This window comes from Hemitrygon akajei, chromosome 17 (assembly GCF_048418815.1).
Source record: "Hemitrygon akajei chromosome 17, sHemAka1.3, whole genome shotgun sequence".
NCBI classification, from domain to species: domain Eukaryota; kingdom Metazoa; phylum Chordata; class Chondrichthyes; order Myliobatiformes; family Dasyatidae; genus Hemitrygon; species Hemitrygon akajei.
The window spans coordinates 71,143,870-71,215,958 of NC_133140.1; the positions used below are offsets into that span (position 1 = coordinate 71,143,870).

General features: G+C 40.5%; 1 protein-coding gene across 2 annotated transcripts; it reads right to left on the reverse strand.

Moving 5' to 3' along the window:
• Positions 1-17,247: 17,247 nt before the first annotated feature.
• Positions 17,248-41,660, reverse strand: irf8 (interferon regulatory factor 8). Of its 2 annotated transcripts, XM_073070360.1 has the most exons (9): positions 41,389-41,656; positions 41,026-41,212; positions 38,721-38,904; positions 36,631-36,716; positions 32,119-32,224; positions 31,307-31,360; positions 30,077-30,454; positions 24,153-24,274; positions 17,248-24,023 (listed from the first exon to the last, which is right to left on the reverse strand). In XM_073070360.1, the coding sequence occupies exons 1-9, from the start codon at positions 41,394-41,396 to the stop codon at positions 23,844-23,846; spliced, it is 1,305 nt and encodes a 434-aa protein (XP_072926461.1). In that variant the 5' UTR covers positions 41,397-41,656; the 3' UTR covers positions 17,248-23,843. The 2 variants fall into 2 exon arrangements, with proteins under 2 accessions (XP_072926461.1, XP_072926462.1); XM_073070361.1 differs by lacking the exon at positions 31,307-31,360 and having other exon boundaries at positions 41,389-41,660.
• Between the last annotated feature and the right edge of the window lie 30,429 nt (positions 41,661-72,089).

Sequence of the window (72,089 nt, forward strand, 5' to 3'; positions counted from 1 at the left end):
GTCTGGGTAGCCTCCAAACTGCTGGCATGAACATTGATTTTTCGAACTTCCAGTAATGCCCACCCCTTCACCATTCCCATTCCCCTCTCTCACCTTATCTCCTGACCTGCCCATCACCTTCCTCTTGTGATCATCCCCCTTCCCTTTCTCCCATGGCCTTCTGTCCTCTCCTATCAGATTCTCCTTCTCCAGCCCTGTATCTCTTTCACCAATCAACTTCCCAGCTCTTTACTTCACTCCTCCCACTCTCCCGATTTCACCTATCACCTACTACCTGGCATTTCTTCCTCCCCTCTCCCCACCTTTTCACCCTGACTTCATGTCTTTATTCTCCAGTCGCGATGAAGGGTCTCGGCCCGAAACGTCGACTGTTTACTCATCTTCCATCGATGCTGCCTGGCCTGCTGAGGTCTTGCAGCTTTTTGTTTCTGTTGCTTGGATTTCCAGCATCTGCAGATTTGCTCATTTGTCTCAGAAATGGATTAATTGGCTGTATATCCCTTGACTGAACGAAATTATTGAGTATGCCTGCAAGAAAATGAATCTCAGGGTGGTACATGGTGACATATACAGCATGCACTCTGACAATAAATTTACTTTGAAATTTGCATTACTTATCAGTCCTGTTTGAAATCAGTACCCCAACATAAAATTATTGCAGTTCACTCAACCTGCATCTGCACCTTCTTTAGACATACCTTCTGCTTTCTAACGCCCTTTTCAGCTAGCACTAATGATCTATTCCTATTCTTAATTTCACAGGCATTCTCCATTCTTTCTCTCCCACTTCTTCCAAAACATTTAATTGTTTGACTTCTAACTTCCCCAGTTCTGTTGGGAGTTCATCGACCTGAATTATTAACTCTTATTTTTTTTCCATCTCCCCTGACTTACCAAGTTTCCCTAGCAATTTATGCTTTTATTTCAGATTTTCAGCATCTGCATTTTTTTTTTTGTTGTCGATCCTGAAGTCTGCTAAAACCAAGGTAGGCAACACTTTTCCAGCAGGAGATAGTGGATAATGAAATAAGTCCTCAGTTCTGGCAGCATTTACAGAGAGAAAATCAGTGCTAACATTACAGGCCAATGCTCTTTCATCAAAAGGGTGGCACAGTAGCATAGCGGTTAGTCTGATGCGCGCCAACGACAAGGGTTCAAATCTTGCCGCTGTCTTTAGGGAGTTTGTACGTTCTCCCTGTGACCACGTGCTCCAGTCTCCCCCCCACATTCCAAACGATGTATGCATTGTGACCATGCACTGCTGGTGCCAGAAACATGACAACTCTTGCAGGCTTCCCACAGCACATCCTCAGACTGCATTGACCGTTGATGCAAATGACACATTTCACTATGTTTTGATGTTTTATTGTACGTATGACTTATAAAGCTAGTCCTTAATCATCGGAACTAGGCAAGATAAAAAATTGACATTTTAGGATTATGGCCGTGGGAAGGACAGACCCCCCTCCCCCTTTTGAACACAGTGCAAAGCAAGACACACGCTGGTGTTCATGACCCAGCTCATCTTTATACGTTGTTGGAAACCACTTGGTCAAGAATGCCTGCAAGATCCCTTGGAAGTCAGAAAGTTGTGAGTTCAATCCCACCCCATGACATCAACACAAAAATGTTGGATAATTCTTACTGCAATCCTAAGGGTGTCCTGCACTGTTAGATGTGTCTTGTTGGTCTGAGGCAACACCCCTCACTCAACAATCCCATTGCTCATATTTCAAGGAACTATCACAATATTTATCCTCAATAATATTGAATACCTCTTGAATAGCAGAGATGGCTTTAGGGGCCAGCCTAATCCTACTGCACAACAAACAAAAAACTCCGCAGGTCAGGCAGCATTTATGGAAAAGAAGAAAGAGTCAATATTTCAGGCCATGACCCTTCATCAGGACTGAAAGGGGGAGGGGGTAGAAGCCAGAATAAGAAGGTAGGGGGAGCGGAAGGAGTACAAGTTGGCAGGTGATTTTTGAAACCAGTCATGATGGAAGGTGGGCAGGTGGGGAGTGGGGAAGAGATGAGAAGCTGGGACAGAATAGGTGGATGAGGGAACGGGCCAAAGAAGAAGAAATCTCATAGGGGAGGACAGTGGCCAATAGAAGAAAGGGAAGGAGAAGGGGAACCAGAGGGAGATCATGGTTAGAGGAGCAGAGGAGGAGAAGAGGAGTGAAATGGGTGCCAGAATGGGGAATGGAAAAAGCCTAATCCTGTTAACGTTTTGTTCTGTAAATTACCTGTCTGGTCATTATAACTTGACTGTGTGCAACTTTATCCGTTGCTGATTAGTTGCTGTAATTCCAAAATTAAGGTTACAACATTAAGATTCCACATACAAATTATGCTTCAGGTCCATAATTTTGTTTCGTAGAACTTTGGCACCCATCCTGATTTCTAAGCAAACTGTTGAAGGCCTGATTCAATTAATAGTCAATCTTATTTTACTCCTAAGTTTGCTCCTCTGTTATTCAATGACAGCCATCTTGTAATGTAAGTGTTCCTCAATTTCAGCCTAATCTTCTCTAAAGCCATCTTTATTTTGGTGACTTCGGACCCCTCTTCAGACCATAACACAAATCTGAAGCAGTAAAATTGGTGGGAGTGTAGAACTATAAGATAGGAGCAGAATTAGTCCATTTAATCCATTGTCTCCGTTCCACCATTCCGACATAGATGATTTATTAACTGTCTTATCCAGATTCTTTTGCATTCTCTCCATAGTCTTTGATGCCCTTAGTAATCAAAAATCTATCAACCTCAGAGTAACCATAACTAATAACTTGGCTTCAACAGCTATCTGTGGCAATGAATTCTATAGATTCACCACCATCTGACTAGAGAAATTCCTCCTCATCAATGTTCTAAATGGACATCCTTTTATTATGAGGCTGTGCCCTCTAGTTCTAGACTCCCCCATTACAAGGAACATCCTCTCCATCTCCACTCTATCTAGGTCTTTCAATATTCAATAGGTTTCAAAGTTCAAAGTAAATTTATTATCAAAGTACATATATGTCACCATATACAACCCTGAGATTGATTTTAAATGAGACCTTCCCTCATTCTTCTAAGCTCGACCAAGTACAGGCCTAGAGCCCTCAAGCACTCTTCATATATTAACCATTTAATTCCCTGGGTTATTCTCATGAACTCCCCTGGACCGTCTCCAATGCCAGCAGATTGTTTCTCAGACAGACAATGGGCCTGAAATTGCTTACAATACTCCCAGTATATGGGAGGATCTCTCTATTTTCTTCTGTACATTTAAAATGCCATTTCAGAACTTCGTGCCTCTACTAGCACTTTGAAAGCTGTGCCCAGTTAGTTGTACTCCCCTGCCTGTTCACTGCAATCTTGCAGAATTCACTTTTGGCAAAAGGTCAGTGAGAACTCTATGCAATCAACTTTCCCACCACTGCTCTTTGATTTTCTGAAAACTCACTTCTAACTTCAAAAGAAATTTTAAAATCCTACTATACCTTTGGGGTCTGAAAGAATAAAATTTTTACTTGAAGCATCATCTCCTGCTTTTTGGGGGAATGCATTCATCCTCACTTGCATCAGAGAAAGTGGCCCATTGGTCTTATTGAGTCTATGCCAGCTCTTACATCAATCCTATCCACTGAACTCAAGGCCAAATTTAAACTTAATGCTAAATATTTGATAAATGTATTTTCACATATTAATACACCACCACTGTATTTCAACAAGTACGTGCATTTTAATTCCCAATCTGTTTTCAAAAGAAGTGTGAATTTTAATATAAGACTATAAGACATAGGAGCAGAATTAGGCCATTCGGCCCATTGAGTCTGCTCCTCCATTCCGTCATGGCTGATTTATCATCCCTCTCAACCCCATTCTCTTGCTTTCTCCCCATAACCTTTGATGCCCTGACTAACCAAGAACCTAACAACCTCTGCTTTAAATATACCCAATAACATGGCCTCCACAGTCATCCCACATCCTCTCCACATCCACTCTATCTAGGCCTTTCAATATTCAATAGTTCGAGATGAAATCCCCTCTCATTCTTCTAAACTCCAGCGAGTACAGGCTCAGGGCTTTCAAACACTCCTCATACATTAACGCTTCCATTCCTGGACTCATTCTTGTGAACCTCCTCTGGACCCTCTCCAATGTCAGCACATCTCTTCTTACATAAGGGGCACAACGCAGGGTTGCAAGGACTGCTGAGTGGATGTTCAGGGTCTCCGTGCCACCCATTAGAGATATTTATTAGGAGCGCTGCACACACAGAGCCCTTAGCATTATCAGTGATCCTCCCATGCGTTCAACAACCTCTTTGACCCCTGCCATCTGGCAGGAGGTTCCATAGCGTCAGGACAAGAACTGTTAGGATGGGAAACAGCTTCTTCCTGAACTTCCTACCACCACCCAGGTCTCATTGTGTATGAAACACCAGTAGCTTTTAAACTGTTTACTTTTTAACTTGCACCCTATTATTTGTTATTTTATTTGTGGTAATATAACCTTATATGTGATGTGTGTGAGTTATATGCACTGTGCTGCACACCTTGGTCCAGAGGAACATCGTCTCATTTGGTGGTATACATGTGTATGGTTGAATGATAATAAACTTGAACTTGAAAACTGCTTGCACTACTCTTTGGTCTGACCAAAGCATTATAGAGCCTCAGATTTACTGTATATGCTTGCATTTTTATTCTAGAGCACTTGAAATGATGTTAACATTGTGCTTGCCTTCCTTACCATTGACTCAACCTGCAAGTTAACCTTTAGAAAATCCTGCACGAGGACTCCCAAATCTGAGTTCTGAATTTTCTCCCCAATTACAAAACAATCTATGCCTTTCCTCCTTCTACACAAATGCATAACCATATGTTTCTCTGCACTGTATTCCATCTGCCACTTCTTTGCCTATTCTCCCAATCTGTCTAAGCCCTTCTGCAAACACTCTGCTTCCTCAACACTACCTGCCCCTCCACTTATCTTTGTATCATCTGCAAACCTGGCCACAAAGACCTCAATTCCATCATCCAAATCGTAACATGTAACTAACCCCTGCTGAAAGCCACTAGCCATCAGCAGCCAATGAGGAATAGCCCCCTTTATTCTCACTCATTGCTTCCTGCCAGTCTGCCAATCTTCTATCCATGCTAGTATCTTTCCTGTAATACCATGAGCTCTTATCTTGTTAAGCAGCCTAATGTGCAGCATGATATCAAAGGCCTTCTGAAAATCTAAGTAAACAGCTGTAGTGTATTTAATATTTTAGTAATACTTGAGAAATATTGTAAATACATTGTTTGATTAAGCATTCTTTCTTTGTTTACCTAAATCATTATGGGTTATATGTAAAGGTATGTGAATGGTGTACATCATTATGCCACCATGTCAAATGTGCATGCGTCACTAAAGTAAAATGAAGTAGACACACATCTGATGCCATCCACAATTATTTTTCTTTTGATTAGTTTCTGCAGCACATAATTTTCTTCTGAAGGGAGACAGAGAGAGAGACTCAAGTAAAAATAAGGCAGAAAATGGACAAAATTCATGGGTTTATAAACAGTGAGTATTATTATGTGCTGTGCCGTATGACATAGGCCATCATGGTCTCATGACCATGATTGTTCTTGGCAAAATTTTCTACAGAAGTGGTTTGCCATTGCTTTCTTCTGGGCAGTGTCTTTACAAGATGGTTGACCTCAGCCATTATCAGTGCTCTTCAGAGATTGGCTGCCTGGCATCAGTGGTTGCATAACTTGGAATTGTGATGTGTACTAACTGCTCAAATGACCATACACCACCTGCTCCTATGGCTTCACATGACCTTGATGGAAGGGCTAAGCAGGTGCTACACCTTGCCCAAGAGTCACCTGCTGCCTTACACTTCCTTTTGTCGAGATGTATCTCCATCCCAAAACAGGGAGTACCAGGTGATAATAATAATAAATAAATGAATTCAGAAGTGGCTGGCTACATTTGAAAGATAGATGCGTTCGATTGCATAACAGATAACTGGATGTCTATACTGAATGAATTGAGCAGCATTTTGAAGCAAATTAAATAGCCAATGAAAATCAAGTGTCAGTATTACTGAGTGCTATAGATGGAAGGGCATACAGTTTGTTTAGAAGTTTGACTGCTCCAACCAAACCAGCTGAAGTTAGCTTGGCTGATAATGTGAATGTAATGCAGGAACATTCAGAACCAAAACCATTGTTGATTGCAGAACATTTTAGATTTCATAAGCAGAATCATAAGGAAGGTGAGGCTATTTCAGCTTAAGTGCTTGAATTGAAGAGATGGGCTTATTAGTGCACTGAGAGATTGTTTAGTTTGTGGAATCTTACAAGGAAACATTAAAAAAAAAGGCTGCTAACTGAAGGACAACTCACATTTAAAAGAGCAGTTCAAATTGCTGTATCAATGGAAACAGCATCCAGAGACACAATTGAGTTACAGTCAGTCAGGAATGAAAGTTAGCATGAACAAAATTGCAACATTTAAACAGAAACCTTCCTGGCCAAATAAATTGTGTTACAGTCATGGCTCACTACATGAGACCAATGCAGATTTAAAGGTGAAACTTGCAAAAAATGCAACAAGGTAAGACACCTACCAAGAACATGCCGGACAGATGAAAATAAATTGACTCCATAGGAAAGAGAAAAAGATAAAAAGTCAAGTTGCAGTTTCAAAAAAGAGCACAAATCTGTATGCTGTTTATGAAAAATCTCAAAATGGTAAGTGATACAGAATTGAGTGGCCTTGAGATTTACAATGTGAAAACTAACAGGAGACAAGCGATATGTCTCACACCAGAAGTAAACAGCAAATTAATTAAAATGGAATTGAACACTGGCTCAGATATTTTAGGAATTCAACAAAATGAGCTTGAATGGAATTTCAAAGATACTGAACTGAAGCCTGCAGATAGCCAATTAAGAACTTATACTGGAGAAAATATAACTCCAGTGAGAATTAAATTCATAACCGTGAAATACAACAACCAACAAGCCACATTGGACCTGCATGTGGTATAAGCAGGAGGGCCAGCATTGTGTGGGGTCACAGGTGGCTGAGAAAACTGCAATTTTAATGGAGATCCATCCACAATTTGCATGCTGCATTCCCTGAAAAAAGAGTCAACTGAAAGTGAATTAAGAAAGGTACTGAATGATGCCACAGCAGTGCTCATGGATGGCTTTGTCAAACTCAAACATATCAGGGGTAAAATAGTGTTAAATGAAAATGCCACACTCAGGTTTTACAAAGCCCATCCAGTCCCTTATTCCACTTGTGATAAAGTAGTCAATGAGCTTGATCATATGGATGCTGAAAGAATTATTTTCAATGTTGAATGGAGCCCTTGAGTTCCAGCAGCCAAATATGGTGGGTTCTGAGGATCTGTGGTGATTTTAAGGTCACCTTCAACCCTGTCCTGAAACTAGGTCAATAACTCTGCCCAGGATAGAGGATATCTTTGCAAACATTTCTGGAGGAAAACACTCCAGCAAAGTGGACTTAGCTCCGGGCTACCTACAAACGGAGATGGAAGAAGAGTACAAAGTGTTTCTCAGCATAAACACTCACAATGGGTGATATCGTTATAATAGGCTTATCTTTGGAATAGCATCTGCACCTGCACTCTGGCAGAAAGCTATGGACCAGGTGCTGCAAGGCTGCCCAGGTATTCAGTGTTACCTGGATGACATCATTGTTACTGGTAAGGTTGAGAAGGAACATCTCCAAAATCTGAAGTTAGTGTTAAAAAGATTAGAAGACCATGGGCAACAAGTGTGAATTCTTTAAACCAGGCATCACTTACTTGGGTCACACCATTGACACATGAATATTACACAAGTGTGCTGAGAAAAGTCAAGCAGTGGTGGATTTCCCAAGGCCTAAGAACGTGTCACCATTGCAGTTCTCTTTAAGATATCCCAAGGACTCTTTTCCATATCCCAAAGGTACGGCCTAGAAGACAAGCGCGCCTTTGAGGTTCCAAGGCTTGGCGGCCCTGGGGATGAGCCGATTCTATGCCAGTGCTGGCGACTGAAGTGTCGCAGGAGAAAGCAGAATATCGTGAACAGTGGACCAGCTGTCGGAGGCTCTGTGCTTGGTAAATTGCACACACTCCCTCCTTCTCTCGTTGGTGGGGGAGAGTTTGTTGCCAACTGTCAAGTCGGAGAACTCAAAAAAAAAGTGACATGGCAGACTTTAACACCGTAAATCAGCAAGTTGTTTGTCTTTGTTGGTCTCTGCTCTCGCTGTGAAAGGGTGGCATCTCTCTGTCTCTTTATTAGGGAGAGAGAGAAATTGAGGTATGCCAAATTGCTGGGTGAATGATTAGTTTTTGTTGTTCTGCAAATTATGCTCTTTCTTGAGGACATTTTTATTGCCTGCTTGATGGGTGGAGGGAACTGAAACTTTTTCTTGTTGAAGTAAGTGGGGAAGGGGGGATCATTTCTTTGCTGCTGCTTGTGCATGGGAGGGAATGGGAGGGCTTTGGGGTTCTGATGTTTTTACTCACTCATTCTTTGGTGCACTTTGTTTTCATGGATGTCTGCAACGATCAGGAATTTCCGGTTGTATATTGCATACATTCTCTGATATTAAATTGATCTACTGAGTTGTCAAATACTTTTAACAGCCTCCTGCAGAACCTGGCCACCGTGCTCACATCTTGAACTCATCACTACAGATGGTGAAGAAATGGCAATGGACAAAAGCAGTGTGAAGCGGCTTTCTAAAAGGCAAATGAAATGGTGACGTCAGGCACTGTACTCACCCATCATGATCCACATTGTCCAGTGAAGCTGGCCTGTGATTTCTCACATAATGCATAGGAGCAGTCATCTCACATGTTATGAGTGATGCAAGTCAATGCCTTTTAGCCTTTGCTTCATGTTCCCTTACCACTCCATAGAAAAAATTTGCACAGATTGACCAAGAAGCCTTGAGTCTGGTTTAGGGAGTAAAACACTTCAACCAGTACATGTATGGGAGAGATTTCACCCTCATTACTCACAACCAACTACTAGTGTCCATTTTCAATCTACAGAATGCTGTTCCATTGATAGCACCAGCACGAACGCAGAGATGGGCTCTGTTTCTTGGAGTACACAATTACAAGATCAAATTCAAGAGGACCATTAGTCATGGAAATGGAATCACTGAGTCAAAGAGAAGTACAGCACAGAAATCTACCCTTTGGCCCACCTAGTCTGTGCTGAACTATTTAAACAGCCTACTCCTATTAACCTGCACCAGGACCATAGTACTCCATACCCCTACCATCCATGTGCCTATCCAAACTTCTCCTAAACGTTGAGATCGAGCTTGCACGCACCACTTGCACTGGCAGCTCATTCCACACTCTCATGATCTCTGAGTGAAGAAGTTTCCTCTCATGTTCCCTTAAATCAAATCAAATCAAATCAGGTTTAATTGTCCACATTGTTCAACCATTCATGTGTACAGCCGAAAGAGACAGCATTTTTCTAGGGCCACAGTGTAAAAACATACACATACAGTCAAAATAACAAGAAATGAACAAAATGGAACCAGATCAACACCTGTCCATCCCTGGGAGCGGCCTGCATTGCCCTGGCAGAAGATTCATGTGGATTTTGCCAGACTCTTCATAGGCACAAATTTTTCAGTAGCAGTGGATGCAGCTACAAGTGGCCAAAAGTGTTCCCAACAGCCTCCACTACAGACTCACACACTGGTGATGTGTTGAGAAGCCTCTTCTCAAGGACTGGTGTTCCTGAACACTTAGTCAGCGACAATGGATCACAGTTCGTCTTGGAACAGTTTCAGTTATTCCTGAAAATGAAGGGAATATGACATATTACATCTGCACTGTACCACCCAGCTACAAATGGCTTGGTGGAAGGGTTTGTCCAGAGTTTAAAAATGGACTGTGAGCAATGTCAGCAGAACACACTACACTAACACGGAATCAGAAGATCATTAATTTCCTTTTTTGCATTCACAATGCAGCACACTCCTCAACTAACAACTCACCAGTTATGCTGTTCCTGGCTCGACCCTGGTACTTAAGATTGGATCTGCTCAAACCAAATTTCAGAATGAGTCTGTAGGACCAACAGCTGAGACAAAACGAGAGCCCATCAAACAAGGAGGTCTGATGTTTCACCCCTGGACAAACAGTTCTGACAAGGGACTACAGAGGTGATCAGAAGTGGGTACTTGAAAAGATTAAGGACAGAACTGGACCATTCTCCTACACAATGGGGATTGTGTCTGATATCATCTGGAGATGACACATCGATCAGTTGAGGAGAGCAGAGACAGTTCTCTAGAGCTGTTGAAACTTCCTGCTGCAGTCCTATAACCACTATGGAGGAGGCTCCAGAACCTGAGATTGTTTCACAGCCACAAGTCTCTCCTGCCAAGCAGGGTGACAACACCACAACCCCACCCCATGCCCCCATCAGGAAAGCCGTTATCCCCACAAGAGTTTGAAATCGTCTACAGCAATTGAATCTCTGGGCCTAAACGGGGCAATTTAACATTTACTGTGCTTTGGATGTCTCTTTAGTACTTGTATTTTCCATGTGGAGAACACATGAGATTTCAACCACCATAGACCTATTGTGGCAATAGGCAAATAGCAGTGGGTCCAGGTCCTTGCTGAGGCAGGAGTTGAATCCAGCCATGAGCAACTTCTCAAAGCATTTCATCACAGTGGTCATTAAGGCAGCTCTCTCTTCTCTTCTTGGACACTGAAATAATTTTTGCCCTTTTGAAGCAGGTGGGAACTTTCAATTGTAGTAATAAGGGATTGAAAATACTTTTGAACATCCCAGCCAGCAGGCAGTCACAAATTTTCAGAGCCTTACCAAGCATTTCATCAGGGCCTGCCACCTTGCAAGGGTTCACCATCCTGAAAGACAGCTTGATGTTGGGCTCCAAGACAGACATAACAGAGTCACCAGGTGCCGCAGGGATCTTCATTGCTGTAGTTTTATTCTCCCTTTCAAAGCAAGCGTAACAGGTGTTGAGCTTGTCTGGGAGTGAAGCATCATTGCCATTCATGATGCTGGGTTTCGCTTTGTAGGAAGTAATGGCCTGCAAACCCCGCCAGAGCCGACATGCATCTGATGTCACCTCCAATCTCGCTCGGGATTGTTCCTTAGCTCGTAAAATAGCCCTCCGCAAGTCATACCTGGTGTTCTTGTACAGTCCTGGGCCGCCAAACCTGAATGCCACAGATCTCGCTCTCAGCAGAGTACGAACCTCCTGGTTCATCCATGGCTTTTGATTTAGGTACGCACAGTAAGTTCTCATAGGCACACACTCATCCACACAGGTTTTCATGAAGTCAGTGACTGCTGTGGCATACTCATTCAGATTCGAAGATGAATCCCTGAATACAGTCTAGTCCAGCAATTCAAAATGGTCCTCTAAGCACACCTGCAACTCCCTTGTCCATACCTTCTTGGTCCTCACTGCTGGTGCTGCAGTCTTCAGTCTCTGCCTATACTCAGGGAGAAGAAGTACAGCCAGGTGATCAGACTTGCCAAAGTGTGGGCATGGATAGCAGGGTAAGCACTCTTGATGGTGGTATAATAGTGGTCTAGTGTGTTGCTTCCTCTGGTATTACAAGTGATTTTCTGGTAATAATTAGTTGGAGACTTTTTCAAGCTGGCCTGGTTAAAATTTCCCAAAGTGATGGGGAAGGCGTCTGCATGTGCTGTTTTATGCCTGTGGATCACATTGCACAGTTCGTCTAGAGCAGTGGTTCCCAATGTGGGGCGTACGCCCCACAGGGGGGTAATTTGATTTTTAAGGGGGGCAATTTGAGAATGAGTTATTAACAGTGAATTTTTTCTAGTAAGTCTGTGTGAATATGAGTGAGTGTGCGAGTTAATACATATGTGTATATACAGTATGCATACATAAAAATACTTGTGTGTATCTACATGTGTAATTGCGTATATACTGTATATATAGTGTATCCCATCATTACAACCATCAAATGGCTTTCATAATTAAATTAATGAATTGACTGATGTAGGAAGGAACGAATGAACAAGTCCAAACGCATAAGAAACTCGTACGAGGTCGCGCCAATGCTGCTTTTTGCAGTAGCTTTCGGTTCTTGGTGGTGTGAAGGTGTGTACATTGCGTCATCTCTTTTAAACGGCGTATCTGTCTTTGTATGCTGTAGAAACGAATCGGCGTTGTTTTATTTATTTATTATTATTATTATTTTAATATCACTTAATGTTCTCTTTTTTACAATTTCTTAGTAATTTCTTCCTCAGAACTTTAACAGTCCTTTGGTTCTTTTATTTTTCTCTTTCATGAATGCCATGTTCTTTGGAAGCTCGTTTAAACCAAGTTAATGGTCTTTTAGGCTTCCTCCAGGTGAATAGGAGTTCACTTTTTGAATAATAAGAATTATATATCACCACAGGGGGCATCAGGATTTTAGAGGTGATTAGGTGGGGCATGGCCAAAAAAAGGTTGGGAACCACTGGTCTAGAGCCTGCTCGATATTGGCCTGTGGTGGGATGTACACCACCACTGAAATGATCGCTGAAATCTCCCGCAGCGGGTAAAATGAATGGCGCTTTATCGCGAGATGTTGCAAGTCTCGTGAACAGGACCGGGTGGACACCGCCACATTTGTACACCAGGAGGAAATGTTCATGAAGCATACTCCACTACCCTTGGCCTTGAAAGACTCAGCAGTCCTATCTTGATGGCGTATTGTGAACCCGTCAATCTGAATCGCTACGCCTGGAATAGAAGGGGTTAACCGAGATTCCGTGAAACAAGAGACACAAATGGTCCTAATGTCTCTCGGATGCAGCACCCTAGCTCTGAGATCTTCAGTTTTATTTACCAGAGACTGTACGTTTGGCAGCAAGATGGTCTGTATTTGGAATCAAAAACCTCATTTTCTTAAATGCCCTTTTAGCCCAGATCTTCCGCAGCTTAAAAGGGGGAAGGGTACCAGCACTGGCGGCCAGATTAATCCATTCAATAGATTTTTTTGTTGGATTAAAATGTCATTACCAACAGTACAGACCTTAGATGCACTTGTGGTTCGCAGCTGCAGCAGGCTGAAACAGGAATATTTTATGGTATCCATTTGAGCTGCTTGCATGAGTCGCCTTTTTCAATAGCTCCCCAAAGCAGATTCTCAACACTTATTACTTCTTTGTTTAGTGTTACTGTTTTTTTCGTTTATTTTTAATTTTCAATTACTCAATTTGTTGTCTTTTGCACATTGGCTTTTAGTTCTTCATTTGTGCACAGAATTTCATTGATACGATTGGATTTCTTAGTACTTACTGAGAAAACCCGCAAGAAAATGAATCTCACGGTACTGTATGGGGTTATATACAGTACAGTGCAGAAGGCACAATAGCTAGAGTGGTATATTATAGTTAATTTATAGTTTATTGAGTTACAGTGCGGATTAGGTCCTTCCAGCCGCGCTGCCCAACAATCCTCCAATTTACAATGACCAATTAACCTACCAACCAGTATATCAGCTCAGTACGATCTAATGTTAAATTTACCAAAGGTGAAGCGGAACAGAACTGATCAGGAGTGGATCGCAGAAACACGGTGACAGGAGAGCAAGCAGACACAGGAAGAGATCCTCTGTCTGCCAGTCTCAGGAGTCCAGGGCCAAGGACTCTGGAGGCAACCTGTCCTGTTTGAGTGGGTAGCAGGGAGGAAAGGGACTTAGTATGTTCTTCGTTTGTTTTGTTGCTGTCATTGTTCTTGTTAGTTGTGTTGTCTTGCAGAACTACAGGACATTCTGGGCGTGCTATGTTGACACCAGAAAGCGTGGCAAACTCTCGCGGTCTGTCCTCAGCGCATCCTCAGCTTGACGTATTGCTAGACATATTTCACTATATGTTTCTACATACAAAGGGTGATTGATATGTTCATGGCCTAAGGTAAAAGGAGTCAGTTTTGGAAAACCTAGCACATTTATTTTTCAACATAGTCCCCTCCTACATTTACACACTCAGACCAGCGGTCGTGGAGCATACGGATCTTGGACCTCCAGAAAGTGTCCACAGCATGGGTGATTGATAAGTTCATGGCCTAAGGTAGAAGGAGATGAGTTATACAGCTCTCGTTACGTGCACATGCAGTTCAACTCTTTGAGTGATTATGCAGAAAGTTTGAAGTTAATAACATCTTCTTCTACCTTAGGCCACAAACTTATCAATCACCCCGATGAGTTATTAACTTCAAACTTTCTACATAATCACTCAAAGAGTTGACCTGTATGTGCATGTAACGAGAGCTGTATAACTCAGCTCCTTCTACCTTAGGCCACGAACTTATCAATCATCCATCTGTGGACAGTTTCTGGAGGTCCAAGATCCGTGTGCTCCACGACCGCTGGACTAAGTGTGTAAATGTAGGAGGGGACTATGTTGAAAAATAAATGTGCTAGGTTTTCTAAAATTGTCTCCTTCTACCTTAGGCCACGAACTTATCAATCACCCCTCGTTCATGCGATAATGAAGAGCATTCAAAAAGGCGTAAGACATTTTAAAATATCCACTGAGAGGTCGAAGACCCAGGGTTACAGAATGAAGAATTAGAAGACATAGGTTTATGGAAAGAAGGGAGAGATTTAATAGAAACCTGAGGGGCAACTTCATCACCCAGAAGGTGGTCCTTTTATGGAATGAACTCCCATAGGAAGTGGTTGAGGTCGGTGTATTAACCACATGCACTTGCATAGTTGCTTGAAAAGGAAAGGTTTAGAGGAATATGGGCCAAAAGCAAGCAAATGGGATTATCTAAGGCAGGAAATTGCCAGCATGAACCAGTTGGGCCAAAGGGTCTGTATCTCTGCTCAATGGACCAATGACTCTATGATAAATAAATCTGAATATGAATATGAATTAAGTCAGAGGTTAATTCTGGGTAAAGTTACACCAGTTCTGAATTTGGACTGGGCTCTTCGGATTGTGATCCATACTAGTACGGCTGATCATTTCATAGTCCAGAAACACACCTAAAGACTTCAGCATTTGCACCAAGCCCATTCCAACCATAACAACCTACACTGAAACTCAAAAAGATTAAAATAACTACAATCTGAGGTTCCATTTGAATATCTAGTTTGTCAGAAAAGGTAAAAGGATATTCTCATATTTCTTTTTCTATCCACACATATGAAGAATGTAACATGTGAGGAACTGGCCAACCACCAAATACCATTCATAACAACATTATCTTCTCCTGCTTCTTTACTTGGTCACTGGATAGAGAACTACCAGGAAATTAGCTACTTTATCTAATGAAAATTGTAGTTAAAAGAAAATCCTCCAGGGGTTAGTGACTAAAATATGATACAATAGAATTCCAGATGCAGATTGAGGATGAGTATCACAGGTCCAGAACTAATATCTAATACGGACAAAGTATTGAAGAAACTCTGAGATAAGGGTGTCTCTTTTACTTATAGTAGGCAAACTTAAAGCAGTGATCAGTAGGTTCTTGATTAGTAATGTATGAAAGGTTAAAGAAAAGCACAGGAGAATGGGGTTGTGAAGGATAATAAATCAGCCATGATGGAATGGCAGAGCAGGCTCAATGGGATGAATGGCCTAATTCTGCTCCTCTGTCTTAAGGTTTTACGGTCTAGGTAAGTAGAACCCCATGGACTGCACACTGGTGTCCCAAGGGAAGTGGCTGTACAGACAGTGGACTCATTGAAAATTTTCTTAACACTTTTAACACCAGACGACTGCCAGAAAACTGGACAACCACCAATATGGCTTCCCTGTTCAAGAGAGATGGAGACAGAGACAAGGTGAGGGAGAGGTGGCGTGAGAGAGAGAGGGGGAGAGAGGGGAGAGAGAAGGGGGGGAAGGAGGAGGAGGGAGAGAGAGGGAGGGGACAGAGAGGGGGGTCAGAGAAAAAAGGTTAATGCAGGGTAGTTATTTTGACAGCTATTCTTGACAAGATGCTTGTCAATAATCAAGGTGGAAAAACTGGATATTTTAGAAAAGCAGAATATGATGAAAGCTAGTCAACCTGTTTTTACGAGGGGCGATTGATAAGTTTGTGGCCCTTGGTAGGAGGAGTCAATTTTAGAAAACCTAGCACATTTATTTTTCAACATAGTCCCCTCCTACATTTACACACTTAGTCCAGCGGTCGTGGAGCATACGGATCTTGGACCTCCAGAAAGTGTCCACAGCCGGAGTGATTGATAAGTTTGTGGCCTAAGTTAGAAGGAGATGAATTAAACAGCTCTCATTACATGCACATGCAGGTCAACTTCTTGAGTGATTACGCAGAAAGTTTGAAGTTAATAACTCATCAGATAATAACTCATCCAGGTAATTGATAAGTTCATGGCCTAAGGTAGAAGGAGATGAGTTATTAACTTCAAAGAGTTGACCAGCACGTGCATGTAACAAGAGCTGTTTAACTCATCTCCTTCTACCTTAGGCCACAAACTTATCAATCACCACTGCTGTGGACACTTTCTGGAGATCCAAGATCTGTATGCTCCACGACCGCAGGACTAAGTGTGTAAATGTAGGAGGGGACTATGTTGAAAAATAAATGTGCCAGGTTTTCTAAAATTGACTCAATCTACCTTGGGCATCAATTACCCGTCGTATGAAAGCCAAGTGCTCAAATTTACTTGAGGATATAACAGGGAGAGTTGATAGAGGGAAATTGGTTTACATAGTGTATCTAGCTTTCCAAAATGCATCTGACAAGATGCTGTCTAGGATGCCGGTGGATAATTAAAACCCCATGGAATTGGAGGAAGGATGGATTAATAAATGGCCATCTCTTAGAAACCATGGAGATGGAATAAGTAGGTCCTTCTCAGACTGGGAGGAGGTTGTCTGAGATGGGATCAGTTTTTGGCTCACAGTTGTTCACATTTAATGACATGGAGGAGGGAACAATATGTAAGCTTTTCCCAATGATAGGAAACTTGGTGGAACTCTGGAATTCTCTGCTTTGGTGGGCAGTGGAAGCCTGGTCATTAGAAGTATTTAAAATGGAGATGTACAAACACTTGGAAAATTGAGGAATGCAGAGTAATGAAGAAATGGGATAGAAGAGGACTCAAGGCCAGCACAGATCAGCCAAGATTATATGGAATGCTAAGGCAGGTTCAGAAGGAGCTAATGGCTTACCCTGCTCCTATTTTGTCTTTTTTGGCTCATTTGCAAGCTAGTAAACCCAAGGCACACATAGTTTAAACATGACAACTTTTATTTACAGTATTTTATTTACAAACAAAATATTATGTTCCTGTCATTGGAATACACAGATATAAAAAATTACATACTGTATTTTGCGGCCAGAATTAGGAAAAAAAATTATAATATACTAGCTTCAACCAAGTGATGAGTTATGAGTCACAAGATGAAAAATCAGACCACAAATGCGTCTTGTAAACCCATTTCATCATGTAATGAGATCATAACTATCAGTGACCTAACTTCAGATACCTGTTTTTTCTAGATTTCCATTATTACATTTTTATTATCAAAAATAAAATCAGTCTCAAATTTCAAATTAACAATTGCTCCATCATATTTCAGGGTCTAATTCCAGATCCATAGACCGGTTTACTTTTCTCCCAACAAACTATAAACTACAAACTATAAACACTCCAGGCCATCATCCACCTCCCCCATACCAATCCCAAGTTAATCTGTGTCTGTTTAAAGCAGGGCTCCTCGACCTTGCTTAATGCTAATAGTCCATGGCACAAAAAAAGTTGGGAACCCCTGGTCTAAAGCAGTCTCCAGCAAACACTCAACAGTCAACAGAAGAAAGAAACCTGCAACCTCCAATTTGAAATCACCTCAACCCACTGACAATTTGTATTACATACAGTAACATACTAAAGGGTAAACTTAAAGTTGGTGCCAATTCTGGTAGAAATGCAACTGGGCTGAATTCTTCCAAATGTAAACTACAGTGTATGAGCAAAGATGTCAACTAAACACCAAATAATGGTCAAAAATTGTCTGATGTCACTCTCTGTCTCAGCAGGATTAGGATTCCTGGGTCACGGAATGCAAACCATATAATTAATGACCAACAACTTACAATGTGCCCTCCCTCTCCAACTAGGAAATGTCAGCAATTTTGTATGCCTTTCTTCCATTCACCTAAATAATATTTTATTCGTGCTCACTCTGAAACCATAAACCAGGTGCAAATGGATCATAAATCCAACATAAAATTTGCACTTCACAAACTACTATATCATTTTGACAAATAAATTCCCCTTCACAGAAGCTGCCTGACTAGCTGAGTTCCTCCAGCATTTTGTATGTGTTCTATAACTACTGACCGTAAAAATGTATGCTGCTTGCTTAGTACAAGCATGCAAGACAGGAAAAAGAAGATCCATCATTTTTTAAAAATAATTCTACACTTTTTCTTGTTTTTCCTTTGCTTTTCTTGGTGAAGAAAAGACATGGTTCCACTGGTATCGTCTTCTATTCACAAGCCGTCATAGCCCTGTTTGAACTTTGATGGAGAAGTCAGTTATGGCTACGAAAAGCATCGCTGCAAACTAAATGCACCATTTGGAGTTCCATCAAGGGTTAATTAGATAATTAACAGAAACCACATCCTCAACTGTCCATCACCTCCCTCCATTCCCATTTCCCTTTCTACCAAGGTCCATTGCCCTCACCTATCAGATTCCTTCTTCTTCAGCCTTTTATATCTTCCACCCACCTCCTCACAGCTTTTCACCTTACCCACCCAAATGCCAACCCTCCCCTTACCAACATCCAGCCAGCTAGTACTCCCTCTTTGTGTTATAATAATACTCACTCCTTCCTTCTTATTATGACTTCTTCCCCTTCCTTCCCAGTTCTGATGAAGAGTCTCAGCACAAAATGTTGGCTATTTATTCTCCTCCCAATAATGCTGCCTGCCTTGCTAAGTTCCTCCAGCACCATCTGTGTGCTGCTCAAGATTTCCAGCACCTACAGAATCTTTTGTGTTTAGGTTCAATGATGATATCGATATAAAGGTTAATCAGTTCAACAGGATTCAATTTGACCTGTTATTCATCTCCCACTAATTGTTGGAAGTGAAGGAGCCTCATGTTGCAACTTGTGTTTACAATTGAAATTCAAAAACTACATTGATTTGAAGTTAAAATCATTGGAGACTGAGAAAAAGGAATTTATAGGAATGGATATTGAATACAAAATCAATGTGTATTACAATCTCAGAAAATTTAGGCAGATGTCATTGGAAAGGAAAAGAAGTGCAATAACATGAATCATTTAAATACATCGCTAATAATTACGAGTGATGAAATCTTGGTACTTTTTGGCAGCAATTAACTGACAAAGGGTACCTTTGTTGTGAATTGATTATTGAGTAAATACTGCTGAAGTCTAGGTAGTTTTTGGTGAAGATATCACTGGCCTTATTTATTTAAGAGGCCATTACAGACCTCAATTGGTCTTATAACCATATAACAATTACAGCACAGAAACAGGCCATCTCGGCCCTTCTAGTCCGTGCCGAACGCTTACTCTCACCTAGTCCCACCTACCTGCACTCGGCCCATAAACCTCCAATCCTTTCCTGTCCATATACCTATCCAATTTTTTTAAAATGATATTACCAGTGCTAAAGCAAGATTTCATCACAGTCAACTGATGGCTTTAAAACTTTTTTAATGAATAAACATAGGGATTGTTCAGTCATACTCTAGCTACAATAGGGTCTCTTAAGAGACTCTTAGATAGGTACACGGAACATAGAAAAATAGAGGACTATGTGGTAGGGAAATTCTAAGCCATTTCTAGAGTAGGTTACATGGTCAGCACAACATTGTGGGCCAAATGGCCGTAATATGCTGTAGTTTTCTATGTCCGAAGTTTGAGGTACTCCAGCTACCTGAATGTGCCAAGTGTGGAGCTAGGAATTAATGATGGGATGAGTTGCAAGAACCTGCACTGAGAAGCAGAACAACAATATAGAAATAGCTCTACCTAGAAAGCCACCTGTGGTTGGTAGCGCAATACAAGTTGCGTAATAGAAGCTGTTCTACTTCTCTCTCAAAATTCAGATCTAAAATAAAACCACTTTTCAGAAGCAGAAGGCTCAGCCATTACTAGAGAGCACATTCAGCACTACTAATTGGAATGGATGTTTCCAGGAAACTACCTCTCTGTTATACACAGCGACCAATAGTGTGCAAGCTATCCGGAACTCTTGCTTGCTTCCGGAGGTGCTTTGAACTCTGGAATTGCAATGGAAAGCCAATGCTCTACATCTTCTCAACTTTCTAAACAATATTTCACAAATCACTATTTAGAACAGTAATTGGACCCTAGATGCTGCCTGACCTGCTGAGTTCCTCCACCATTTTGTGTGCAATTCACAAATTGCATTTTTTCTTCTTTCTTTCTTTCTTTCTTTTTTTTTTTAAACACACACACACGGAGTGGTGGTGGCCTGCAACACACTGCAACAGGTGGTAGTGGAGGCGAATACAACAGAGGAATTTAAAGGGCTCATAGCTAGACAAATGAATGTGCAGACAAATGAATGGGTAGATATCAACATTCAATAGTCAGAAGAGATTAGTTTAGTTAGGTTGACAGAACATCATAGGTTGACAAACACTATTCCTGTGCCGCTCCATTCTGTTTTCAATTTACTCAACATTTCCTAACTATCAGTTGCAGAGATATGAAATTGGATTTTTATCTAGACCAGAGTTCCCAGTGTTTTTTTATGCCATGGACTCCTACCATTACCGGGGGGTCCGGTTGGGAGTCAAGACAGTGCTAGACTGAAGCAAAATTTATCATGGTCAACTACAAAAGCACAGGTCAGTGTATGTACCCTTAAAATATGGTACTGAATAAACAAAGGAACAAAACTGGAGTGTTCAGCTATTTGAATAATCCAATGTGGGTAGTCTGGGAGTGAAGTGATGGGAAGTGAATCCTAATGAAGTGTCTCATCCCCAAAGGTTTATTCCTTTCCACAGATGCTGATCTGCTGAGTTGCCCGCATGTGTGTGTGTTACTCTGGATTTCCAGCATCTGCAAATCCTCTTGTTTGTGAGGTGTACTTGTGCTAGTAGTGATAGGTTTAGGAGCACCAAGTTTAATTGTTTGCATAGTTATGACTATTTCCTTCATTTTACATATCAAAAGTTAATTTTTTTATATTTCATTTCACAAGTTGTTAACTTTGCTTAAGTCATAACTCAATTTATTTGGTCCATTTATCTGTTGCTTTAATGGTTGAGCAAGACTTTCTGACTGACAGCATTTCTGAACTGCTTAGACAACCACAAGTGTAAGATAGTCATCAATAATTATATAAATAATTCAGGAGAAACTTCCTTAATGAGGAAGGTGAGAGAAAACACAAATCTGTACCACACGCTGCTGTTGAGATTAAGAACATCAATGCCTTCAAGAGAAACATAGTGGAGAAAAGAATAAAGCAGGTGTCAAAGGGGGATGAAATGTGTCAAATGTGGGGCATAAACACTGGCACTGATGTGCTAAGTTAAATAGCATATTGTATGTCCAAACTGCATTTATTTAGCAAAAACATTCATAGCAGATTAACAACAGGAAGACAGGAGTGTTATCTGAGGAATTTCACTGTACACACAGAAACTGCACTAGTCAAAAGTAAATGGTTACTCTGACAACATCTTTAAAGAAATTAACTGGAGTGGACTTGGATACAGTCCATCAAAAATAACCATCGTAGACAAAGCTATTTCAATAATCAGTTTTGTTTTAACCATAGCTAAATTGGGAATCGAGAGAGGATTTAAATGGCATGTTTATTGTGGGTTCATATATAATGGTGTTGATTAAAAAGCAGATGACTTTGCTGGGTGTGAAAATAAAATTCCATAGCAGAATAAGGAGGAGTTCCTAATAGCTTCTGGTGGAACTGCCATCAAAATAATCTTCCAAGGACTCTGTTTTCCTTGATCACAGCAGCTGGCATTTTCATGCCTCACCAGCGAAGTATATTACATTCAGAGTAAAACCAATGTGCTTGTACTGTTTCATTAGAGCAAGGTTATATTGTGACTATTCCAGTCTCACTTGATGGATGCCACTAATTTCAATTAACTGCTCTGCTCGCTGCCCTTGTACGTCAGCCGTCTTATTGGTAGTAAATCAGCGGCTGAGCAGGAAGGTTTTTTTGGTCAAACCTTACCTCAGAGACCGAGAACAAAAATATAGACTGACATACCAATGCAGTTCACAGCTGGAGAGGGTAAGTGCTACACAGGTGAAGATGCTACTTTTTGGATGAGACATTAGTATGAGATCTAGTCACCACTCTCAAGTGGGCAAGTGTTTCACAGTAACACACATAAAATGCTGGAGGAACTCAGTAGGCCAGGTTGCATCTATGGACAAGAGTAGGCAGTTGACATTTTGGGCCAAGATCCTTCATTGGGACTGGGAAAAAAATGAGAAGTCAGAGTAAGATGGTAGGGGGAGGGGAGGAAGAAGTTCAAGGTGGTAGGTGAAACCAGGAGAGGGGAGCTGGGAAATTGATTGGTGAAAGAGATAAAGGGCTAAAGGCCGGGGGGGGGGGGTGAAATCTGATAGGAGAAGGTAGAAGACCATAGTAGAAAAGAAAGGGAGAGGAGCACCAGAGGAAGGCGATGGGCAGGTAAGGAGTTAATGTAAGAGAGGGCAACGGGAACGAGAATGGTGAAAATGAGGTTCAATTACCATAAGTTCAAGAAATCGATGTTCAAGCCATCAGTTTTGGAGGCTACCCAGACAATATAAGGTGTTCTTCCTCCAACCTGAGTGTGGCCCCATCATAGGAGGCCATGTTCTGACATGGGAATAACAATGGAAGTAGAACTGAAATGGGTGGCCACAGGGAGATCGCAGGTGCTCAGCAAGGTGGTCTTCTAGTCTATATCTGGTCTTACCAGCATATAGGAGAGTGTGCTGTTGCTTGCATTTCCGGATTTTCTTGTCAAATGTTTCACGTTGCTATTTTGAAGAGGAAAGTTGTCACCTGGACCCTGACTAATATTTATCCTGCACTGAACATTATTGAAACAGATATCTAGTCATTATTCCATTGGTGCTTGGGCAAGATTGAACACGAAATGGCCAACATAGAACCCCATTACAACAATGACCACTTAAAAATAAAAAAGTACTAAATTAGCTGCAAGATTAGTTTGGGATGTCTGGAGATCAGGAAACATGAACGCTTTCTGACTTGATCACATTCTTTGTTAGATTTATGTCGCTGGGTCTTCAATCATAGCTGCATTTCTACTTTCCCATCTAACAATTCTAAGCTACTGCACAACCTGAAGTGCGAACGTTGTCTGCTTCTAAGTTTAAGAATACAGCTAAGGATTTTTTTAAAAAATCAAACTCAATAACATTATACAGCAATTATAAAAAGGTGCAATTATCAAACTAGATTCATTTTAATCCATTGAAAATAATGTTTCTTCCTCTTAGAAATCCATTGTCCTCAATATATAATAAATATTTCTTTCACTGCTTGTGTCCCAACAGCAATGAACAGTATACCAGGAACAAGTCTGTTCAAAGCCTATTTTTAATATAAACTCCTTTGAATAACTTTTCACAGTAAAAAATAAAATTGTATAAAATATATTTTACAACAATCAGTATTGTTACAAAAAAAATTAACAACAAAAAATGAAAAGATATTTAAAGTACCTTGGCAATGCTATTGGCAACCAGCAATGAGGGACTTTTTCCCTTTAATGCTACCAACTTACAAAGTCTTTAGGTGGCTGAAGCAGAGAGTTTTTTTTAGCTTATCTGCTGGTTTTCACTGAAGACAGGTCTTTGGTAGCCATAACTATTCATGCAAAGTTCATGAAGAATCAGTTTGTCTTCCGCTGTTTCATTGGATATCTGAAAGTTAATGTTTTGATAATTCCTTTCCTGAAGCACTGCTTGGAGAATCTGTTTGCTTTTCACCTGCTCTATCTGTGAATTGCAAAAGGAAAACACGTTGTAACTTCATTACAGAAAAAAATATTGCTCCAAGATGCACATAAAGAAATCATATAGTACAGTAATCTTATCCCTCCATGCACTCTCTAATAATTTTCTCACCTCCACTATGATTAATTTTTTGCTCAAGGGTTTCATGTCAGGAAACTCCTCTCCAAAGCATATAGTCACTTTGTTATTTGGGGGTGGTATGCACTGTGGGTTCTCTGTGTAAAGGCGCAAGGCTGCAAGAGAAGTAACACATTTTAATACAATGCACCACTGCCACATTTTATACAGTCTGTCAGTTTCCAATTCATTTGCCTCCCAAGCATACACTATTCCATTATATACCCAAGATAAACAAAGAATTTTTCCCACTGAGGCCAATGTTAACTTTCCTCAAACCTTGCCCTCAAACAGAAGTGGCTAATTTTAAAGGCAATAGTGAATATCAGAGCCAGAGGCATTTACACAATATTACAGAACTTCAGAAAATTACAATTTGAAATTAAAATAAGGTTATCACTGCCAAAACACACTCAAGCCCTTGAGGTGCCAACCAGTCCCAACGATTCCCTCATTGTACCCATGAACATCATGTTCTTCTTCAGGGACCACAAGCACAGTCATAGCCCAGAAGAGAGAGGGGCAGAACCCTAAACTGCCCACTGTCTGGACCTGTGAGTAGCCACTAAAGTGGTCATCATAGATTTCGATGTGCTTTAAGAATTGCAAATTAGTTATTTGCAGTGTTGATTAATCCCAATAATGGCTTTGATTGATTGGATCTCAATAAATATCTGTTAATAAAAAAACATTTATCAGTTTGTTTGCTTGAAAGACTGAACTTAGCTTCTGAAACTGACAGCAAATTTGGAGTGAATTAAACCCTAGTTGGAATTAACATAATTCTTGAGAATACAGTACTTCCTTGTTGGACCTCACACAAATTTCCATCCTGTTTGACTGATTCATTCAGGTAAGACTAAGATATCTCAACATACTGTGGTTGGGAGTACTTGATACATATTCATCTATTCCTATTCAAGGTTAATATCATACTCTGTCAGGGATGTCTAAAGCAGGGGTTCTCAACTTTTTTAATGCTATGGAGCCTTACCATTAACTGAGGGGTCCTTGGACCCCAGGCCGGGAATCCCTGCTCTAGAGAATAATCAACAGAATCTGTTACTGCCAGTAATCCTTAAAGCATCTTCAAGGGCAAGATTGACAAAGTCCAGCGAGTAGGTCAACAATACAAGCCCTGAGCCCAAGTATATGCTCCTATAGAATCAATAGTCTTAACTAGGTAGCAATTTATTTTGCAAGAGAGACAGCCTATCTGAATCAAGGCAACTGGCACAAGCAGTAACAAAATACTTTCCAAGCCATGGAATGTCACATCACAGGCTATTCTGTGCCTCAGAGCTGATGAACAGATAATTAAATGATGGATGAGGAAATATGTTTGGGAACTGAAGCTGAGAACGTTGTGTCATGCAACCCAGCAACTGTAAATCCAGAGTCTAATGATGCTTGAGGTGGATGGTATTTCATCAGATGAAAAGCTCTGATTGCAGGTCATCAATCCAAAACATTGACTCTGTTTCTCTCTCTGCAGACGCTACCTGTACTGTTGCGTGTTTCCAACAACTGTTGCTCCTGTATTTTGCTAGTCCACTAATCCAATTCTCCCTGAGAATCAACCCCGTGAGGACATCATTTAACCTCTTCTATGTTTTTTAAACAATGTATTTTTAGTAATAACATGTCATAAAATCACACAGCACTACAGGCCATCCAGCCCACTGAGCCTATATTGGCTTTCTGTTAGCATTAAACAACTACCGTAGTTCAAGGCCTTTCCCTAATAATTCATGCAGCTGTTTATTAGTGTGTTTTTAATTTGTTTTTGTAAGCCATTATTGAATCTGCTTGTGCTAGTCAGATAATTCCTGTGTATACCTACTTGCTGTTAAAATGCTTTGCCTCTCAATCTTTTATCTAAAATCTGTGTCTTTTAGTTCTCAAATCTTTCAAAGAAGAGATGCCCTCTGATCACGATCATCTTCCAAGAATTTCAACATTTCAGTCAAGCCACTTCCCAATTATCTCTGCCCTAAAGTAGAAAGCTGCAAAAACCTGCCTCGCCGTGTGCAATCACAACTGCCACCCATCACATGTTGCCTGCGTTCATTCCAGGAATGAGGGATTTCGGCAGTAGGACTGGAAAAACTGGAGTCCACCTTACAGCAAAATGGGTGAGGAGAGATTTAACAGGGTTGTACAAGATCCATAGATGAGGCTACTTCCAGCAGAAGATGGGTGATAAAGATTTAAAATATTGGGCAAATGTTACAAGGAGGGATAAAAGGAAAATCTTTATCACATGAAGAGTGCTTTTGAAAGAAAACATATTGCCTATAAAAGTGGATGGAAAAGTAGTAATGAATATTCAAAAGGGAATGAATAGGCATATGATAAAAATAAATAACATGTAGGTTTTAAGGACAAGAGAACTATGACTGATGAAATTGTTCTGAGTTACTAGCAGACATTTGATAAAAAAGCTCCCTCCATGGCTGTAATAGTTCTATGGTTTGATAGGCTTTACAGAAATAGGCCCTCTGAGGATTTAAAATTAGTGTTGTTCACACCCATATAAACTTAAAAAAAGAGAGTACCTTTAAATACCACCCCTGCTCTAAATTAGTACATTATACTGAGAGTGGCTTCCTACTTGCCCCTGTTAAATACTGTGTGACATAGCAGATTGAGTCACGGATACACGGTCCAGTGAGCAGCCCACAACAGGTTAGCCACTTTACTTTTGACACAGTGGGCTAAATAATGGTTAAGATAAAAATGTATTTTAAAACTTTTACACATAGATAACAAATTACCAGGACAGTACGAGAATTGCTGAACCTTACAAATGTAATATTTTGTAAAATATCCAATGAACTGTGTTTACAGATGTTATTCTTCACCAAGGGCAATTTGCATACTGTAATCACACTAACAATATGGGAGTAGGAGTACGTTACAGGAAATACGTCATGTCATAGCAATGCAGAATGCAAAGAGTTCTGGCACCCAGATGTGCTGTAGAGGGTTGGGCATGGAGGCAGTATGACTAACGTCAAATTTTAGCTCGCCAGAAGTTTTTCCCAAGAAACTGTTGCAATTTTTATTGATACTGTTAATAAGTTTTGCATGCTTATGGTTTATAATTTGCATGCCCAATAGGACCTTCCACAGCAAAACTGGCCTAAAAATACTTGAGTAACAGCATTTGAGTGGATTACATCCAGCATACCATTGGCACAATACCCGTTCTCTTCCTGATGGGATGTTGCAACAAGAGCTTCCAACAGGGGCCCTGACCACTGGGAAGGACATCAGGACTTAAAGAACTTTCTTGACTGAATCCACAAAAGAAAACTGAATCAAAAGGAGGCCATGCAGGTGTGGGAAAACTCAGGGGAGGGAACTGACGCACTGATTCTACGCATGAGCACATGGTTGCCCATCTGATTGGTTTCTCTGCCTTCAGGTGCTCGATGGGGTAAAGATCCAATGCGCCGGATCAGAAAAGGCGGCAGAGGGTCATAAACTCAGCCAGCTCCATCACGGGCACCAGCCTCACCACCGTCGAGGACGTCTGCAAAAGGTGCTGCCTAATTAAGGACCCCGACAGCCCACATCGTGCCCTCTCCTCCTCACCGCCATCAGGGTGGAGGTACAGGAGCCTGAAGCTGCACACTCAATGTTTTAGAAACAACTTCGTCTCTTCCACCACCAGATTTCTGAATGGCCCGTGATCACTCTCGCACAATTTTGCTCACTTTTTGCACTATTTATTTTTTATACATCTCTTACTGTAACTTAGTAATTTGTATGTATTGCATTATACTGCTGTCACAAAACAACAAATTTCATGACACACATCAGTAGTAATAAGCCTGATTCTTGTTCACAGCAGGCAGCCCTGATGTGCAATGTAACCAGAAATATCCAGGGAACTGAAACATAGACCAGCAGATAAGGCATAAAGGAAACTACCAGATGTCATACTGAAGTCCAATTAATTATTACATCATTGGCTAACTCAATGCAATATGGTTTGACTAGATTTTCATCTATTTGGTGGACATGCATTGCACCCAAAAGCTACATCTATTTTAGCAATGGAGAAGATATGCTGCTGCATAACCGATGTTACCATTACAGACAGATAACAGAAAGCATTCAGGTGAATGGTGCAGACATTCCCAATGTACAGAATTTTACCTGGAAATGGCCAGTAGCATAACCCAATCCAGGTGGAATTACTTCCATGTGCAAATGGTGTGTGGAAACGTGCCAATGGATCCAATTTCTGGGCTAAACTGAACTGAAGTAAAATTTGGCCTGTAGACGCTGTTGAAGGTGACAGTTGCACACATTCTGCCTCAACCTCTCAAAGAGTCACAGAAAAGTACAGCACAGAAACAGGACCCTCCATACCCCAACCATCCATGTACCTATCCAAACTTCTCTTAAACGTTGAAATCGAGCTTGCACGCACCACTTCACCATTTGCGCTGGCAGCTCGTTCCACACTCTCACAACCCTCTGCGTGAACAAGATTCCCCTCATGTTCCCCTTGAACTTTTCACCTCTCATCCTCAACCCATGACTTTTGTGTGGTCCCACCCAACATCAGTGGAAAAAGCCTGGTTGCATTTACTCCATCTATACCCCTCCTAATTTTGTATACCTCTATCAAATCTCTCAGTCTTCTATGTTCCAATGAATAAAGTCCGAACCAATTCAACCTTTCCTTATACCTCAGGTCCTCCAGACCTGACACCATCCTTGTAAATTTTCGCTGTACTCTTTACTTCTGTTCCCACACGTGGGCATGCAGTCCCTAGGGCCTTCACTGACTAATGTGCTTCCATGGAAATATTAAAACAAGCCACACAAAATGCTGGTGGAACACAGCAGGCTAGGCAGCATCTGGCCTGGCCTGCTGTATTCCACCAGCATTTTGTGTGTGTTGTTTGATTTCCAACATCTGCAGATTTCCTCGTGTTTGCTCCGTGGAAATATTCCTATGATTAGCCCAAGCCTGGAAATTCAACAAGATTAATTATACCAAACTCCCATCCTGTGATAATAACTAGTCCACCAATCCTAAACCTGTCCTTTAAAGTATTACAAGCTTCCTAAATACCCACTTAACATGCCTTATGAACCAAGTTCCAGCACATTCCTCATGATATTCCCAAATCCCTATCCATCAGGAATTATGTTATTCTATTTCAGCTCTGATCAGGCAAAGATTCACCTATTCCTGATCGTTTTAGTAAGGCAATTCCTTTAGAGGTGACAGGAACTAAATGGTTACCATCCTCTAACAAGGTAATATATTTATTATATTTCAAACTTATCCATTTAACAAGGTCTAATGTGAATTACAGTTCTTTCTCTAATTAGGAAGCTTAATAGAAGTATTCTTAAATGACCACTGTGGAACAATACCAAAACTATTTTTAACTCCTTCTGCTATTTTAAAAATAATAACATAATTCTGCAAAGTCAACATGTGTTATTAAAGGGAACTCACACTTGACTAATCTATTGAACTTCTTTGAGAATGTTCTTAGAGGAGGCTGCAGAACAAGGGCATTGAATTGGGAGTAATATACTTGAATCGATTCAGAGCAACACACCAAAATGCTGGAGGAACTCAGCAGGTCAGGCAGCATCTGTGGACAGGAATAAACAGTCGATGTTTCAGGCCGAAACCCCTCATAAGACCTATCACCTCCCTCGGAATCTCCCATCCTCCTCCTTTCTCTATGGCCTATTCACCTTTCCTATCAGATTCCTACCTCTCCAGCCCTTTATCTTTCCCACCTTCACTTATCACCTTCTAGCCATCCTTCTTTCTGTTCCCCCCCCCCCCCCCCCCCGTCCCCACATTTTAAACTTCTTTGGATATTTTGTAATGTAAAGATGCAAATTAAACACCACGTTATTTTTGTAACACAAACCTTGCAGAAACTGCTTTGTGTCAAAAAGCTTTACTATCGCATCTCTCTCCAGCTTGTTCGGCCTGTCGACATACGGCGCACAGGGGCCGCTCCAGAAAACCCTGCCTTGGCAGAGCCTTTTGATGTAGATCCCCTCATTGTTGCTCAGTAGCAGCACCCCACGCTCTAGGTGAGTCAAGAGTTTGTTGGTAACCTGCTGTTGCCGAGGATTCGCAATCTTGTTTGTAGGTGGGAACAGAACCTGCTCCATGCTTTCCGGCCCGTCACTGGTGATGGGAGCGTGATTTACGGTTATTCTACAGCCATCGGACCGGCGAATCGGAACCCGGGACATCGGAATTCCTCCATAGTAAAATGTGACTATCATTTGGCAAAATCCTAAAGGTAATATTTAAATATAAGAATTACAGATGCTGATCGGTCTTTAGGAAAACAAGATATTCCAAAAATAGTTGGACAACTATCCAAGAGGTCTATACTATGCAACTTGATACCAAAATTCAAATTTCTTATCAACTCTGGATCCCACAACCTATGGACTCGCTTTCAAGGACTCTTTAACCCACGTTCTCAGTATTATTTGTTTACTTTCTTTTGACATTTGCAATTTGTCTTCTTTTGTACATTGGTTGTTTAGCAGTCTTTGAAGTTTTTCACTAACTCCATTGAATTGCTTTCTTCCACTGAATTCAGGAAAATGAATCTCAAGGTTCTATATGATGACATATATAGCACATACTTTGATTATACATTTAGTTTATTGAACCCATTACCACACTTATATTTTTTATTTCTTTTGTAATTTTAGTAAATTTTATGTATTGTGTTGTATTGCTGGCACAAAACAACATTTCGCGACATACACTGTCAGTGAAAATAAACCTGATTCTGATAAATCCAGATAACTGATTGCATATGGAATTAAAATAGTAGGAATATGAAACCAGCAGACAGTTATTCAAAAAACTCCAGCAGTTCCTTAAGGAGAGGAAGCCATCCTTTACCCAACCTACCCAATAATGAGACCACAGTAATGTGGACAACTCTGAGCTGTCCTCTGAACTGCCCAGAAGACTGGCTGGTAAATTCTGGCCCTGACATTGACGCCTATTATCTGAATTACGTTTAATGTGATAAATCTTTGCTCACTAATATTGATAATAATAATAATCCAAGTCAATAACAGAAGCACAAATGATTGAAATTAGAATAGCAAGTGTATTTTGGTACCTGAATTAGCTTGCATGGGTCCAAAGTTATTTGTGTAATATAACATGGAAGAGTCTGTAACCAAGAAAGTTATAGATGCTCTTAAATTTTCCACAGGTTGAAGGAACATAGAAAGATATACTTATAGAACTCCTTGCAATTTTGGGCCATCCCAATGCATTTAAAATTCCATTAATAAAAGCTTAAGTATAGACATTTGGAGCATTCGATCAGTTTCATTTAGGCTAAGTATTATTATTAAATATTAAATGATCAATCAGGTTATTCATTAGTATTTTCATTAAATTCTAATGGAAAATTAAAAAAGGAAAGATAGAAAGCTGCACTTTCATACGGAATTCATCTGCACCCAAAGGCTAACTTCCTCAGATAATCTAAGATCTGATGATTGTTATAACTTAAAATAGGCTAAATTCTGCTTGGCAAAGCTGAAGGCCTAGAGAGCTTTAACAAATGGCTGGGTCTCATGCCAATACATTTTACTCCTCTTGCTAAATAAATTAGCTGATTTGCTCAGAACAACCTAAAAGAATATGTAGTGGTGCACCAAATCCCCTTACTTCAACACATACAAACTGCTGGAGAGACTCAGGCCAGGCAGCATCTATAAAAAGGAATAAACAGTCGTCGTTTCAGGCTGAGACCCTTCATCAGGATTGTTGACATTTTACACCACAAAATAAAAATTGAGAATATGGGCAACATGGAAACCTCTCAGAATCCCAGTGGTAGGTCATAGGCCACAATATTCCCTTTAAAACGCAAAGTAAAATGTGCCAGCCAATTATTAAAAAAGGAATACTTTATTTTACCTTCAATTGTGTGTCGACCCCACCAGTCTATCTGTGGTTGGCTTGTACGATCCTCTTCTGGAGGAGAATGACTCCTTTTTATTATACCATTATAATCTACAATAACCTGCAAATATTTAATTAAAAGCATATTACCAAGTTGTTGCTCATCAAGAACTTAGTTAATCAGTTTTTACAAACAACATGTTCCACGTAACCAAACAGGACATGCCCTCTTTTCGCTGCTGCCATCAGCAAGAAGGTACAGGAGCCTCAGGACTCACACCACCAGGTTTCGGAATAGTTCCTGCCCCTCAATCATCAGGCTCTTTAACCAAAGGGGATAACGTCACTCAACTTCACTTGCACCATCATTCAAATTTTCCCATAACCAATAAACTCACTTTCAAGGACTCTTCATCTCAAGTTCTCAAATTTATTGCTTATTTATTATTATTATTATTTCTTTATTTTTGTATTTGCACAGTTTATGTTCTTCTGCTTCTATTATGGTCATTATTCCACTGTGGATTTACTGTGAATGCCCTAAAGAAAGGGTTGTATATGGTGACCACATAAACCAAGGAAGATGACAAAGTAATATCCGATCCTTCACTTATCGATATTACAAATCAAGTGTAGAAATAACAGCTGCTTGCAGAACAGATTCACCCAACTTTTGTTAAAGATATTTATTCTTAAATGCTGGATCGCCCAACCTTTACTTAAAGGCCACATCCTCAATGCCAAGGATGTTCAAGCTCAAGGCACTTAACTTCCATAAGATCTATGAGCAGAATCAGGCCATTCAGCTTCTGTCATTGGAAGAAGAGACAACACATCAGAGCTTCACCTGCCTGGTGAGAGTCTCTGGGGCATAGGAAGAGAATAGGCTTTGTATCTCTTGGAGTTGCACTGAGAATGGAAATAATTGGTGCAGATGGATAAGTGGTAATCAGCGTAGGGCAGGGGTGTCAAACTCATTTTAGGTCACGGGCCGGATTGAGCAAAATGCAGCTTCATGCGGGCCGGATCAGTCGGACGCGTGCGAACGCAGCTTTCGTTGCCTCCGTTTTTTCAGCCTGCTCTCATGTGTCTCAGTCTCTGCTATAACTACAAAGTGTTTCACTTTACAAATTCCGTTTCTTATGAAGAAGACTGCCGAATAAACACTAAAAACCCTGAAAACCTGGTACCTGAATAAACTCAGCATTAGCCATATCATACGCCATAGGCACTTCGATTACTGGGACCAGCTTTAATAGTAATTAGATATTATCTCGCGGGCCAAAGATAATTCCACCGCGGGCCTTGAGTTTGACATATATGGCGTAGGGTTTCCTTCTGCTTTTTTGGATTTAGTCCCATGAGCCTTCAAAGCATCTAGCTACAACGTTAAAGATTCCCAGGAATAGTTTCTCCCAGCAATATACTAACGTGTCCCCAACTTCGGTGGGTCAAGTCTGGTAGTGGAACAGAATGTACCCAGGAATTAAATTAGTGGAGTTTGGTTCATTGTCTGTAAGTAATGATTCTGTGTCACCATGTGTGGTTGCTCAATCAAAATCTGACAAGCAACCAATGTGCAAAATAAGACAAAATGTGCAAATGCATAATAATAATAATAATAATAATAATAATAATACCAGAAGACATTGAAGCAGAAATAGGCCATTTGGCCCATCAAGTTTGCTCTGCCATTTCATCATTTCACAATCACATTCTCCTGCCTTCTCCCCATAACATTTTTAATCAAGAGTCTATCAACCTCTCCTTTAAATGTACCCAATGATGGACTCCACAGCCATCTGTGGCAATGAATTCCATAGATTCACTACACTCTGGCTAATGAAATTCCTCCTCATCTCTGTTCTAAATGGATGTTCCTCTATTCTGAAGCTGTGCCGTCTGATCCTAAACTTACCTACCATAAGAAACATCCTCTCCACATCCACTCTATTCAGGCCTTTCAATATTTGACAGTTCATTATTGAACTGTCATTCATCTAAACCCCAGCGGGTACAACTCCAGAGCCATCAAACATACTTCATATGTTAACCCTTTCATTCCTGGGATCATTCTCATGAACCTTTTCTGGACCTACTCCAATGCCAGCACAACTTTTTTTTAGATAAGGAGCCCAAAACTGCTCACAATACTCCAAATGCGATCTGACCATTGTTTTATAAAGCCTCAGCAATACATCCTTGCTTTTGTATTCTAGTTCTCTCGAAATGAATGCTAACATTGCATTTGCCTTCTTTACCACCGACTCAACCTGCATATCAACTTTCAGGAAATCCTGCATAACAACTCCCAAGTCCCTTTGCACCTCAATCTTTTTTAATTTATTCCCCATTTCAAGAAGTCCATGCCTTTACTTCTACTAAAAAGCATGACCAAGCACTCCCTACATTATATTCCATCTGCCATTTCTTTGCCCATTCCCTCAATTTATCTACGTCCCTCTGCAGACACCATGCTTTCTCATCAACACCTGTCCTTCACCTAACTTTGTATCATCCACAAACTTGGCCACAAAGCCATCAATTCCTTCACACAAATCATTCACATGCAACATGAAAAGAAGCGGACCCATCTACAAATCCTGTGGCACACTACTAGTCCAGCTGCCAACCAAAACAAGTCCCCTTTTGTTCCTACTCTTTGTCTCCTATCAGCCAGCCAATCTTCTGTCCATTCCAGTACCTTTCCCATAATTCCATGGGGTCTTATTTTATTAAGCATCCTGATGTTCAGCACATTGTCAAAGACCTTCTGAAAATCCAAATAAACAACATTTGTCTATCCTGCCAGTTATTTCTTAAAAGAATTCCAACACATTTTTCAGGCAAAATTTCCCCTTTACAGAACCATGCTGACTTGGCATTTTTATCTTGTGCCTCCAAGTACTCCAAAACTTCATCCTTAATAATGATTCCAACATCCTTCCAACCACTGAAGTCAGGCTAACTGGTCTATGACTTCCTTTCTTCTACCGCCCTGCTTTCTTAAAGAGTGTTTTTTTATGATTTCTAAGTCCTCTGGAGCCATTCCAGAATCTAGTGAACCTTGAAGGATCATCATTAATGCCTCCACAATCTCTTCAGCTACCTCGTTCAGAATGCCAGGAACAGCCACATCATTCATTATCAATTGGCTCATTTATGCAAACGTCTGCCAAAGTCCACTGATAAACTGCTCATAATTATTCACCAGAAGTTCAAGGCAAATGAAAAAGCTGATCTTTACTTGTAACATCTTCACCCATAAATGTCCACAGTGTCTGGCTCAGGAAAAAGCAGCTGGCAGTGGAAATATAACAGCTGCAAGGAGATTAATTTACTAATTTAAGAATGAAACCTACCTTGTACTTCATTTTTAGAAGTGCTTTATAGTTTGTTTGTTCATTGAGATACAAAGGGGAATAAGCCCTTCCAACCCTACTGCCCAGCAACCCCCATTTTAACCCTGGACTAATCATGGGACAATTTACAATGACCAATTAACCTACTAACCAGTTTTTGGACCGGAGGAGGAAACTGGAACACCCGGAGAAAACCCACGCATTCCACCCGGAGAACATGGAGACTCCTTACAGAGAATGTCAGAATCGAACCCTGATCTCTGATGCCCCAAGCTGTGATAGTGTCACATCACACTAACCTACTGTGGCACCCTATTGTGTTATTTGCATGGTGAATCATTTAAGTATTCTTGATTTTTAAATAGGTTTAGCACGTCGTTTGTAAGATTGCAAAAGGGACAGCCCCGTCAGATAGCGAAGTTGGGTGTGTGACTTGCTGAGTGTCAATCATGTACAGAATTGGAGCTTGTTCTCACCCACCATGGAGACTTGATTACTTCAAGCAAAATGGGTGCATAGACTTTCATCCAAAATATTGAACCTTCAGCTCAGTGCAACCAACTCCGTGTCAAATTTCAGGCCAAATAAAATTCAGATTGTAATACAAAAAGTCAATTTTTCTTTTTATTAGATTATCTGTTTATTGTTAAGAAATAAATTCTGTGTGCTATAACACACAGGATGTATCAAGACAAGTTTCAGCCCAATATTAAATTAATTACCTGCTCTCATGGTTCCGGCGAGAAAAGAACCGGTCAAAAGAACTATAAAAATGGCTGGTATGTTGGCACACATTAGTCCCTCAGCCAACATTAGCAAAGATGGACTAACCGATAATTAATCCAATATACTGATATGAGAAAACACAATATAAATATTGACAACCAGATTGGCATGAAAAGTTGTCAATTGGAACCAAATAAATTTTAAATTTGGGGAGATAAAATGACTTGAAGCATTCCATAGCCTCTTGCCAAAACATTCCTAAGTGCTTTCTTAACAATGCACAAGATAAAATCATGAATGGAACTACTGATCTTTTGTATTACTATATATATATATATATATATATATTCAAAAGGTACTTGCCAATGCACCAAGTCAAATTATGCAGTGCCATTCAATCCCATTAGTACAAGAAGGTGAAAAACATAGAGATACGTACATCCTTCATGATTTCATCTGAGCCAGGTGGACTACAATCCATATCGGTGATATCACCTTGTTCATTGGACAGACTGCCGAATTTGCCTGTTTTAGATAGAATAGGGCACAGGATTCAGCCACTGTGGTAAGAAAGTGTTAGTGGAACATCAACTGAAAATGACAATAATGCACCTGCCATAAAGGACCTACTTAAGAAAAGACAGGAGTTTCCGAAATGGGGAAGCACTATCTCCCTCCACATACATGTTCATATCTTTGCAACTGCATCGGAATCCTCTTGTAAGACATACATGTTGGAAAGATCCTCGGCTCCACATCCATCGGTAATGGGCACGTCACCAGTACGGCACAATGGCACAGCAGGTCATGCTGCTGCCTCACCGTTCCAACAGCCCAGATTCAATGATGACCCATGTATAATATCCCTTCGACCGCACAGATTTTGCCTGGAGGTTAGACTCTCTCCCAAGTCCCAAATGCATGTGGTTTGATAGGTTAATATGTTACTCTAAATTACCTCTAATGTGGAAGAGTCAGAATGGAACTGAACTGCACATGAAAGAGAGTTAAGTGGGGGTATGAGATTGATGAGACTGCTCGGAGAGCCAACACAGACTTGGTGAGCAAACTAACCTCTGTCATAATTTGAGGAGATAGCAAAATAAATGAGAAACACAAGGGACGCTGTAGATGCTGGAAATCCAGAGTAACACACAGAAAACACTGGAGGAACATGAATAGGAAAGAATAAGGGAAAGAATAAAGAGTCAATGTTTCAGTGCCGAGACCCTTCATGAGGATCACAAATGCTCTGGATTACTGTAGGTTCTTGAAGACAGCTGCTGTGGATAATACAGATCTGACACCCAGCTGCCAGTAATTATCAGAATATATGCCCCGTTAGAGATGGTATGGTAGCACAACATTTTAGAGGTGACCTCAGTTCAATTCCCACCACTGCCCATAAGGGATTTGTACATTTTCCCCATGGGTTTCCACTAGATGCTCCAGTTTCTCCTGACAGTCCACAGACGTGCCAGTTGGTAGGTTAATTGGTCATTGTAAACCATCCCGTGATTAGGCTAGTGCAGCTCGAAGGGTCAGAAGGGCCTGTTCCACGCTGTATCTCAATAAATAAATAAATTCCTAATCTCTTAACAAAAACAAAACATGATATCGGGGGAACGCCATGCATGGTTTAATAATAGTCACTTCTTATACATTTTTCCACTTACCAAAAACGTTGTAAAACATTCAAAAGTAGTGAATCAAAGAATAGAGTTTCCTTATCACATTAAAAACAGAATTCCATGAACAAATCTAATTCCTTCAATTCAACCAGCTTGTAATAGCATAGTCTCCCTTCCTACCTGGACCCAGGTTATTTTGATTTCCTAAATGCTTCAAGCTTGTACTAAAATATTGTTGAAACATTGCATTATTCCCTATCGTTCAAATTCTGTCATGTCTCCAAAAGACAAATTTTGCGAACATTAAAATTCAGTGAAAAGCTTTGTCTTCCTTATAAGAAGTAAACAGCAAATTATTTTCACCAAAGATCTTCTATTCAGTAATCAAAATAAATTTCACATAATGAAATTCATTATATCATTCAGGAAAAGATCATATCATTTTGGATAAGCATGCCACTTGACTGATTTTCTTCTATTACCTCCTCTACATTTCTGTAGCTATATTACTTTACTCTACATCGGGGTTGCCAACAGACCCCTTGCTTAATAGTGCGGGTCCATGGAATAAAAAAGGACAGATTCTTCCACCAGGCCATCAGATTGATGAACTCATGCTGATTTGAGTGTATTTCTATGTTACATTGACTGTTCTATTTATTATAAATTATTACAAATTACTATGATTGCCCATTGCACATTTAGACAGAGATGTAATGTAAAGATTTTTACTCCTATGTATGTGAAGGATGTAAGAAATCAAGTCAATTCAATTCAGGTTGGCAAGATGCATAATTTACATTTAATCTAAAGTCTTCAAGACTTAACTCAGGTTTTGTATTTCTGCCCAAGTGCATCTCATAACACATATCAAACTCACTGCATTATGTAAACTTACATTTCTGCTGGCCTTCAGGAACAATACGATAGACCTTATAAGGTTCTGAAATATCAAGTTGTGAACGATCTGTCACCTCTTCAAAGTCTGGGCTTTTGTTGAGTGCACAGCGAAGCCTCGTCTTCCATGTGGCAGGCTCTGCTTTCTCACCTTCTTTATACTTTCCTTTGAAGATGGCCCATGCCTACAAGTACAATGCAAATGTAAAACCTGATGATTATCTCATATCTCATCGGCGCTTCATGTCTTTGCTGAACTAAGACTGTTAAGCTGGGAAACAGGTTCTTCCTCCAGACTGTGAGACTTGCAATCAACCAGTACACATTACTTATGACAATGCCAGCAGCACTTTATGTCAACTTGTACATCTACAATTATTTTTAACTGTTAGTATTTTAGTATGTGTTGTATGTGATATATGCACTGTGTTTTACACCTTAGCCCAAGAGGAACGTTGTTTCATTTAGTTGTATACATGTGTACAGTTAAATGACAACAACCTAGAACTTGAACTTAAAGGTAATAGTAGAAGGCTATGCTCTCTTCCCACTACTTCCATCAGGAAGAAGGTACAGGAGCAACAGAACTCACACCACCAGATTCAGAAACAGTTATTATCCCTCAATCATCAGGCTCTTGAACCAGTGGAGATAACTCCACTTGCCCCATCACTAAACTATGGACCTACTTTCAGAGACTCTGTATCTCATGATCTCAGTATCTTTTACTTATTTATTTTTTTCTTCTTTCTTGCTGTACTGGTGCAGCTTGTTGTCTTTTGCACACAGGTTGTCCACACTGTTGGTGCAGTATGTCATTGATTCTATTATGGTTATTGGTCTTATTGAGTATGCCCACAAGAAAATGAATCTCAGGGCTGCAATATGGTGGTGTACGTGAACTTTGATAATAAATTTACTTTGAACTTTGCACGCAAGCAAGCATGACATTCTTTTCAGCACACAGATGAGGATGTAAGATTGCATTACACTGCTTTGGTCTGGTGCACTGTACACTTGTGGCAAAATGATAAAACTCCTCCTCACTCACACCTGCACTTGGAAGACATATTGCTAGAAAGACGCAAGATGTTGCTTCTATCAACGTTGCTGTTGAGATCATTAGATCTAATTTTTTTTTAATAAGTGGCAGCATAGAAGTGGACTGGCCAGTAGTGCAAGAATTTTGCAGTGAGGTGTCTGCTTTGAATGCTTCAGTGTACGAGATTCTTTAATTTTTTTTTCCTAACTATAAATTTCACTAGGCAGATTTTATTAAGGAGAGCAAAACAAAGTTAAAGTTATCTTGCCCTGGATCTTTCCATGCTGCCTGCACACATCAAGACTTCAAACTTTAGCTCCAGGACTTTGTACAGTAGCTTGTACTTCTGCCCAAGTGCAGTATGCGGGTTTTTCAGCCCGACACTGGCGGAAACCCTCCAAACAACCCTACAGTATTGATATAACCAATGAATACACGACTCTGAACAGATTCTCTGACCTGATGGTGGAGTTAGAAACATGCAACATTTTTCTTACAGTAGCTCCTTCCTTCATACTTCCAATCAATGATATATTTTTGGAGACTATTATATAAACTTAATTTTATATTATTTATAGTTACTTATTTTTAAAAGCTCTTCCATGAAGTGCTCTTCAAGCTTATTCCACCTGATGTATCTACCACATATTCACAATATGATCATCTTAATCACCTCATGATAGTAGCTCGAATTGGAAAGCGCTTATCTGACCAACAAGAAAAAAGTCTGTTACCTGCTTTCAGAAGTTAATTTCTATAAATAGAAACATAAGGTCATCCGTTTATAAAAGTGATACTGGGGACAAATTTTACTTATTTCACAGGTGACAAGAGAGAGAGGGACAGAGAGAAAGCGAGACAGAGAGAGATCCATTTTTGTAAAAGTTTACATTTTGAAAGATTATGCAAATTATCTTCCTGCAGTACTGTACTTTTTTAGCTCAGCCTGCATTCAAAGAAAAACATCTGACACAAGTGAACTCGGTAACTCAATTAATGAAGCAATCAAAGAAACTTCTGCAAGTTATTCCCATCCTGGAGGAAGCTCACAGAATGAGACTGACTGAGCTTCAAGTTCGACTTTGAAAGGTACAAATTTTACAGCAATATCTTGGGACCAGTCGTAACTACCCGCAGCGTAATAACCTTTAACGTTTACCACTGCAAATCAGCCTTCCCCGACACTAACTTTTGTAAGGATAAACTCATTTTTAAGCACGCTATTTCTTTAACAACATCATAAACAGTTCCAAAATCCTCGTACTTTAAATATGGAGGCGTCCACCTCCTGGTTGTAGTCCTGTTTTCCAGCGTGTTTCCAGGGAATCCGAAAGGTGACTCGCTGATCGTCATCCCACACCAAGCCCGGGTATTGATCGCTGTCGATCTGATCGATTAGCCACTGCTTGAGTCGGCGCATCCCGCTGCTGTTTTTATCGACCATCCCGATCCTGTATTTGCAACATTATAATTCACATCCAGGATAGTGAAATACATTAGTGACAGTAAACTGACTAAAAACTATTTAAACTATAGATCTATGCATCAAAGGATAGAAAATATAATTTAGCATATTTATACAAAGTTTGTAAACTTGTCTCAAAGAGGCATTAAACTCTTTGCTCACCCTTGCATCGTGACCTCGTAGTTCTGTGCCAGAAATCAGTCACCTAGCCGCGTTATATTCTTTCTCTTCCGCCTTCGTGTGTATAGTAAATGATAATTGCTTTCAAACAATACCGTTTTATTCGGACTCAAAGGCGGTCTTCGTAAGTTTATTTACTCTGTGGAAGGAGTGGCAACACTCCCTGCCTGATAGTGACTGACACTGAAACTCACCAAACGCCTCCCAAAGTTTCGCACAGCAGGACCAATGAGTCGAGGGGGGAGGGTGGTATTTCCTCCAAGCACCTCCTTTTACAAGAAATCAGATGGGCAGAGTATCCCCCGTGGCGACCTCCAGCTTCTTGTGTTTCGGCGGTTTTGTGTGTAAGGTGTCAGATTTGGTGGCATTAAAACTTCGATGGCACTTTATGCCACATCTTTTTGGCTTGCTGTCAATTTAAGAACAGAGGCTGAGTGCAGAGGGGGATTTACTTAGAGGAGAGTCTGGGGGAATTTCCCGGGATCTGTACGCCGCCTTCTGGCCCGCTGTGGTAATAGTCCGAAGAAAAAGGTTTTGCTTTTCAATCTGACCATTTCATTAGCCCTCGATTAAAATCTTTCCCCAATGAATGAAATTCTTAAGACTAGAAGTGCTAGAAATCTTAAATAAAAACAGAAAGTGCTAGAAAGATTCAACAGGTCAAGTAGCAGCTGTGGAGAAGAAACAGGCCATACTTTGGGCCCTGGACCGTTTTAAAAGAACTGTGAAAAGTTTAAAACAATATAGGTTTTTTCTCTCTCTCTTTTCCCAGATGTATGTTGCAGGTATCATAGACAAGCCTAACTTGTATTGCTTGTTCTTAATTCCCTTTGCTTCAGTTGGCTTATTCCAGGAATATTTTTTTGGGAATCATTTGAACTTCAGCCACATTGATTTGGAGCCATTCAAGAAAAGAAGGGCAAGAGTAGACTCTCTAGTCCGTTAAACTTGCCCACCTTTCAATATGCTGGTGACAAGCTCCTACTCCTCTTCTGAACGGGTTGCCATTAACTCTGACCTTTTAAAAAAAAAGTCTTCGTCCACCTGTACTGCTTATATAGTGATCCGTACACCCTACCTCAGAAAACAACACATTTCTACCTTATTCGGCATGTACATTTACATGTATTAAAAATTTGTTGTAGTGTGTTGTTGAAACATGCAACAAAAGCAAATTCAACAATTATAAAGAAGTATTATATAACACTAATTTTGCAAATATAGACTTCCCGATATGTATTGGTGGACTGCTATAGAGCGTCCTCAGAATCACCGGCATACGTCGTGAAATTTGTTAACTTTCCGGCGGTGGTGCAATGCATAATAATAGAAAAAAAACCTGTAAATTATAATGAATATTGATATGTTGAATTGTTAAATAAGCAGTGCACAAAATAGAAATAAAAACGTAGTGAGGTAGTGGTTATGGGTTCACTGTCCATTCGGTAATCGGATGGCAGAGGGGAAGAAGCTGTTCCTGAATCGTCCGTTGAGTGTGTGCCTTCAGGCTTCTGTACCTCCTAATGACAGCATGACCCGGGCGGTGGGGGTCTTTGCTGATGGATGCTTCCTTTTTGAGGCATCACTCCTTACACCAATCCCGTTATTTCGTGGGAGCATTTTTCTTTATTCTGAATACATTAACTGAACTTTATTTGCCCAAATGCCGGAGGAAAAACTTAATCTCTTTGATCATTAGCGTCACTGAATGACTTAACCACGATGTTCCCTTACTGTAATTTTCGTTGAATACACGGAGAGTTTTCACATTCACAATGGGAACTTTTGTTTTCTGACTATTGAAACAGTACTCAGTTCATGAGTACGGTGATGCTATAATCAGTCCTTTGTAGCTGTGATGATGTTGCTAAAATAAGGACTATTCAGCCCATCCGTCTAGTCTGGTGCAGTAACTATCCTAACACTTCTTCCAGCGCTGTGGATAAAGAGGAACTGTTGGATGCGTTAAGATTTTCATAAGGTACAGTATTTGATAAAGTGTCACATCAAAGGTTATTGCAGAAACCCCAAACCACGTGGTGTAAGAAGTAGCTGATTGCCGTGAGTGGAAGATTGGCCAGCTAACAGGAAACGGATGGTAGTTCTGTTTTATGGTTGGCAAGATGTTGTAAATTGTGTGGCAGAGGAATCAGTACTGGAGCTTTAGCATTATTTAATTGGTATAAATGTCTTTGATGAAGGTATGGCTGTGGTGGAATAAGTTGTGAGGAGGAGGTAGGAAGGCTGCTATGAGATATATAGATAGGTTAAGTGAGCAGGCAGGCATTTGACAAATGGAGTATAATGTAGGCAGTTGTGAAATTGGAAATGGTGGCAAAAACAAAGCAGATTATATAAATGGTTAGAGATTGCATATTATATATGTAAATGGTTAGCGGTTGCAAAGCTTTGAGATGCAGAAGGATCTGCAATGTCTTAGTCCATGATTTGCAGGATATTAGGCAAGTATAACTACCAGCATGTTGTCATGCCCGATGAAGTTTCTTGGTCTGAAAACTCAGCTCTTTATTCCTCATTACCGATGCTGCCTGACCTGCTGAGTTCCTCCAGTGTTTTGTGTGTGTTGCTCTGGATTTCTCTTGTATTTATGAATCTGTGGAACTCTTTTCCTCACAACGCAGTAGAAATATTGCCTTTTAATTTTCTTAAGGCTGGTGGGTTCTTGATAAGCGATGGAGAAAAAGGTCACAGGGATGCATTATTAAAGTTACAATCAGATCAGCCACTGTTGATGGACTTAGTGCACTTGATGGAGCCAAGTGACGACCTTCAGTATCTGGTTCACGCTTGATATGGCATCCAATTATGCTTTAAATTATCCATTGGTTTGAATTCCAATGCCATCTTTGATTACTCCAAACCAGATTTTCCCGATATCTGTTTCTAAATAGTGGCTCTCATACTAAGACCCATGCTTAAACTCTCTGGACTCTTTGGATTGGAACCAAATTGCTGAGCGTTCCCCTCCAGGTGTCTGACTGATGGTCTCTTCTATATTGATACATGATAGATAGATAGACAGTTAGATAGATAAAAGAACAGACAGACAGTCAGACTGATTGATCATTGACAAAACATAATAAATTATTAGTATGAATGTCAAAAAGATTAGGTATGTGCCCCACTCTTGAACCAGAATCACTCTGGGTGATTTATTGTTTAAAACATTTTATTGAATGCATTTAGAAATAACATTGCAGACTGCCAAATTCCCAGATTATTCAATTGGGGAAATTAAAAAGAAAACTATGGTCTATGGCGAATTTGAATTGAATATATCTGGCTTAGTACACACGGAACCTTTACAACATACTTCAACAGAGTCAATAATCCCAAAACGAGCTTCTGATGTAGGAGTTTTTAAATTGAAGTTCGTGCATTTATGTATATTGAGGAAAAAACAACCAACATTGAAACAAGATGTTAGCCACCAAAGAGGGAACCCTCACACTAATAAAGAAACCATCCAAATGACTCTCCTTACTACATGTTCTCTGTATAAAAATACTACTTGTGCAGTCACCAATGTAAGCATTGAACAAAGGAATCGTATGAAGAGAGAAATAAATATTTTGAAGGAATGTGCACACGCCCAAGTTGCACCATTGCAACAAAAGAATTTAGATTCAATTAATTAAATAAAAACATGAAATCAAGAAAATGATAGTGAATTGACATTAAAAAATCTAGTTTATTCTTGCTCTTTTGGGATTAAAACCTCCTGGTCTAGCCTCTGTGTAACTCCAGATCAAGACCAGTGAACTAACTCCCAAATGTTCTCTCAAATTACCAGCAACTCAGTTGTAGTACAGTATGGAGCTCAAAAAATGCTTGCTGTGACAATATCCCACTGAAGCCCCGTTAAGAATATACGTATATGAAAGAAGTTGCCTGAAGTGTGCTCAAGAACGTTGGTCGTTGAATTTGGAGCGCCTGATTTTCAGTTAATATCCATTTCCATTACGGTGTTTCAATAATCTGTTTTCTCATCTAAACTATAGCATTATGATACAATTAGTTCTGCACAAGGATTACACATACAGAAGTATGCTCAATTCCCCTATTTGTATTCATTCCAATAAAATAGCAAATAGGGTATATCTCAGACAATTGTAAACAGCTATCTTTGTCACTATTCTGCATCTGTTGTTTGTATAATGGGCCATTATGTGCTTCCGGCTCTCGTAGCTTTTCTGCAGTTTTCGTTGATTTATTTTGTATATCTTTGTATCTGCAATGCCTTCCAATCTATTTGTGTTTCATATGTGATCAACAGAATCCAAAGTTACCTTGTGCTCCAACTCAATCTAACTTAAAGCTACGTAATACACGCAAACTGCTGGAGTCAACGTTTCGGGTTGAGACCCTTCATCAGGACTGGTAAAAAAAAAGAAATAAGTTAGTGTAAGAAGGAGGAAGAAGTACAAGATAGTAGGTGATAGCTGAAAGCGGGAGGGGTGGAGGGATGAATAAAGAGCTGGGAAGTTGATTGGTGAAAGAGATGAAGGGCTGGAGAAGGGTGAATCTGATAGGAGAGGGTAGGAGACCATGGAAGAAAAGGAAGGGGGAGGAGCACCAGAGGAAGGTGATGGGCAGATGAGGCAAAGTGAAAGAGGGAAATGGGACTGGGGGGGGGACAATTACGGGAAGCAACTTGCCGCTCACCATTCCCCATTCTGTCCTCTATCAGATTTCCCCTTCCCAAGCCCGTTATCTCTTCCACCAATCAGCTTCACAGCTCTTCACTTCACCCCTCCACCTCTCCCATTTGTACTTCTTCCTCCCGTCCCCCCGCCACCATCTCTTTTTTCTGGTCCTGATGAAGGGAGTCCACCGAAAATGTCGACTGTTTACTCTTTCCCATTGATACTGCCTGGCCTGCTGAGTTCCTCCAGTATTTTGAGTGAATTACTTTGATTTCCAGCATCTGCAGATTTTTTCTTGCTTGTAACCTAAATCTGTCACAGGTGAAATCAGTGATGTTTGTCGCCTATATTAGTTCAGCTTTAAAATATTGTGTCTTTTTCCATTCATTCATGACTTCCTCTAATCTGCTACTGAGGATGTACAGTTAATTAGGTAAAATAAAATCATAGAGCCATACAAAACAGGAACAGGTCTCTTCAGCCTACTTAGTCTATGTTGCCCTTGAGTGCCTATTTTTGAACTAAGTGAACCCTAACCCATTTATTCTCCCCCAGTCCTATCAACTACCCACCAGATTCAACCTTTCAGCAGGCAATTAACCTACCAAACTTTAGTGGGGTGTAGGAGAAAACTGGGGCTCCTTGAGGATACCCACGTTGTCACCAGGAGAACATGCAAACTCCACATTGAGCCAGGTATCAGGACTGAACCCGCATTACAGGAGCTATGAGGCAGCATCTCTACTAACTATGCAACTATGCCACCACAAGTCTTGAGAATATTATTGACATTTGTTCCAACAAAGGGTCATGGGTCCAGATCAAAGACTTGGATGGTGGAGATTATTTAGATATGGCAAATGATTGATCTCAACTGATTGCCATTGGGAGTTACATATTTTTAAGCATTGGAGAGAGTCCAATGGATGTTCATGAGAATGATCCAGTGAATGAAAGGTTAACATCTGAGGAGTGTTGAACATCTCTGGGCCAGTATTCCTTGGGATTAAGAAGAATGAGAGGGATTTCATTGAAACCAATTGAACATGGAAAGGCTTGGGTAGAGTGGATATGGAGAGGATGTTTCAAACAGTGGAAGAATACATGGACATGCCTTTAGAACAGGGCTGAGCAATTTCTTTAGCCACAGGGAATGGTGTGAATCTGTGGAATTCATTGCCAGACGGCTGTGGAGGCTGAGTCATTGGGTCTATTTAAGGTGGAGGTTGATAGGTTCTTGCTTAGTAAGGATATCAAAGGTTACAGGGAGGAAATTAGGAGAAAGAGAGAATGAGAGAGATAATAAGTTAGCCATGATTGCATGGTGGAACAGACAGATGGGTATATAACCTAATTATGCTCCTATGTACTATGTTCTTAAGGACAGATTTATGCTCTGAATCATTTGACTTTCACGTTCAAGGACTCTTCATCCCATGGTCTTGAAATTTACTGCTTATTTATCTATTATTATTATTTCTTTCTTATTTTATTTGTAGAATTCGTTGTCTTTTGCACACTGGTTATTTAACCCAAGTTGGTGTGGTCATTCACTGATTCTGTTATGGATATTATTATTCTATGGGTTTACTGAATATGCCCGAAAGAAAATGAATCTCAGGATTGTATATGGAGATGTGGGTACTTTGAATTTAATTTGATCTTTGAACTTTGAGGACTGCCAGTGATTGGAATATTCTGGCCGAAGAATAAAGTGAGCAAGAATGATTTAACATTTGACATCACCAACACAAATACATGACCAGAAAAAAAAACCTATAATTCATAAATGCTGAAAATAAACACAAAGGTACAGCAAGCAATTGATAAGATAAATGATGCATTAGGCTTTAATCCAAGAGTGTTGGATACAGAAGTAGGAGAGATTTTGCTGAGATTATACTGTATATAGCTGTGTTGAAACAACATTGTTTGAAAGTTGTAAGCAATGTCTATACTGACAAAAAAGTGTCTAAAAATGGCTCGAAGTCAATGTGGCTTAGATCCGTTTGATTGATTCCTGTTGTTCAATGAAGATAATGTAAAACTGGCCCATACGTAGTAGAATTTAGAAAAGATTGAAAGGGATTGACAGGGCAGGTGCAGAGAAGATTTTTTTTCTAGTTTGGCTGTCCTAGGGGCTGTATTTCAGGATAAGGGTCAACCAATGAAACCTGGATGAGGAGGGTATATTTCTTTGTAGACTGTGGATTGCAAATCTTTAGAAATCTCTAATACAGAGGAGCTTTATGTTCCAGTTAAGGCTGAGATTATGAGATGATTGAAAGTATAGGAAATCGAGGTACATGGGGATGGCGGGGATTGTGGACAATGGATATGATCCACCATGAACTCAATGAATGGCAAAGCAGCAATAAGGGTCTGCATGACTTACAGTTTCTATTTCTCACACTCTTCTTCATAGCACAGATATATTCAAATTAATGGGCGAGTTAAAATACACCCTAAATTTTCTTTCTCCCTGCTTTTTTATCTGTGGATATTATTTATTCAGTTTTCTTGTGTCGAACAGGAAAGTTCCCTAAAATTAACAGTGTATAAAAACCAAATCTAAAGCACCCTCGCTTTATGTTAGCATAATACTTGAGATTATCTAGTTTCTGCCTCGAGTCTCATTTAGGGTTTTGATTTGGTTCTGGAGGCATTCAGGCATACAAAACTATATTTCATGCAAATAAGATGGGTGGAGGTCAGGAGCTAGGCTGCAATATAAGAAAAGATAATATGAAATAAAATTACAATATAAAAAGCCAATTGACAGTTGTAAAAGACTCAGTTACGTTAATCAGCTCTCTCAGCTTACTCGAGTTACTAACTATATGTTCAGCTTTCTCTACCTGATCAAATCAGAATCATAAAGATTTTGAAATCAGCATGTAGATGGCTCATTTTATTATTATTTGATCAATTCTGTCTTAACAAGATTGAGGGCAAAGTGAAAAACAGTGGTGGGGGTAATACAGTCCCCACTACTTACACCATCTTGGCAAAAAGTACCAAATAACTGAAGTTATGCTGAGTTAGTTACCCTCATTACAAGAACATTACTTGAACTGTATCGGTTTGGGTTCTGCAGTTGGAATGACAGTGAAACTGCCCGCTGACACCTCATTGCACAGTGAAACTGAGACCAAACCTTCTTGCCTCTCTCAGTTGCTGTGCCTGACTCAATGGCCTTGTCTTCTCATTTGCTCTGTCTGATTTTTGGAGCAGCTCCAGTCTGCAGTTCCAGTCAGATAGGGAAAACAATGAGAGTTTCATGCTTCAAGTTTCAAGGCTGTCTTCTATCTGCCCCTGAACTAAGAGAACTCCTGATGTTCCCGACCACCCTTGCCTATGCCCTTATACAGTACTTTGTCTACTTGCACTGCTCTCCTTATATACAGTAACTGTTACACTATATTCTCCATTTTTTTCCTTTTGTGCTACCTCTATAAATTTACAAATGCCACGAATCATCCAGATAGCATACAAACAAAAGCTTTTCACTCTGTCTCAGTATATGTTACAATAATAAACAAATTCCAGTCCCAATTTCAGCTCATTATAGGAAAGATGGGGAAGCTTTAAAGCAGGTGCAGAGGAGATTCACCAGCGTGCTGTCAGGATTAGAGAGCACAAGGAGAGGTTGAACAAGCTAAGGCTTTTTTTTCTTTCGGGAGCAAAGGAGGATGAGAAGTGATCTGATAAGATGATAAGAGGCATAGATAGAGTGGACAGACAGCCAGAGACTTTTTGCCCGGAGTGGAAATGGCTAATACAAAGGGGCATGATTTTACGGTGATTGGAGAGAAGTATGGGGCAGTGGGGGGGGGGGGGGGGTGTCAGAGGTAGATTTTTTTTTAAACACAGAGTGGTTAGTACATTGGATGTATTGCCAGAGGTGGTGGCGAAGGCAGGTACATTAGGGACTCTTAGATAGGCACATGGATAAAAGAAACATAGAGGGTTATGTGGGAAGAAAGGGTTAAATTGATCTTAGAGTAGTTTAAAGGTGGACACAATATCGTGGCTAGAAGGGCTGAACAGTACTGTTCAATGTAACTCTTTGTAATGTAACACACCCGGAGAAGTGTGAGGTGGTACACTTTGGAAGGACAAACTCCAAGGCAGGGTACAAAGTAAATGGCAGGTTACTTGGGAGTGTAGAGGAGCAGAGGGATCTGGAGGTACATGTCCACAGATCCCTGAAAGTAGCCTCACAGGTAGATAGGGTAGTTAAGAAAGCTTATGGGGTGTTAGCTTTCATAAGTTGAGGGATAGAGTTTAAGAGTCACGGGGTAATGATGCAGCTCTATAAAACTCTGGTTAGGCCACACTTGGAGTACTGTGTCCAGTTCTGGTCGCCTCACTATAGGAAGGATGTGGAAGCACTGGAAAGGGTACAGAGGAGATTTACCAGGATGCTGCCTGGTTTAGAGAGTATGCATTATGATCAGAGATTAAGGGAGCTAGGGCTTTACTCTTTGGAGAGAAGAAGGATGAGAGGAGACATGATAGAGGTATACAAGATATTAAGAGGAATATATAGAGTGGACAGCCAGCGCCTCTTCCCCAGGGCACCACTGCTCAATACAAGAGGACATGGCTTTAAGGTAAAGGGAGGGAAATTCAAGGGGGATATTAGAGGAGGGTTTTTCACTCAGAGAGTGTTTGGTGCGTGGAATGCTCTGCCTGAGTCAGCGGTGGAGGCAGATACACTAGTGAAATTTAAGAGACTACTAGACAGGTATATGGAGGAATTTAAGGTGGGGGGATATATGAGAGGCAGGATCGGCACAACATTGTGGGCCGAAGGGCCTGTACTGTGCTGTTCTATTCTATGTTCTATGTTGAGTATGCTTGCTTCACTGCCTTCTCTTCACGGACAAGAATTAGCACATGCTGTAGTTCATACTGTTGTCTCACAGCTCCAGTGAGCCGGGTTCAATTCTGACCTCCGCTGCTGTCTGTGTGGAGTTTGCATGTTCTCCCTGTGACTCCATAATTTGCCCCTGGGGTCTGGTTTGTTTCCACATCCCAAAAGACACACTGGTTGGTAGGTTAATTAGATACTGTAAGTAAAATATTCTAAATGTAGGTGTATGGTGGGCAAACCAGGGGTGTTTGTGAGCAAATACCAGAGCATAGGTTAGAAGAAGTAAGTGGAGGAATGGGATTGATTTGATTGCTCTTGGAGCCAGCATGGATTTGATGAGACAAATGGCCTCCCTCCATATCATAAGGAAATCTGAATATGATGCCTTTGCACCCCTTCGCAATTGTGACCTCAAAACATGAACTCAAGTTTTCCTCCTTCAAAACTACAAGGTGGTAGGTGGTGATATTTGGTTTTTACTCTGTACGTTGGCTCCCAGACCTGAATGTACATTTCTCAATCAAATAAATAATGAGTTTGTATCTTAAACCTTAACTTTAACCTTAACTCACACAAGAGTTAACTCAGTTGATACATGAATTATTATGCCTTATAATAAAATAGCAATAATAACATTAAATGTTTAACAGAAAATCTCCATAGTAACAAAATTGAAACCGTCTGTATAAAATGAGTTGGTGTTCACTTATATGCATTTGATTCACGTGTTCATTTTAAAGTTTTCCCACGGCTATGGTGAGCCAAAAATCAAATGTAATAGAAACGCTAGGGAAAATGAAAAGGATCTAGTGCTCTCCCAGCATATATAAAGAATAAACTCTTCTCCAGCTTCCAGTCAGGTACAGGTATTGATTTCAATCGATGTTTCGATGACAAACTTTGCCATCTTCATCAGGGATGATGCCTGGGCAAGTCTAGTCCAGTGGTTTTTATACCCCGTGGTCCATCCCTCCTGATTGGTTAGTCCTCATCCAATCAGGTTTCTGTTCTCCAAGATTGTTTACCATCAAATTCTAGTTCTTTCTTAGAGTGAGATCTTCATTTTTGTTACAATTATTTCCCTCTAGTGTTATTTCAATGGCTTCCTTTACCAGGTGGTCCAAAAGACATTTATACCGAGTGAGAGAAAAGTTTATTCACTGGGGAAAATATGTTCTGCTCAGAATTTAAGACTTTTTTAATAGTTTACCAGCTATAACAATCTCAATGGCGAGTCCTCAAAAGTTTTCTTATTTTGAGATATGTAACTATGATGTCTTGATAAACTTGGACAGGTCTCCATGGGAAGACAGTAGGTTAGGCATTCCTATAATAATATTAAGGCATGCTTTTAAACAGAATTTTGTTTTTTAGCTGAGAGTAGCAGAACAGATTGCTTCAAACTTTGGTACTTTCTAAAGTTTTATTTGTTTCAATAGTTAAGAAAAGTAAGGTAAATGAGAGTAATCCAAAAACAGACTAATGCAGCTGCTGGAAGGCTTGAATAAAAATAGAACATTAAGTACTCAACAGACTGGGTAACATCTGTGGAGAACAGAACAGGGGTGCCAATCTGTAATGTGAAATGTTAAGTCTTAATGCAGGATCTCCACACTAAACATCGACTTGTTTATTCATTTCCATGGATGCTGCCTGACCTGCTGAGTTCCTCCAGCATTTTGTGTACGTTATTCTGGATTTCCAGTAACTGCGGAATCTTGTGTTCATGCAACGTTAATGATGTTCTTCTCTCTGCATATGCTGCCTGACCTGCTGAGAACTACCACTATTTTCTGGGGGGGGTTTTTTGAAGGTATCAATCGGGTTTTTTTTTTGTTTGAGAGAAAAATATTTAAACTTGTAATTGCCTTCAAGGGTACCAAGTCCCAGATTAAGACTCTAAGCCTCTTCTAGGATAGAGTTCAGTCTCAGAGCTCAGGATGAAGACTGAGTCGCTTCTAGAGCAGGGTGCAGTCTCAAAGCTGAATTTCAATGCTATGGGCAAAAGTGTTGCACGTCAGGAGAGAAGGAGTGGAATTAGAAAGGAAAATGAGCAGCAGCACATGTCGTGCTGGAAGAACTCAATAGGTCAGGCTGGAAAGAAAAGTGTCAAATATTATGGAGAAAACGGGACATTCAACATTTCAGGCCAAGACCTTCCAGTATTGGGTTTAGTCTGATAATATTCCTCTGTGCCTTGTGCTATTATGTCTGCTGTTGACGTGAAAACCTCTTGTAGTCTTTATTAGGGTGTAGTCTGGAGTTAGGTTATATCACAAAATATTAACTCAGCAACCAATCTTTAGACCTGAACATGGATTGCACATTAAATTTAAAATGCAGTTCTGGACAATAGTTTCCTGGAGCTGTGGACACCAGTTAATTGAAAACCAGACAATTCATATTGGGTGCCTGGAGTGTGGGTGCAAAGAAGGATGTGTGAACGTTATATGTACTTCAAAGGAAGCACTGTAGGCACATTGTAACTATAGAATTGTCCTTTGATTTTTTTTTTTAGCAAAGAAGTGGCATGTAATATTGGGTTGAAAAGGCCTCTTTTGTTGTCTCCTTTTATTGAATAAAACACTTCCGTATCCATTAGCTTCATTGTCTCTCTGGTGGCATTGTTTACATGACAGCAGTCTTCATTTGGAAAAGATGAACCAAGCGCAAGATTGAAGATTATTTGTCACAGGTACATTGAAACATACAGTGAAATGCATTGTTAGCGTTAATAAACAAAACACCTGAGGATGTGCTATGGGCAGCCCTCAAGTGTTGTCATACATACCAGTGCCATCATAGGAGGGCATCAGTGCTCATCAGAACAACACAGAACACAAGAAGCAACAAAGAACAACATGATAACCAAGCCCCATTCCTCCCACCCACTCAAGGACTTACCTATACGTGGTCCTTTAACCCCTGGGACAAGTCTCCAGACTCCAGCCTCCAGTGAACATGCAATCAGGCCTGCAGACACTGGGCTTTGACCTTCCTAGCATGCAGAGATTTGCAGACATGGCTCCAGATAAAGGGCCTCAACTTCCATACTTCTATTTTGCCCCTCAGGCCTCAATCCTTGTCATTCATCCCAGGATAGGTCAATTACCAAATAGTGGCCTTTGATTTGCAAAATTGCTTATTACATGACAAGTCCCTGGGCACTGACAGTAATGATATCTTTGATCTGCTCCAGTCAGATCTAATGGCTCCTCTTGCTGGGCCACTATAGAAAGATTATTTTGCCTCTAAAACACAGAACAGGAACAGGCCCTTTGACCAACAATGTTGTGCCGAGCCAATTTAATTATTAATCAAATTGCTAACTAATCTCTTCTGTCTGCACAATGACCAGATCCTTCCATTTTCCTCACATTAAAAAACATGATGTGGTTTATATTTGACTTGGGAATAGTCAATGCATTTAGTGGTTGTAAAATTAGAGACCAAATTGCTAGGGCGGGGTAGATTCAATTCACAAAAGTCAGTCCTGTTGCGTATTTAATATTTCAGCAATAGTTGAATAATATTGTAAATATATTGTTCGATTAAGTTTTCTTTGTTTGATTATACGACAGATAACTGGATATTGTATACCGAGTGGATTCAAGATTCGAGACTTATTTATTATCAAAGAGCGTACAAGTTATGTAACCTTGAGATTTGCTTGCTCACAGGTAGCCACAATGCAAGAAACCTGAAATAACCCAATTAAAAGTGAAAAAAAGATAAAAGACCAACACTCGATGTGCAAGAGAGAAAAAAATACAAATCATGCAAACAATTGAAGAGAACAACAGCATTCTGAACCAAAACTTTGAGTCCTCGGATCCAAATATTTGTTCAGTATGCTGTTGTTTGCTTCAGTAGTATTTTAAATTAAAGCAGATTAGGCAGTATTTTAAAGCAAATGGAATAGCCGATGAGAAGCAAGTGCCAATTTTGCTGAGTTCATTAGAATTAAAAGCACACGGTTTGCTTAGGAGTTTAACTGCTCCAACCAAACCAGCCAAAATGAGCTTGCTGATACCATGAAAGTAAAGCAGGAACATTTAGAACTAAAACTATTGTTGATTGCCAATACTTTAGGTTTCAAAAGTGAAATCAAAAGGAACGGGTGTCCATTTCAGCATACTAGGCTGAATTGAAGAGATTACCTGAGCAGTGTCTACATTGTCTGATGCCCTGAGATATTGTTTAGTTTGTGGAATCTTTCAAGAAAGCATTCAAAAATGGCCCCTAACTGAAGCACAACTTACATTTAAAAGAGCAGTTTAAATTGCTGTTTCGATGGAAAGCACAGGCAGAGACGCAATTGAATTCCAGTCAGGAATGAAAGTGAGTGCAAACAAAATGGCAACGACTGCACAGAGGCCAGGCTGGCTGAGCAAATTGTGTTACTGTTGTAGCAGGGGCTCACATACACCAGACCAATGTAGATTTAAAGGTGAAACTTGCAGAAAATGACACATACAATCACAAGGAAACCTGCAGATGCTGGAAATCCAAGCAATGCACACAAAATACTCGTGGAACGCAGCAGGCCAGGCAGCATCTATAGGAAGAAGCACAGTCAACGTTTCCGGCCGAGACCCTTCATCAGGACTAGCTGAAAGAAGAGATAGTAAGAGATTTTAAAGTAGGAGGAGAGATCCGAAATGATAGGAGAAAACAGGAGGGGGTGGGGTGAAGCAAAGAGCTAGAAAGTAGATTGGCAAAAGGGATACAGAGCCGGAGAAGGGAGAGGATCATGGGACAGGAGGCCTAGGGAGTAAGAAAGGGGGAGGGGAGCACCAGACATACAATGATCATGTAGGGCAGATAAAAATAAATGGACTGCTCAGGGAAGAGAAAAACTTAAAAAGGCAAGTTGCAGTTTCAAGAAGAGCACCAATGTGCAGGCCGTTGATGAAAAGTCTGATAATGATGTGTGGTGAACTACATATACCTGTCTGGACACGCCCCCCCCCCCCCCCCCCCGCTGACTGCTTCTGTGGCTCCTCCCACGGACCCCGGTATAAAGGCGATTGGAGGCACAGCCACGGCCTCAGTCTCCAGGATGTTGTGTGGTGGTCACTTGCTGCTTGTTCTTTCTTCCAGCCAATAAAAGCCTACCTTAACTCACGTCTCCGAGAGTCACTGATGGTGCATCATGATGAGTGTGACACAGGACTAGGTAGTGTTGAGACTTACAATGTGAAAACCAGCAATAGGCAAGCAATGTTGCTTATATCAGAAGTGAACAGAAAATTAATTGAAATCGAATTGGACAGTGGATTGCTTGTTTCAGTCATTCCACAAAATCAATTTGAATGGCACTTCAAAGAATCGGAATCAGGTTTAGTATCACCGGCATATGTGTCATAAAAAGCGAAGCCTGTAGATATCCAGTTAAGCACTTATACTGGAGAAAAGGTAACTCCTGTGGGACTGACCTTTGTAACAGAAATACAACAATGAGCAAGTCCCATTGAGCTTGTGTGTGGTTTAAAAAAAAACAAACAGGAGGGCCAGCATTTTGGGAACATGAGTGGCTGAGACAACTATAACTTGATTGAAGATCCATCCACCATTTGCATGCAACATGCCCCGTAAGAGATTCAACTGGAAGTGAATTAAGAAAGATACTGGATGATGCCCAACTCTCTCCGTGCTATACACCATGAACTGTCGTTGCTCAGAGGAATTGTGAAGGTGACGAAAGCCATGGTCCAAATTTTTGTAGGTAATATATCTGAGAAAGCTTCTGATATATTAATCAGGCACTTATTTGTGAAATGTGGCTTGGTTTTTAGCTGGAAGGAAGTTTAAGGAGCTTAAGGGAAGTTGCAAGCATTCAAATTTTGTGAGTATAAAGAACCTGAATCCACCCTGCATGCATTAAAGTTATTGCACAAACTTCAAGTGGGAGACAAAAGCTGCTTGTAAAAGTAAATGCAGTGACCAAAGTCCAGCTGGATGAATGGAAGGCCAAAAAGAAAGGAGTCAATGGATATATTAAAAAAACAGAGAATTCGTCAGACGATGTGGATGAGGAAACCAAGCGGAGAGATCAGATCATAAAGGGAGCAATAGAAGGATTCGTAAGAGAATACTCCAGTGAACTGAATGCACCTTCCCTAGATCCAGGTGCACAAATTAGAAGAAGAAAAAGGAAGGAGAAGAAAGACGTCCAGAGTTGTCAGAACCTCTTCCCGCAGTGTCAGAGTCAACTCCTACAACCATCGTGGAGAAATTGTTTCACATCCAAAAGTCTCACCTGCCAAGCAGAGTGATCCCCCTCGTCAGGAAAGACATTATCCCACTAGAGTAAGAAATCCTCCATAGCAATTAAATCCTGAATGGGGCAATTCACTCTGCTGTGGATGTCTTTATAGATGTTGTATAACATAGTATCCTATGGATAAAAGTTGAGCTAAACTGTATTGAGTTGGAGTTTATAGCTAAGCAGGAAGGAGTGTTGTGTATCTAATATTTTAGTACTATTTGAGTAATATTGTAAATGTATTGTTTGTTTAAACATTCTTTGTTATTTAAATCATGCAATGCAGGTTATCTGTAAAAGTACTTAAATGGCTTACGTCAGCAAGCCACCATGTGATACATGTGTGCCTCGCTTAAATTAATAACAAACTAAGCCATTTTCCTGGGCTCTCGTCTTTTTCCTTTCAATTAGTTTTGTGTTTTAGAGTTTCAAATAATAACAGTTCTCACCCAGAGTACAAAAACAACCGCAGTGGAATGGAGCTCCACCAGATTTCAGGACCTTAAGAATTTCGTCCGGAATTCCTTTTGGGTGGGGTAGGATAGGGTAAAGGTGAGGCTTCTGTTTACGACTACTACCCAACTCTACCCCTCAAGTCTCTTTTAGCTTTAGTTTGTCAGAAGGCAAGGTAAGTTTCTGGAACATGCAGAGAATTCCACAGATCCTACACCCACCACTAGTCCTTACAAGAGCTTCCTTTGATTCATGTACATTGGTACTGTATATTATTATCACAGGTACTAAGGGATTGTAAAAAATGTTGCATTGCATGCCACCCATACAGATCATTTTATCGCATGAGTGAATTAGATAGCACAAAGCAAACAAGTAACAGAATGCAGAATGAAGTGTTACAATTGCAGAGAATGTGCAGTGCAGGCAGTGCATAGCAAAGCCATGAAGGGGTAGATTGTGAGGAAGAAGGTTCATTCAGTAGTCTTATAACATCAGGCTAGAGTCTGTACTTAAACCTGGTTGTATGTGCCCTTAAGCTTTTGTATCTTCTCTCCAATAGGAGAAGATGATTGGTCCCTTTGATTATATTGGGTGGTTTCTATGATGAGCTGAGTTGTGTCCACAACTTTCTGTAGTTTAGTACAGTCTCGATCAGAAACATTGCCACACTAAGCCATGAAGCATCCAGAAATTATGCTTTCTATGATGTACCTTTTAAAATTGGTGAGTGTCTTTGTTCTTCAGTCTCCTGAGAAAGTAAAGGTGCAGGTGTGTTTTCTTGGCCTTGATATCTACATGGTTGGATTAGGAGAGGCTAGTGGTGATGTTTACCCCTAGGAATGTGAAGTTCTCAATCCTCTCAGCTTCAGCATTATTGATATTAATAGGAGCATGCGCCCCAACATTTCCAACATTCACCATCCAAGGTTACATCTGGCTGTCTTGGCGGAAATTTGAGGATTGTTCAGCACTGGAATGTAAGCTCTTGTTTCCTTATTGGGGGAAGTTGTTAGGAAGTGTTCTGGAGTTATGAGAATATAGCAGATATGTGTGCTATTCACTCATTTTTTTCCATTTGCAAAATTTGTTCTTTTCTTAAGTTTTCTTTGAATAGGCTCCATGGTGTTTCTTGTTCCATGGCTGCCTGCAGGAAGACAAATCTCAGGGTTGTATACTGCATACATAATAAATATACTTTGAATCAATTCCTACAAGAACCACTCTTCATTTCTTAATGTAGATTGTAAATTGCAAGCAGTAAATTGAAGTTAAAAGCACACCTTTGCACTGCCTGTGAACGCACCAGCTGCCCTGCAGACTAAGACATTGCATATGCATCAGCCAGTCATTAAGACATTGAGGCTGCGTTAATTGCTAATTAAATGTTTAACTATGGGTTAATTGTTACTTAAATGTTTAACTATGGGTTTAAAGATGTTGCACTATTGTAAATGTAAGTAAGTTCAGGGAAGTTTGCAATTAGTTTGGCAGAGCAAAGCTATTTAAACATTCAGAGGTGTTTCCTACTGTAGACATATAATTCAAGGAAAGCACTGTCAACCCTAAGTATTGAAGATATTGTGCCTTTTGAAACTATTCAATCACCTACTGTTACCGTTGATCTTAAGGGTGTAAAAATGTGATATACTTTTGGGTTTGTGACACTCTACCAACAGTGCCTCTTAAAGAAATCCTGCTTGTTGAGATAAGCAAAGACTTCTATATCTCCAGCCTTAGTATCTCTCTGGTGACTTCTCTCACAGTCACAACAAAGCAACCAAAAATTTAATTTCCCACCTGCATTGGATACAGGCTCCGGACTCACCTCCAAATGCTCAATCCTCAGGGCAGTCATTGAGTCCCTAGGTGCTTGTACTTGCCCTGATCATTGGCAAAGCTCATCCCTGTCCATTAGCAGCTGGGCATGGCATCAAAGCTGTCACTGCAGGCCAAAGATCCTAAAATTTTATGCTGCTAGGATTTTTGATCTTCATTTTTTTAAATCCACCTTTGATGTTAAAACTGACATTGCAAAAAATGTTAATGTTTTTGACAGCAATAGAAACCAATTTTATTCTAAATTATGTTTGGTAGAAAGAATGGAGAGACTAAAGAATTGAAGAAATTCATTTATTTCTGTATCTGGCTCAAGTCCATCCTTGAGCCACAAGTGAAACTGTCTCGAGTTAACTTGGGTTGGTGGTTTATATGACCACTTTCTTATCTTTGGAATTCAGCAAGAGTATATAATAAAAGTAATATCCTGCCATCACATGGCAGTAATTACTTCCTGCAAGTGCCATTTAGAAGTTTTCCTTCCTGTTCATAGTTTCTACATAAACTTCTTTAATTATTTGCATGATATTGTAAGATCATACTGACTGTATCAGACAGTTTCTGCCCAGCAGTCTTCTTCATTAGAAGATTAAGATGGAGACACAAGAGACTGCAGATGCTGGAGTAAGGTGCAGCAAACATCCTGCCGGAGGAACTCAGCCCTGATGCAGGGTTTCGATCCAAAATGTCAACAGTTTTTTTTTTCCCCTCCACTGCTCAGCCCTCTGCATGTTGTTTGTTGCTTCAGCAGCTAAGGTGATTACTGTGGAGGAAAATCAAGGTGCAGCATTTTTGGAGAAGATGAGATAAATCAAGCAGTCAGGTTTTATAGAAAGAAAAATTTACATTTCCTTCGCAATGTCTGACCGTCATTAAGCATTTTGCAGATGATAATATACTCCTTTTAAAGTGTGGCTGCCATTGAAACATGACAGGCATTCTGTGTATGACAAGTTCGCATAAGCATCATTATCACGACCAGATAATCTATTTAACTGATTTTGACTGAAGTATAAATGGCTGCCATACAGGTGGGGAAACCTCCCTTGCTTCCCTTTGAAATAGTGTCATGGTATCTTTTGCATCCATGTAATAGTTAACAGTTCAACATAAATTTATTATCAAAGTAAATATATGTCGCCACATTCAACCTTGAGTTTCGTTTTCTTGCGGATATACTTAATAAATACAATAACCATAACAGAGTCAATCAAAGACCACACCCGACAGGGACAAATAGTGTGCAAAAGACAACAGACCTTGCAAAAACAAATATAATAAAGAAAGAAAGAATAAATATCGAGAGCATGAGATGTAAAGCCCTTGAAAGTGAGTCCATTGGTTGTGGGAGCAGTTCAGTGATGGGTTGAGTGAAGTTATCCCCTTTGGTTCAAGAGCCTGATGGTTTGAGGGGTAATAACTGTTCCTGAACCTGGTGGTGTGAGTCCTGAGGCTCCTGTACCTTGTTCCTGATGGCAGCAGTGAGAAGGGAACATGACCAGGATGTTTGGGGGGGGGGGGGGGGAGGTCCTTAAAGATGGATGCTGCTTTCCTGTGACAATATTTCATGCAGATGTGCTCAATGGTGTAGCGGGATCTACACATGAGGAACTGGGCCATATCCACTACTTTTGCTGTGATTTTCCATTCAAAAGCATTTGTGTTTCTGTACTCAGCTGCAATGCAGCCAGTCAGTATATTCTCCACTACACATCCATAGAAGTCTTGTTAAAGTTTTAGGTGTCATGCTGAATCTTCACACATTCCTAAGGAAGTAGAAACACTGCCATGCTTTCTTCATGATTGCACTTACATGCTGGACCCAGGACAGGTCCCCTGAAATGATAACACTCAGGAATTTAAAGTTGCTGACCTCTCCACCTCTGATCCCCCAATGAGGACTGGCTCATGGACCTTTGGTTTCCTCCTGTTGAAGTCAATAATCAGCTCCCTGGTCCATGAGTAAGAAGTAACTGAGTAAGAAATAATCTTGCTGACATTGAGTAATAGACAAGATTATTTAACTTCATCCACGTTACTGTATAACCGTCTCTTAATGCTGCATTGAAGTGTCATCCTGGCCAAAGTGCTCCGATCTTTGGACTGCATTCCAGTCTCCAAGATTTGACTGGAAGATGAGTATCATCAAGTTATCATTAACACCTCAATCTTGGGCTTCTAAAGCCGGTGGAATGTAAAAGTGTGTCCAGGAAAGGTAAAACCTTTCAAAATTTGAAAGCTAGAGAAACAATGAGTAGAGTGAATGCAAAAATGAAGATGGAGAGACATCAAAGACATTTCAGTGACAGGATTTCGAACTTCGAAGAACGGACAAGAACATTGGGATGAATACTGCAGTTTAATGAAACAAAAATACAGGAAACAATGCAGATTCAAATGGGCAAACAATCTGATTTGGATTCACTTTCAAATTTACGTAACACATGTACCTCAAAACATAAGCGAAATCATTCATTTTTTGTGTCAACCAGAAATTATAGACCGGTTAGTCTGACATCGGTGGTGGGGAAAATGCTAGAGTCGGTTATCAAAGATGTGATAACAGCACATTTGGAAAGAGGTGAAATCATCAGACAAAGTCAGCATGGATTTGTGAAAGGAAAATCATGTCTGACAAATCTTATAGAATTTTTTGAAGATGTAACTAGTAGAGTGGATAGGGGAGAGCCAGTGGATGTGGTATATTCAGATTTTCAAAAGGCTTTTGACAAGGTCCCACACAGGAGATTAGTGTGCAAACTTAAAGCACACGGTATTGGGGGTATGGTATTGATGTGGATTGAGAATTGGTTGGCAGACAGGAAGCAAAGAGTGGGAGTAAACGGGACCTTTTCAGAATAGCAGGCAGTGACTAATGGGGTACTGCAAGGCTCAGTGCTGGGACCCCAGTTTTTTACAATATATATTAATGATTTAGACGAGGGAATTAAATGCAGCATCTCCAAGTTTGCGGATGACCGAAGCTGGGCGGCGGTGTTAGCTGTGAGGAGGATGCTAAGAGGATGTAGGGTGACTTGGATAGGTTAGGTGAGTGGGCAAATTCATGGCAGATGCAATTTAATGTGGATAAATGTGAGGTTATCCACTTTGGTTGCAAGAACAGGAAAACAGATTATTATCTGAATGGCGGCCGATTAGGAAAAGGGGAGGTGCAATGAGACCTGGGTGTCATTGTACACCAGTCATTGAAGGTGGGCATGCAGGTACAGCAGGCGGTGAAAAAGGCAAATGGTATGTTGGCATTCATAGCAAATGGATTTGAGTACAGGAGCAAGGAGGTTCTACTGCAGTTGTACAAGGCCTTGATGAGACCGCACCTAGAGTATTGTGTGCAGTTTTGGTCCCCTAATCTGAGGAAAGACATTCTTGCCATAGAGGGAGTACAAAGAAGGTTCACCAGATTGATTCCTGGGATGGCAGGACTTTCATATGAAGAAAGACTGGATCGACTAGGCTTATACTCACTGGAATTTAGAAGATTGAGGGGGGATCTTATTGAAACGTTTAAAATTCTAAAGGGATTGGACAGGCTAGATGCAGGAAGAATGTTTCCGAGGTTGGGGAAGTCCAGAACGAGGGGTCACAGTTTAAGGATAAAGGGGAAGCCTTTTAGGACCGAGATGAGGAAAAACTTCTTCACTCAGAGAGTGGTGAATCTGTGGAGTTCTCTGCCACAGGAAACAGTTGAGGCCGGTTCATTGGCTATATTTAAGAGGAAGTTAGATATGGCCCTTGTGGCTAAAGGGATCAGGGGGTATGGAGAGAAAGCAGGTACAGGGTTCTGAGTTGGATGATCAGCCATGATCATACTGAATGGCGGTGCAGGCTTGAAGGGCCGAATGGCCTACTCCTGCACCTATTTTCTATGTTTCTAAACACGCACAAGTGTTTTCTGGTGGCAGTCTGCAAGTGTGCTGCCACACATTCTGCAAGTGGGGCAGCATGGTAGCGCAGTGCTTTACAGTACTGGCAACCCATGTCCATTTCCTGCCGAGGCCTGTAAGGAGTTTGTACATTCTCCCAGTGACCGCATGGTCACTCCCACAATCTAAAGGCATGCCAGTTTTTAGATTAATAGGTCATTATAAATTAGGCCAGGATTAAATCGGCGGATTGCTGGGTGACGCAGTTTGAAGGCCCTATTTCATGTTGCATCTTAATAAATTAATATATAAATAATTTTGGCAGCACTATTGTACGCCGATAATGCTTGGCAGAACAACACAGAACACAATAAAACAGAACATGCCAAGCAACAAAGCAGCAATATCAAATCAAGCCCTCGTCCTGTCTCCCTCCCGCCTACCAATCCACGCACATACTCAACAGGCCCATCGATTTGCAGATACTGGACCCCTGCTTCTCCAGCAGACTCACAGAGATCTGTAAGGCCAAGGTAGCAACAATAATAATATACAATGCTTTTTTTTAAAATTTGGCTTAACTTTCCTCGGTTTAAACTTATCTGTAAATCATAAAACAAGTTCGACAGGGCATGGTCTTTAGAAATAGATTCCACCAAATGATTTCTGAATTAGATTACTATGACAGATGTGAGAATTTCCTGCTTGAAATTCTACAGGGTCCTTTCAGAATCCGGATATAACTGTGGCGGTAGTCTGTCTTTTGCTAGAGAATTGGTCTAAATTACTGGAAATGTTTTATTAATCTCTCTGTAAACAGATCACTTTGCAGTTATTGAAGACATTCTCATGTAGCAAGGCCAGATGAAATCCACTTACATTGCTATTAAGCCAGAATTGTAAGGTGTCATCACTTCATATTTCTGGATCCAAGTCCTAGAACTCTTCACCCCAATAATTAGAACATGTGGTACTTCAACCAAACAGACTGATGTGGTTCACCTCCAGTTCCTCAAGGGAATTAGCAATAGCCAATACATTATGCTCTCACCAGCTGCATGTCTTGTAAAATAAATTTTAAAAATCTTTTAGGGAGAAAAATTGATAATTTTCTGTAATTTATGTAAAGAAGTTGGAAGAAATGGAAGAAGGAAGCCATCTGTGTTTAGATTAAATATTTCCTAACATTCTACAAATCTTCTGTAGTTTCAGTGTTCTTTATGATGTTCTAAGGTTACAAATTTCACAACATAAACACTTTTAATCTTCATACTCATTTTTAAATGTCTGTATTTCTGTAATGAAGCAATGCACCAATCAGCTTGTTCACAGCAAAGACCCATAACCAACAATGAGATAAATGATCTGAAAATCTGTATTTCGCGGTACTGGCTGATTAATGTCACCTGGCAAGGCAAAATATTTCTCTGCTTTCCTTTAGTGTTACTGTATTACTGGATCTTTGACATCCACCTGACAGGGTATATTTAAAGCCATGGAGAAATGAGACTATTGCCTTTTTTTAAAAAAAAAAGCAAGGGAAAGAGGATACATCACTATCTTTATCTAGCATCCTGTCCTGGAATGTGAGAGGGAAGGGAGAGGAACCCTGGCTGCAGGACTGCAGGCCAAGATGGGTAGACTGGGAGGTGTCAAGCCTTTGTGGCTGAGTCAAAAGTGTTTGGCACAAAGACAAAATACTGCTTCGTGTAGGCACCTCTAGCCATGATGAGTTGTGGGAGTTCCATTTAATGAGCCATACAATACTTTTACCACATCTGTTAGTGATTTTGGCTGGGAATTAACTGCAACCCTTTCTCATCAGACAGATGCTGCTAGTAAAACGTTATGAAGTCTACATGTGGTGATCATGTAGAGTAGACTTTGTGTGTTAATTCCTTCTCATTTATTCGCAGTCTGTATGTGACAATGTTGTCAAATGCTCTGAAATACTGTATTGCAAAACAAAAGTATATAAAATACTAATCCCGAGAATTATTTTTATATACAAGCACATCCTGACAAGTTGGTGCCAGTGACCAATGCGACTAATGGCAATGTCCTGCAGACTGTTCATAAAACTACTTCTACTCCTTCTGTTTCTTCTTTTAAAGATACTTCTACCACTAATCTGTGCGTGATTGAACCCTGTAATTTTACATTTTGATCATGTGTTTTTGGGCCGACTGAATGATATGGTGCTTTTTGCTGCCTCCATGGGAATTCGACATAGATGAGAATGGAGGGTGTGGCCTAATGCTCCAATTCTCGACCAACTAGCTGATTAAATCGTTGAGCAAGGTTGAAATCAATGAGAACAAGAGCGGAAGGCTAGCAGGTGTTCAATGCTGCCTGCCTATGTTTGACTATTCTCCCTCTCCATCTCGCTCGCTGCTACCAGAGGAGAGTGTAGGAGTCTTGAGTCTTGAGCAAGGTTTGATCACTGTGTTGTGTGGATTGGACTCATTTTTAGAGGACTCTGCAGTTCATGGTATAAGTGATTCTTGTTTCTGGTTACTCTTTTTTTAATTTCTATTTTGCACCATTTTGATCAGGGTGGACTGGCTCTGTGGCCTGCAGTCAATGAATAGCAGAGTGCTAAATTCAACTAAACTGAACAGCTCCCCCTTGCCAATCACCTTTCCAGCTCTTAGCTTCACCCCACCCCCTCCTGTCTTCTCCTATCATTTCGCATTTCCCCCTCCCCCTCCTACTTTCAAATCTCTTACTATCTCTTCTTTCAGTTAGTCCTGACGAAGGGTCTCGGCCGAAAACGTCGACAGTGCTTCTTCCTGTAAATGCTGCCTGGCCTGCTGCGTTCCACCAGCATTTTGTGTGTGTTGTTTAAACATTCCCAGACTGCTTTAAGGACTCTGCAGTTTGATGTTTAATATTCTGTGAGCCATTCACTTGTTTTTTGCTATTTGCATGATTTGTTCTATATTTTTGCACTTTGGGTGATTGATGCATTCTTTGACTGGGTTCCATGGTGTTTCTTTTTTTTTGTGTAGCTGTCTATTGGGAAGATGAATCTCAGGGTTGTACACTGAATACATACTTTCATAAAAAATGTACTTTGAACTTTGAACATCCTATTCTATTTATTGTATTAGACAAATAAATAATCATTCCATATAAAATACATTTGATCCATTAAAAGTCATCCTTCCTGTACCCAACACTCGAAAATTTGGAACAGAATTATCAAAATTTCTGCTAAAATAAATGTTTATTAAAATATTATGTCCCACCTGACAAATAAAACACACAAGAACACAAGAAATAAGGTATATGGTTCTTCAGGCCCACTTAAGTGCTCTTTACTTTCCAATATCAAAGTCACTTGATTTCCAAGCTGCCCAAATATTAATCAATCTCAGTCCTCTGAGTGAAGAAATTTATCTTCAGTTAGTTCCTAAATGGTGACTCCGTTATCCAAAGATCTTGTCCTTTTCCCCCGGTTCTGCACGGTCCACCCTAAGGAATAACCGCTAGGTATCTATCCTGTCCATCCTTTCTGAGGTCTTGTATGTGTCAACTCTTGTAAACTCTACTAGGTAAGGACCAATCATACTCAGTCTCTATTCATGCAATAATCCCCACATCCTAGGAGTCAATCAGGTGAACCAGTCTCTCCTCCAAGGACCCTGCCTACACTTCTTGCTGCCTCGGTAAAGCAGCCGATATAATCAAAGACCCCACCCACTCCAGACATTCTCCCTCCCCTTCTCATCAGGCAGAGGTTCTGAAAGACTGAAAGCACTTAACACCAGCCTCAAGGACAGCTTCTACCCTGCTGTTGAATTTTTTTCCTCGTACGATAAGGTGGAGTCTTAACCTCACGATTAACCTTGGTATGACCTGTACTACACTTGCTCTGTACTTGGTTATTGTTTTACCTTGTACTACTTAATGCACTGATGTAATGAATTGATCTGCATGAACAGTATGCAAGATGAGTTTTTCATTGTACGTCAGTACATGTGGCAATAATAAACCAATTTACTCCTTGGACGACTCTTCTTTCTTAGGCATGGAGACCATGACATCAGTTCATGGTGAAGAATTCTAGTGGATTCTGTGCAATGGATAAAATAGCAATTCTGTAGACTTGATTTAATCCTTCAAGAATCTGAAAGAATTTTGCCACTTTCCGGAACTATACTGTTTCACCGTCATCAGAATCAGAGAAGATCACATACACTTTAACTCTCCTGTTTCTGGTCTATTAATTATAATAGAACAAAAATGGTTATGGGATTGGAACAATGTGTTAGAGATTGAAAAGTACATCTTGTCAGAGGAGATAATATCTGAGAAGGCATGTAGGACCCCTCTTGCAAAGACTAGAGACATTTATTTCTGAGGAGGTTCACTCTGCGATTGTTTTGTTGAAGAGTAAGTTGAATCGATCAATCAGAATCAGGTTTAATATCACTAGCATACGAGTATGTCATGAAATTTTTTGAAATTTCTTGAAATGTTCTGTTCTTGAAATGTTGAGTGTGTGTCTTCAGGCTCCTGTATCTCCTCCTTGATGGTGGCAATGAGAAGAGAGCATGTCCTGGGTGATGGGGGTTCTTAATAATGGATACAGCCTTTTTGAGGCATCACCTTTTGAAGATGTCATGGATGTTGGGGAGGCTAATGCCCATGATGGAACTGGCTGAGTTTACAATGTATTGCAGCATTTTCCAATCCTGTGCAGTGACCCCTCTATACCAGATGGAGATCCAACAAGTCCGAGTGCTCTCCACAGTACATCTGTAGGAATTTGTGAGTGTCTTGGTGACATACCAATTCTCCTCAAATTCCTAATAAAATAAAGCCACTACCATGCCTTCTATCTAATTGCATCAACATGTTGGGCCCAGGATAGATCCTCAGAGATGTTGATGCCTTGGAACTTGAAACTGCTCACCCTTTCCACTCCTGATCCCTTGATGAGGACTGGTGTGTGTTCCCTCAATTTACACTTCCTAATTTCCACGATCAATTCTTTATTCTTACTGATGTTGAATGCAAGATTGTTGCTGTGACACCACTCAACCAGCTGATCTATCTCACTCCTGTGTGCCTCTTCGACACCATCTGAAATTCTTCCAACAATAGTGGTGTCATTGGCCAATTTATAGATTCTGTTTCTGCTGTGACTCTATGCAATCGTGGGGATAAAGAGAGTAGAGCAGGGGGCTAAGCAAGTATCTTTAAGGTGCGCCAGTGTCGATTGTCAGTGAGGGGGAGATGTTATTTCTGTTCCGCATAGACAGAGGTCTCCTGGTGAGGAAGACAAGGATCCAATTGCACAGGAAGGTACAGAGGCTCAGGTTTTGGAGTTTTTTGATTAGAACTGAGAATATGATTGGTGTTGAACACTGAGCTGGAGTCAATAAAAAGCAGCCTGATGTGGGTATTACTATTGTCCAGGTGACCCAAGGCTGAGTGGCGAACCGGTGAGATCAGAATCAGGTTTAATATCTCTGACATATGGCGTGAAATTTGTTAGCTTTGTGGCAGCAGTACAATACAATACGTTATAATAGAGAGAGAAAAGAAAACAGTGAATTACAGTAAATTATATACTGCATATATGTTAGTTAAATAAGTGCAGAAAAAAAAGGAAATTAAAAAATTAGTGTGGAAGTGTTCATGGGCTCAATGTCCATTCAGAAATCCAATGGTAGAGGGGAAGAAGCTGTTCATGAGCCATTGAGCGTGTGCCTTCAGGCTTCCGTGCCTCCTTCCTAATGGTAACAATGAGAAGAGGGCTTGTCTTGGGTAGTGGAGGACCTTAATGGTGGACACCACTATTGTAGCAATAGGCAAATTGCAGCAGGTCCAGGTCCTTGCTTAGGTAGGAGTTGATTCCAGCCATGACCAACCTCTCAAAGCACTTCATGATGGTAAATGTGAGTGCCAATGTAAGTCTGCAGTTCTTGGGGATTGGTATGATGGCCATCCTTCTGAAGCAGGTGGGAACCCCTGACTGCAGCAGTGAGAGATCAAAGATTGTTAGTTAAAGTGAATAAAATCAGAAGACTATAAGACATGGGAGCAGAATCAGGTAGTTGGCTCATGGAGCTTGTTCTATAATTCCATCATCGCTAATTTATTAATCCTCTCAACACCATTCTCTGGTCTTCTATGCATAACTCTTGATGCCTTTACTAATCAAGAATCTATCAACCTCTGCTTTAAATATACCCAATGACTTGACCTCCACACCCATCTGTGGCAATGACTTCCACAGATTCACCACCCTCTGGCCAAAGAACTTCCTTCTCATCTCTGTTCTAAAGGGATGTCCCTTTGTTCTGGGGCTGCCCTCAAGTCTGAGACTCCACCTCAGTAGGATACATCCTTTCCATGATCACTCTATCTAGGCCTTTCAATAATTGGTAGATTTATAAAAGGCCTGATAGAATGAGAAAAAAAATAACTGGACTATACATTTAACCAGAAAGATTAGAGGGGATTAAAATACATTCTTTGTTGTCATCACCAAAAGGGTTTTATGTTTCCATATGACGTGGGTCGTTTCATCCCATCAGATTTATTCTGGCTTTCATTTCCACCCCCTCCCCCTAATTTTCCATTGCAAACTATTCTCCCCATATTTCTATCAATGTCCACCAGGTTCCACAGGTCATCTACCCACAAGGACTGACCGAGGCATGCATCTTTGAAATGTGAGAGGGAAGTTTGGTGAGGACAAAAGCTGTCATCACATTTAAGTAGTGCCCGGATGAGCACTTGACAAGTTGTAACTTCAAAGCAATGGGGCAGGTGGAGCAATATGGGCTAGTATGGAATGCCCCTTTCAGCTGACTTGGACATGATGGGACGAATGGCCTCTTTGAGCACCGCAGCTTTCTGCAATGGGAGGATCAGCATAAAACAAATGACACCATAGAAAGTTGCCCAATCCTACCTCCACAGTGGCATACTGAGGCCAGATGCAAGATAAGTCTGTTGCCACATTTCCCCACATGGTGCGTTTTTAAGTTGCTGCAACTGCAGATGAGCAGCGTGAGCTGTGTTCTCCATGAGAGGAAGTGAAATCTGATCTGTGAGTCACACTGGATTGCTCCCAGCTATGCCTGGTCTCTAACCAGCGATTACCAGTGTGGTGAACTACATATACCTGTCTGGACACGCCCTGCTGCTGACTGCTGCTGTGGCTCCTCCCACTGACCGTGGCTCCTCCCACAGACCCCGGTATAAAGGCGATTGGGGCCTGAGCCCTGCCCTCAGTCTCCAGGATGTAGTATGGTGGTCAACTACTGCTTGTTCTTTCTCCTGGTCAATAAAAGCCAATATCTCGCCTCACGTCTCGGAGAGTTGTTGATGGTGCATCAACCAGATCACTTATGCCCTCAAACCAGGTTACCTAAAGTGGTGCTGCAATATAAACCACTGCATGTTATAAAGAAAATATTCTCGCTGGCACTTTTATTGCGCAGCTAACATCACTGACACAGATCAATTTGCCTGGCCATTATTGCTTTGCTGGAGGCTCACTGGGTGCATGGTCATTGTTACATTTCCCACGTTAGTTCAAGAAAAACATCAATGCCTCTTCAGTGCTTTGGCATTCTGAGGCATAGATTGAGTGGACAGTCAGAGGCCTTTTCCAAGGGCAGAAATAGTTAATACGAGGAGGCATAATTTTAAGGTGATTGGAGGAAAGTATAGGAAGGTAATTTACCTACAGATGAAGGAGAAATGGACAGCAGTTTAAACAACTTGGACAGAAATAAGCAGAGAAGACAATCAGGATAGCTTAAGCAAGTGAGGGCCTTTTCTCTTTGGAGCAAAGGAAGAAGAGAGGTGCCTTGATATAGGTGCATTAGACGATAAGAGGCATAGATCAAGTGGGCTGCCAGGGACATTTTCTCAGGGTGTCAAGGGATAGTACAAGAGACATACTTTTAATGTAATTTGGGAAAAATATCAGGGGGAAATCTGTGGTAAGTTTTAGTTTTACACAGAATGATGAGTGCATGGAACGCACTATCAAGAGTGGTGGTAGAGGCAGATATATTAGGGACATTTCAGAGATGATAGAAAAATGAAGGGCTGTATGGGAGGTAAGGATTAGATTGACCTTAGAGCAGATTAAAAGTCTGTGCCAAACTGGTGGGCCGGAACTGTGCTGTAATGTTCTCTGTTCTATGTTCTTTCTGTACATGAGGATTCTCTGCCCATTTGAGTCTTGACCTAAAGAAAGGTGGGAGACAAGGAACTAATTGTGCTATACATATTTCAGACTCTTCTTTAAGCATACATTCTACCACTAATTGTCCTCAGTGTTGAAAGAATAGACAAGGAATCACCAATCACATACACAGACAGGCCCCAAACCCCACAACAGACCTCCAACCCTCCAAACTTGGCCCAGACTCACAGACATAAGGGCCCTGAATGACCCTAGATTCCAACATAAAATGCTCCCAATTGCATTGATTACATACAAGACTAGATTCTTCTCAGCAATACTTCAACACTTCCACCTACTCCCCTTTGAACTTCCTCACCTTGCATCAAGTATCTTGATATAGGCAGAATTACACATTTATAGCTAGTGGAACATTGCCATCTTTCTCAGACTCTCCTTTCTTTTTACAGTGACACAACCCAGTTCCAGTAACTACAAACAACAGGCCGCTTTGAATTCAAGCCAACTGATGTAA

Bases quoted from the DNA above. Each gene is read 5' to 3' on its own strand.
- irf8 (XM_073070360.1), bottom strand. The intron at 32,225-36,630 runs GTACGTATCTCT...AAATATTTGCAG, and splicing joins CAGATGAAATCATGAAGGAT to GTTATTGTAGATTATAATGG. The intron at 24,024-24,152 runs GTGAGAAAATTA...TGCAATTCACAG, and splicing joins AAAAATTAATCATAGTGGAG to ATAGAGCAGGTGAAAAGCAA.